Source organism: Mixophyes fleayi, chromosome 7 (assembly GCF_038048845.1).
Source record: "Mixophyes fleayi isolate aMixFle1 chromosome 7, aMixFle1.hap1, whole genome shotgun sequence".
In the NCBI taxonomy this organism is placed as follows: domain Eukaryota; kingdom Metazoa; phylum Chordata; class Amphibia; order Anura; family Limnodynastidae; genus Mixophyes; species Mixophyes fleayi.
This window is the reverse complement of record NC_134408.1, coordinates 100,054,182-100,126,270: the sequence shown is the minus strand read 5'-3', so window position 1 is coordinate 100,126,270 and position 72,089 is coordinate 100,054,182. Positions and strand designations below refer to the sequence as shown.

Genomic DNA, 72,089 nt, shown 5'->3' with positions numbered 1-72,089 from the left:
ACAGCGGCAGTTCAAATATAGAAGCACTAGTAGAGTAGAACTTAGCTGATCCGTAGATGGTGATTTAGAGCAACGGGTGAGTTACTGGTACAGCGGCAATTCAAATATAGAAGCAGTAGTGGAGTAGAACTTAGCTGATCCGTAGATGGCGATTCAGAGCAGCAGCAGGTGAGTACAGGTGCAGCAAGCAGTTCTATTAGCGGCAGCGGCAGAGAGGAGTACAGCTGATCCAGGACGCTCGTACGAGCAGCAACAGGTGAGTCAGACTGAAGGAAGCCAGATCCTTACTGAAAGTGAGTAACTCGAAGAACAGGCATCGGACAGAGGAAAATGGGAGGTTTAAATAGTGCTGCAAAATGCTAGAACCAATGGGAACAGGTAGGAGGTCATAAGAACAGAACACAGAACAAGATACTAGATGGAGGATGTTGATCTGATAATGAAGTTTAGTACTCTCTGATCACCACTTACAGGAGGAAGGTAACAACGTCGGTACCCGTCCGCGGGGCCAGCATGTGACACACAGAATCCATCTTCAGATAAGACAGCTAACTGTGTAATAAAAACAGAACTTCAAGTAGTTTGTATTAGAATAATAGATGTATGTATTCATGTAACATTAAAACAATCTTTCTCTTTCAGTTTCCAGCAAAGGTTGAGGAATGGCAACTTATTGCTGAAGAATTTGAAACACTGTGGAATTTCCCAAATTGTGATGGGGCTATAGATGAAAAACGTAAGAATTTTGCCAGCCTGAAAAAATGAATCCTACTACATCAACTACAAGGGATTATTCAGCATTATATTGATAGTCATTGTTGATGCCAAATATGTATTTCTGTTCGTGGACATTGGTAAAAATGGAAAAGTGTCAGATGGTGGGGCATTGGAGCAGACTTCCATGCAAAACTTAAACACAATGGACTTAATTTGCCACCACCCACAGAAACACAATTTGGACTAAATTTTGTGTTTGTAGCAGATGAACCCTTTGCGCTGCACAATAATATCTCAAAACCTTATCCACAAAAATATCTCATATCTGAAAAGAAGATTTTTAATTACAGATTGTCGAGAGCATAGTGGGTTGTGGAAACTGCATTTGGTATATTGAGCAACAGATTTAGGATTTTCCACCGTAAATCTGCACATAGACAAAATAGAAAAAGGGGATAATGGCTTATTGTGTCCTACACAACTTCCTTAGGCGTAAAAACCCCAGTGTGGTAGTACACTTAGCAATATGGAGAGCACTATAGAAGTTGAGGAAGCAGTTGTCGAAGTCAGCAAATTGGATAAAGTCATTTCAATTAAAGTCTAGCAAACTTGGTTGTCTTTGTCTGAAAAGATGCGTACGGTACGCTATGTCGTACAAGGGCACGCTACGGCGTGAAAGGGCGTACGCATCCACTACACGTGGCAGCAACAGTAATTGGTCTTTTACCATACATTTGCACAAACACGCATACTTATAAAATAGTATACATTATTGGTAGTTGCAACACATAGTCAGTTATGTCGAAATATAGTAGTATTTATATGTTATATCAGAGTTACATGCATATTAGTGAAATACACAGAACGGGTTAAAGGAATAACATCATGAGTGGTATCATAATGAACCTTGTTACATATCCTACTGTTTGGTGCGCTCTGCGAAGGAATCGCAGAGTGCATACGCAAGTTATGAATGATAGGGAATTATGAACTACTTAAGAGTAAGGAATTCTGGCGGGAAGAGCAGAGCATACCCCCTGCAGAGATGACCCCCTCCTTTGGATTCCTTAGGATGAACCAGCCAATGATTGACGACCCCTTGGACATTCCTGAGACCCGGACCAATAGATGCAAGCCATACCATCTTCATTGTATTACTGTACTTGATTGTGTATATAAGCAGCAGCTTGTGATCCAGAGGGCAGACTTCTTGTCCCCAGACTTCAGGATTGAATGACTGCACTGGATCCAGAGCGCCTGCGTTAAGTAACGGCTGTATTTACTATTACATCGCTTGAGCATATTTTTTCCACTTATTGCGAATAAATCTTTGTGCGTTGGAAACACATATCGAGGTTCGACAATCGTTATTGGTTAGCGACAATACGCACATTACAATTTGGGGGCTCATGAGCTTTGGAGGTTTCGTTGCCGATGATACGCAAGACCAACGGATTTCGGTTCCTCAACAAAGGGTGGAGACGCGTCATAAACGGGTAAGAACGCATTGTGTTCAAAACCTGAATTTTACTCTGTGTTGTGAAACCGAATGTCCGTTTTGCATTATCTAGGGCACGCTAACTAGAACCTAGGGACAAAAGAGAAAACAGTTTCTTTTTTCTGTCATTGTGCGTTTTAACTGTATTGCATTGTTTAGCGTATGTGTACTTCCTGCTGTGTGTACGCGAACTTCCGGTAAACTTGCCACGTGGTTAAACAATCGTTTTGATAGTTATTATACATGCATAGTATAATTACTTGTGAAAGCCTCTGAGACATTATTACTATTGTTGGGAACTTTTGATTTTCTGCGCAGAAAAGGTGTATAGTGTGTGATGTTGTAACGTAGATACACTGTTTTATTGTTGAGGTGCTCAGTTGCTGTCTGACGAGGCGGATTGCCCAACTGAAGGACGGTATACAGGGCAGGTATACCGAATGCGAAAACTGGGTTTTCGCAAAGCGCTACCAATAGATTGCAAGGTTTGCTAATAATTAGTATTGGTAGGCAGTGCGATCCGGTCGCACCGTTAGTGCGAATTGGTGAAGCAGCTAGGAGGAATTATACTGGAAAGGCAGGTTGATTGTATCGACTTTGCGCTCCCAGCGATAATAAACTCAGCAGATTTTGTGGTTTAGCCAGGGTATCGAGGAGCTGATAGCCCTTGGGGCCCACAGTGATATTTCTGTATTAGGGATCCTCGCCAGGGGCGAGAAAAGCGAGTGAACGCGGCTAAAGGAAATACGTTCACCGAGGATTATAGATCTCTAGCGGTGAGTATAGCAACAGAGTTGAAATTATTAGGTGGAAAGAACAGAGCATTGCGGTGTGTCTGTATTTCACATTTGGCCGGAAGGAACAGAGCATTGCGGTGTGTCTGTGTTCCGGGTAGAAGGTATATTGTTCAACATGGGTGCTAAGCATACGCTAGAGATGGACAGTGTACTGCCTAAGGAAGGCCCTATTGGTTCAGCGAGGTTTCTCATGTGTAAGAAGTATGGTGCATATGCAACTGTGTATTGTGACACGTGGGTCGGGATGACCAAAGCTTGTGATAGGCCTTTCCCAACAATAGGGAGTTTTAATGCAGAGGTACTGAATACTGTAAAAGATAGAATATGGTTGATCAAGTCAACGAAAAAGAGAAATAGACATAATGATTGTTTAAAATTGTGGCAAATGGAAGGTAACACGTGGCAGAGCAGCGAATACAAACCGGAAATAGGCGTGGCGAAAAGCGCGCGCAAGGCGGATGTAACCATTGAGAAGCGTGGCGAACTCAGCGCAAGCGCGCCCCCGCCACCTTATGTGGCGGGAGGGGTAAGTACAGCCGTTGTTAAAACTGAAAATAGAAAAATTACTAAGTTGTACCCTGTTTTAAATCAGTTTCAATCAAGTGTATCTGAAAACGAAGATGAACCCACTGTGATTTCGGCCATTGCCCATGCTGTTAATGTACTAGAGGCTCAGCGCAAGTATGAGAAAATGGCTGAGATAGGTGAGAGTAGCGTGATCACTAGGAGTGAAAGTGTTCTAAATCTAGGGCCTGTAAATCCTGTAGCGTCCCCTGAAGTTAGTGTACCAGAGGGTGTGTTCCCGGTCCGCACAATATCAGTTCCCAATGGGAAACCGGATAAGGATGGTGTAGTTCCTTTAAGAAATGTTACAATGCATTGTCCCTGGACTAGATCAGAATTACGTTCCATTATGACTGAATTCCCAGATCCTAGAAAAGAGTTAGCTAAATGTCAGAAATTTGTTAAAGACTTAGGGAATGCTCATGAACCAACCAGTAAGGATTGGCGGGTAGTGTTGAGGGCGTGTCTTCCTCCCAATACTAACATACAAAAATTTATTAGAGATTGTTTGTCGGAGGAAGATGACACCCTGACTGATGAGATTAACCAACGGAATATAGAACAAATTGTCAAACACTTAGCCATCTGTTTTCCAGTAGTAGTAAATTGGAGTAAGATTTTCACCATCAAACAAAAAGATAGTGAAACTGCCTCAGATTACTTTGCTAGAGCTATAACAGCGATTGCACGATTTACTGGGATATCCAACATAAGTGAGGACCCACATCACAGAGAGGTAGCTGTAGGGGTACTGATGGATGGCCTTAGGGAAAATTTAAAGACGAGAGTACAAACCACATTACCTAATTGGAGAGGCGTCACGGTAGACTTCCTTAGGGAGTCTGCTGTGGAGCATGACAAGAACCTTTTTAGAAAAAGGGAAGAGAAAAGTGATAGGTTAATGACGGTAAGTATACAGGCTCTAGAAGGGGTGCATACACGACCACCAGCATACAACCCATATAACAGGAAACCTAAAGTGATCAGGTGTTTCAACTGTAACGAGGAAGGACATTACGTTAGAGATTGTAATAAAGAAAGACTCAATACACATAAGGGTGGGTCACATAGATATCCTCCAAGAAAGGATTCACATAGACTAGAAGACTCACATCTACCCGCGCATATTACGGCAGCAAATGCTGCGCGGGAAATCACTAGTCAGCGCTAGGGGTCAGGTCATACCTGTAGTCTACAGCCAGTGAGGTTAACTGAGAGTCAGAGTGAAGAACCAACAATGATAGTTGACATAGCTGGCAGGAAACAAACTTTTCTTGTAGATACAGGGGCGGCCCGATCTGTGATAACCTCTCCTTTCAATCTACAGGTGACCAGCAAAACTATTCCAGCTATGGGGGTGACGGGAAAAGTGTTACATTATCCTCTAACTAAACCCGCCGAAGTTACTATCGGGCCTCTGCATACTAAGCATTCGTTTCTCTTGGCTGCAGCGGCTCCTACTAACTTGCTAGGGAGAGACTTGTTATGTAAAATGGGATGTGTCATATACTGTACTTCAGATGGTGTGTTCCTAGATATACCCGAGAAGGTTGCACATGAGGTACAGGACATATTGGACACCCCTCCAAGGTTAATGTTACACTCTCCTGTTATAGAACAAAGTCCATCTCAAGTAAAGGGGATGTTGCTGGAAATACCAGGTTCCCTATGGACCAGAGATGGACAGGACACTGGACTGATGGCAAACGTAGCCCCTGTCATGGTCAATCTAAAAAGTGGTAGGATAGCCCCAAAAATCCCACAGTATCCATTAAAACCGGAGGTGGAACTAGGGGTATATCCTGTTATTGAGAGGCTGTTACAACAAGGGATTTTAATTCGTACAGCCAGTACAGCAAATAGTCCCATTTTCCCTGTGAAGAAGAGTGGGGGGAGGGGCTATAGATTAGTCCAGGACTTAAGGGGAATTAACAAAGTTGTTGAGAGCCAATTCCCCGTAGTGCCGAATCCAGCTGTCATCCTCATGCAGATTCCAGCGTCTGCCAGTCATTTTACTGTCATTGATCTATGTTCTGCTTTCTTTTCAGTCCCTCTTCACCCTGACTGCCAATACCTTTTTGCATTCTCCTACAGGGGAGTACAATACACATGGACCAGACTACCCCAGGGGTTCATTGACAGCCCCAGTATTTTCTCCCAAGCCTTACATGACTGTTTGCAATCCTTTCAACCCCACAATGGGTCTGTTCTAATTCAATACGTGGACGATTTGTTGTTGTGCTCTGATTCTTTTATGTCATGTTTACATGATACTAAATTGTTGTTGCTTCATCTTTCACAAACAGGGCACAAGGTGGCAAAGGATAAATTACAGCCATGTCAGACTAAGGTCAAATACTTAGGACACTGCCTCACTAAGGGGCTAAGACACCTGACAACCGACAGAATTGAGGCCATACAACACATGACCCTGCCGCAGAGCCAGAAGCAGATTCGTACTTTCTTGGGGATGTGTGGATACTGTAGGTCCTGGATCCCAGGTTTTTCTATTCTGGCATTACCATTGCAGGAGCTAGTCTCTTCCTCAAAACCAGAACGTGTCATACACACAGAAGAGTCGGAGCAAGCATTCTTTAATCTTAAAGATAGTCTGACAAGAGCACCTGCATTGGGAATACCTGATTATGAAAAGCCTTTTGAGCTATTTTGTACAGAAGCTGATGGCTGTGCAGCAGGTGTCCTCACACAGAAACATGGTGACGCTAGCAGACCGGTAGCATACTACAGTGCACAATTAGACAATGTGGCAAGGTCACTCCCAACATGTCTCAGAAGTGTAGCAGCAACGGCCCTTCTAGTAAGTAAGAGCGAGGATGTAGTATTAGGACATAATTCAACCATCTATACACCCCATGCTGTATCAGCTCTGTTAAATTCAGCCCAAACCAGACATGTTTCTTCAGCTAGATTCACAAAGTGGGAACTAGCCCTGATGGCACCCTCAAACATCACCATCAAACGATGTAGCACCCTAAATCCAGCTACATACCTTCCGTATGTGTCTCAAGAGACACAAAGGGTGGGAGGTGAGGAGACCCTGGTTGATGATGAGTTAGGCAAGAATACTGACACGCATGACTGTATGGAACACCTGAATCAGACCTTTACTGCAAGGCCCGACATATGTGACACCCCCTTAGAAAATGTAGATTTTACGTTTTATACAGACGGAAGTTGCCATAGACAGACAGAGACAGGAGAGCTATGTACTGGTTACGCTGTTGTAGACGATCAGGATGTGGTAGAAGCTGAACCCCTTGGTCCACCTCACTCAGCCCAGGTGGCGGAACTAGTAGCACTAAGGAGAGCGTGTGAATTGGCAGAGGGTAAATCAGCCAACATATATACTGACTCTAGGTACGCCTTCGGGGTAGTGCATGATTTTGGGGCCCTTTGGCGTCTTAGAAACTTTACGACAGCAGCAGGTACACCAGTGGCACACTCACAACACATAAAAGGACTTCTGACAGCGATACAGTTACCCAGAACAGTAGCCGTCATAAAGTGCAAAGCCCATACCTTTGAAGAAGACCCAGTGTCATTGGGCAACAACAGGGCAGACGAAGCTGCTAAATGGGCAGCAGGGCAACCTATGACTGTATCGACCGAGACTATGATGGTTTTTCAGACATTAGACACGCAGAAATTAATTGAAATGCAAGATTTGTGTTCCCTGCAGGAGAAGGCGGTCTGGAAGGCGAAGGGATGTGGTCAAGAGTCCTCAGGACTCTGGAGGGATGGACAAGGTAAGCCTGTAGCTCCCCGAACATACTATCCAAGCCTGGCTGAAGCAGCACACGGCCTGACTCACCTGGGTAAAGAAGGTATGTGCAAACTGGTGAGAGCATACTGGTGTGCTCCCGGATTTTCCTCTCAAGCTGGTAAGAAAGCAATGTCATGTCTTACTTGTTTGAGGAAAAATGTTGGGAAAACTATTCCAACTGAGCCATCCCACATCCCTCCTACAGACGGACCTTTTCAGGTAATACAAATTGACTATATCCAACTACCACCGTGCAGGAATCTGAAGTATGTGTTAGTGTGTATTGATGTGTTTTCCGGTTGGGTAGAAGCATATCCGGCAGCCACTAATACTGCTGTGTTCACTGCAAAGAAAATTGTACAAGACTTTGTGTGTAGGTTCGGTATCCCTAGAATCATTGAAAGTGATAGGGGTACCCATTTTACTGGTAATGTCTTCCAAAATATGTGTAAACTCATGGGAATCAGTAGCAGACTTCACACCCCTTACCGACCACAAGCCAGTGGTAAGGTGGAGAGAGTAAACGGTACTATCAAGAACAAACTAGGTAAGATAATGGCTGAAACTGGGTTGGCATGGCCTGAGGCTTTGCCGTTGGTCCTCCACAGCATTCGAACCACTCCTAGACCTCCTCTTAATCTGTCCCCCTTTGAGATACTGTTCGGACGACAACCTCATTTGATCGTGAGTCCACAAGACGACTTAAAGTGTAATAATGAAGTGACTGTACAATATCTTATAAGAATGAGTAGACAGCTGAAACAACAACAACAAAAACTAAAAATGCTGTCACCTGGTATGCCAGAAACGAACTGTCATGATGTTGAACCTGGAGACTATGTTATGATCCGCAATTTCTTACGTTCAGGTTGTTTAACAGACCGTTGGGAAGGCCCGTACCAAGTGCTGCTGACCAGTACTACATCACTGAAGGTTACAGAGAGAGACACTTGGGTCCATTCCACCCACTGCAGGAGAGTCCATAATCCGGAGAAAGTGCAAGACAAGACTCAGACCGACGACATAGAGCTGTCACTTGTGAGCCTGTTCCGGGAGACCTAAAGCCTGCAGTTAAGACACCTGAACCAGAGACGTTGCCTCAGAACTATCTTTCCAGCGATGGAGTGGCGGTTTTTGTTTTTCTTTTGTTCCAGGATTTTCCTTGTTTTTACTTTTTCTAGGACATTCTATTTTTGTGAAGGAGAATGGAGGATGGAGGAGAGTTCTGGGAGTGATACGGATGAAATAGAGGCCGAAGAAAAGTTAATAGGATATCCTGAGCAGCCCATTATCAAACTTGGTCCAGGGGTTATGAAAAGGTCTGCTAGCTCAGGAACTCGGAGGCAGTGTGAGGGGCTATTGTCTGATGAGTATTGTATCTGCAAGTTCTGCAACTCCCTAGTTGACGAGAGATGCATCCAACGATGCCAGTCCCCCAGTACTCTGAATATAGGCGGGCATCCTTTGGAGGATTATCACTCCCTGGTGGGTAAGGTGCTAAACCAAACTGAGTGTTGGGTGTGCTCTCACGTGCCTCAAGGGCAGCATAACATAGGACTAGTGCCATTCCCGCTAAACATATCCGAAGTACTCGAATTAAGGGGTGGGAGGCCCATAGAAGAGAGGTACAATAACACTAGGTCCCCTAGTCTGACGCTTCGACAATACTCCATAGGCAGATCGTTGCTGTGCCTAAACATATCTCATGCAAAGCGCCTGGAGAATTGGGAGGCTGACCTATCAGATCAGACAATGGCTCACCACACTCATTTTAGAGAGAGACTCACAAGGTCACTACTAGGCAGGAATGCTGATGGAAGTCACAAGTTAGGGCGTATAACCAAACATAAGAAGGTATCTATTGGAAAAGTCTCTACAGATAAATGTGAAAATATCATTAATGCCGACACGTGTCTAGAGCAGATGGAGACACTAGGCATGGGTAGTTTTATCAAAACTCTGTGTGATATAATTCATGGGCATACTGTTCCTTATGTTCTCCCTGATGATGTGTATTTTGTTTGTGGGAGGAAAGCTTATTCCTGGGTGACTCCGAGTTCCAAGGGCTTGTGTTTGTTAGCTAAACTGGTTCCTGAAATCATGACTATTACTCATGAAGAAATGGTAGATATTCACAAGACTACATCACCACCATACATACACACACAGTATGAACACCGTGGCAAGAGAAATATGATTCCTGGTGAGGAACCCATAGCTACAAAATTGATTAGTGAAACTGCTGGTTTCCAAGTTATGGTTGCTCTAGATCTCACCAGGACCGCTCGGGGAACATTAAACTTTAAATATATCCAAGACCTAGCTAAATTAATAGATAATATCACCGAGATGTATGATGACACTTTCAGGTATACTGGAAGGGAGCTACAAGCGTACAAGAAGGAGTTGGTGCAACATAGACTGGTACTAAATTATCTCACCTCTATTACTGGTGGGTACTGTGTGACACTGGCCACCCAGTTCGGTGTCAAATGTTGCACGTACATTACTAATAATACGGAAGACCCTAAAGAGGTTATAGACCAGAAGATGGATGAAATTTTGCAGCTGAAATGGGAATTTCGAAAGAGCCATAATTCTTCGTTATATGAGGTCGGGGAAAAGGTGGCGGGTTGGTTCTCATGGTTGAACCCAGCAAAATGGTTCTCTGGTCTGGGGGAATGGGTACAGGAAATGATTGCGAGTGTAGGTAAGCTCCTTCTCCTTATACTGGGTGTCATCTTAGCAATTGGTTTAGTTGTCAAATGTGTTCCTACTGTGTTGAAGTGTGGAAAACGGTCTCATAAGAGTAACACTGAGAAAGAGACTGAAAGGGTGGTACCAGATACCGAGATCATGGTCTGTGAAGAAGTATTGTATAATCCTGAACTTGAAACGGTGATTGGGTGATAGTTTATTACACTATCAAAGGGTGGAACTGTCGAAGTCAGCAAATTGGATAAAGTCATTTCAATTAAAGTCTAGCAAACTTGGTTGTCTTTGTCTGAAAAGATGCGTACGGTACGCTATGTCGTACAAGGGCACGCTACGGCGTGAAAGGGCGTACGCATCCACTACACGTGGCAGCAACAGTAATTGGTCTTTTACCATACATTTGCACAAACACGCATACTTATAAAATAGTATACATTATTGGTAGTTGCAACACATAGTCAGTTATGTCGAAATATAGTAGTATTTATATGTTATATCAGAGTTACATGCATATTAGTGAAATACACAGAACGGGTTAAAGGAATAACATCATGAGTGGTATCATAATGAACCTTGTTACATATCCTACTGTTTGGTGCGCTCTGCGAAGGAATCGCAGAGTGCATACGCAAGTTATGAATGATAGGGAATTATGAACTACTTAAGAGTAAGGAATTCTGGCGGGAAGAGCAGAGCATACCCCCTGCAGAGATGACCCCCTCCTTTGGATTCCTTAGGATGAACCAGCCAATGATTGACGACCCCTTGGACATTCCTGAGACCCGGACCAATAGATGCAAGCCATACCATCTTCATTGTATTACTGTACTTGATTGTGTATATAAGCAGCAGCTTGTGATCCAGAGGGCAGACTTCTTGTCCCCAGACTTCAGGATTGAATGACTGCACTGGATCCAGAGCGCCTGCGTTAAGTAACGGCTGTATTTACTATTACATCGCTTGAGCATATTTTTTCCACTTATTGCGAATAAATCTTTGTGCGTTGGAAACACAAATCGAGGTTCGACAATCGTTATTGGTTAGCGACAATACGCACATTACACAGTAGAGTTAACACCACTGGAGTCCTCCCAGATGAGAAATGCCAGCCACATGGCAAAGTTAAACAGGAAGGCTTATTTGGAATATTTTAATGATGAGGGTGATATGTCCTCGTAGAATGACATTTTGTAATGTATGTACAGTCACATTGTAAGTTACATAGAAAAATGAATTGTCAGCTAAATGTAAATAAATAAATATTTTACATATTAACAATGTTGTATGTTTTACTTACTATGCCACTTGCCGGTATGTTTTCTATTTCCGAAACGTCAGGCAAGGAACTACTCTCCATCTGGGCCATGTTCTTTTCTTTGAAGCACTCCATATTTGCCTCTGGATAATGGGGAAGGCTCACTCTGAGGCAAATATGGAGTGGTTCCATGTCCTCCAAAGCCAAACTCCTCTTCTGCCTGTTGGAGTACTCATTTGACTTTGCCTTTCACAAGCAGGAATGGGACCTGTAGGCCTCAACAAAGTCCTTCATGAACTGACCATTTTATCAAATGTTATCTTAAATATTTTCCTAAATAAAATATAATAAATGTCTTGAAATTAGGGATGTGCACCGGCGACTTTTGAGGTCTCGTGTTTTGTGTTTTGGATCCGGATTTTCATTATTTTTGGGGTTCGGATTTGTCTCGGAAAACACTTGACGAAAGGTCTCGGTTCGGATTTAAGGTTTTGGATTCGGATTTTTTTTGGAAAAAACATTAAACGTTTAAAAATCAAGTTTTTGGGCTTATTTTCACTCCTATGCTATTAGTAACCTCAATAACATTCAATAACAAGCATTTCCACTAATTTACAGTGTATTCTGAACACCTCACAATATAGTTATTAGTCCAAAACGTTGCAACGAGGTATCTTTCTGGACTGCGTAGAGGAGTGGGTCACCACAATATATATAATAAGAAAACCATCAACTTGTATGATTCGCACCAATAAATGTACCTGGACTGTGTAGAGGAGTGGGTCACCACAATATATATTAAAAACCCTGAACTTGTATGATTCGCACCAATAAATGTACCTGGACTGCGTAGAGGAGTGGGTCACCACAATATATATTAAAAACCCTGAACTTTTATGATTCGCACCAATAAATGTATCTAGACTGCGTAGAGGAGTGGGCACTGGGCACCACAATAAAATATATAAAAAACCTTCAACAGGTCTGCATTACACTGCACATACGGCTGCTCCTCCATCCTCTCCATCATATACATGTTGGAGTTTTAGCGTGTGACAACCTCTTGTTTTAGATAATGTCAGTGCATTTTGAATATTTTTCAATTTGCCCCACACCACTGAATGTACTTTATCTATGATGCGCATCTATCTATCTTGACTGCGTAGTGTGGTGGCCCCGGTACACAATTTGGTACCGAGGCCACAATATAATTAAAAAACCCTCCACGGGTCAGAATTCCACCAAAAAAGGGTATGGACTGCGTAGTGTGGTGGCCCCGGTACACAATTTGGTACCGAGGCCACAATATAATTAAAAAATTGGGCATCAACTGTCACCGTTGTTTAATATCTGATACACCTAAATATGGACTGCACAGTGGAGTGGCCCCGGTAGTAAATTTGGTGCCGGGGCCACAATACCTCCTCCAACTTCCAAGTGTAGTGTTTATAAAGACAGACAGCGTCGAAGTGTTATTAGTTGACTTTCTTAACCCTAAAATTGTCCCTGTTGCAAATATTCGTGCAATGGACAGTTACTTTTTTATTGAAAGACTCAAGCTTTCAAGTGTAGTGTTTATAAAATATAAACAACAATACAGTAGTTTTAGAGCACGTCAATACCTCTTGTTTTAAATTATGACAGGGCATTTTACTTTTGGTTTAATTTCTTGAATTTGTTTAAATTTGGTTTTACTTTTTGAACATGGCAAACGACTGTTGATTGGTCATATAATGCAAAAAAAAAAGTTCCAAGATGGAATTGTCCTTGGGCCCTCACACCCACCCTTATGTTGTTGAAATAGGACAAGCACACTTTAACAAACCAATCATTTCAGCGACAGGGCCTACCAAACAACTTTGGCTGAAATGATTGGTTTGTTTGGGCCCCCACACCAAAAAAGCTATTCATCTCTCCCTGTACAGACTAAACAGGCTCTACTGAGGCAAGATGTCGTCCTCATCCTCAACCTCTGATTCCTCTCCCCCTACAGTGTGTACTTCTTCCTCATCACACATTATCAATTCGTCCCCGCTGGACTCCACAACCACAGGTCCCTCTGTAGTATCTGGAGGGCAGTGCTGTACTTCATTGAGGAATTGATTATTCATTTTTATAAACATCATTTTTTCAACGTTATGAGGAAGCAACCTCCTTCGCCGCTCACTGACCAGGTTCCCCGCTGCACTAAAATCTCTTTCCGAGTACACACTGGAGGGGGGACAACTCAGGTAAAATAGAGCCAGTTTGTACAGGGGCTTCCAAACTGCCTTTTTTTCCTGCCAGTAACAATATGGACTGTCTGACATGTCTACTTGGATGGTGTCACAAAGTAATCATCCACAATTTTTTCTATTGTGACAGCATCCAATGCAGCGAGAGTAGACATGTCTGCAATGGTTGGCAGGTCCTTCAGTCCGGACCAGATGTTATCAGCATCCCCGCCAGTGCCTCTTTTGGGAAAACTGAGCTTTTTCCTCGCAGCCATAGATGTGGAAGAAAATGAGGGTGGAGCTGTTGGCATGTCACGGTCCTCTTCAGAGGACAATCTCCTGACCAGCAGGTCTTTGCACCGCTGTAGACTTGTGTCCGCCGGAAACAGAGACACAACATACGCTTTAAACCGAGGATCGAGCACGGTGGCCAGAATGTATTCCTCTGACTTTAAAAGAGTGACCACCCTCGGATCCTGGCAAAGCGTACGAAGGGCTACATCCACAAGAGCTACATGCTTGGTGTAATCGCAATGGCTTACCAGCTCCTCCCTCACTTTCTCCAGCTGCTTCTGCAACAGCCTGATCAGGGGAATGACCTGACTCAAGCTGGCAGTGTCGGAACTGACTTCTCGTGTGGCAAGTTCAAATGGCTGCAGAACCTTGCACAACACGGAAATCAGTCTCCACTGCGCTTGACTGAGGCGCATCCCCACTCCTTTGCCTATGTCGTAGGTGGCTGTGTAGGCCTGAATGGCCTTTTGCTGCTCCTCCATCCTCTGCAGCATATAGAGGGTGGAGTTCCAGTGCGTCACAACCTGTTGTTTGAGGTGATGGCAGGGCAGGTTCATGCTTTTTTGATGTGCCTCTAGTCTGCGGTAGGCACTGGCTGAATGCCGAAAGTGTCCAGCAATTTTGCGCGCCACCGCAAGCATCTCCTGCACACCCCTGTCACTCTTGAGGTAATGCTGCACCACCAAATTAATGGTGTGGGCAAAACATGGGACGTGCTGGAAATTGCCCATATTTAATGCCCGCACAATGTTACTGGCATTGTCTGACACCACAAATCCCCATGAGAGTCTAAGTGGGGTAAGCCACTGGGAGATAATTTCCCTCATTTTCTCTAATATGTTGTCAGCGTTGTGCCTCTTATTAAAGCCTGTAATACACAATGTTGCCTGCCTTTGCACGAGCAGCCATTTTGTAGTTGCTGCTACTGATGCAGCTGTTGCTGTTGCTGCGGAAGGGGATGCATCTACCCAGTGGGCTGTCACAGTCATATAGTCCTTCGTTTGCCCAGAACCACTTGTCCACATGTCCGTGGTTAAGTGGACAGTGGGTACAACCGCATTTTTTAGAGCACTGAGGACACTTGATCGTACTTCTCTGTACATTTTTGGTATCGCCTGCCTAGTGAAGTGGAATCTCGACGGGATTTGGTACCGGGGACACAATACCTCCATCAACCCTCTAAATCCCACTCCACTGATGGCGGACACCGGGCGCACGTCTAACACCAACATTGCAGTTACAGCCGCAGTTATACGCTTTGCAATAGGGTGACTACTATCGTATTTTGTGGTCATGGCAAACGACTGTTGGACGGTCAATTGTTTTGTGAAAGACTTAGCAGCAGCAGTGGCAGTAGTAGGCGTACCGCTGCAGGATTCCTCGGATGAATCCCGTATTGAGGAGGACTCAGTATGGCTGCTGACTTGGGCTGCAGGACTGAATCTGATGGAGATTGTGGAGGAAGTTGACGAGGAGGGTGTTGCTGGTGTGTATCCAACTGGACCACGGGATTTAGGTGTCCCTGTACCGATGAGGGTCCTAGCCCCAGTTCCTGAACTAACCACTGAACTATGAAGGTTATTCAGGTGACGTATAAGGGAGGATGTTCCTAGGTGGGCAAGATCCTTACCCCTGCTTATTTGAGCTTTACATAAGCTACATATGGCCATACATTGGTTGTCTGGATTTGGATAAAAATAACTCCAGACCGAAGAGGTGCATTTTTTGGTCTTCTGACCAGGCATGACGATGGGCTTTTTCATCCCATGGACATCAGCTGTTTCCCCCCCTGGTGCCTCATTTACAATAACCACATCACCATCCTCATCATCAAGTTCCTCCACAGCGCCAGCTACATCATCAATAGCCTCCTCCCGAGCCACCTCTTCCCGTACAGTGATGGGAAGGTCAGGCTTGACAACCACCAACATCCTTGGACTCGCCTTGTGGATTTGTGATAATTTCTCTTTAGAAGGCAGAGTTGTTTGCTGTTTTGTTGCTGACAGCATAACTCTCTTCAATTTTTTGTAGGGGGGGGGGAGGAGGAGGAGGGCTAAGATCCGTGGGTGAAGCTGAACCACTAGTCATGAACACGGGCCAGGGCCTAAGCCGTTCCTTGCCACTCCGTGTCGTAAATGACATATTGGCAACTTTACGTTTCTCCTCAGATGATTTTAAGTTTCTCTTTTTTGCTACTTTTTCTTAACTTGGGCTTTTTGGATTTTACATGCCCGGTACTACGAGATTGGGCATCGGGCTTGGAAGACGACGTTGATGGCATTTCATCGTCTATGTCATGACTAGTGGCAGCAGCTTCAGCATTAGGAGGAAGTGGGTCTTGATCTTTCCCTACTTTATCCTCCAAATTTTTGGTCTCCATTATATGTAGCACAAGATACTGCAGAATGTGTGAACTTGGTAATATTGCAGTACCAATGGACTTATACTGCTGGATTGGTTTTGCAAATTTGGTTATAATTATATATTTTTTTTTTAATTTTTAATTTTTAATTTTTTTTTACTTTTTTTTTATTTTTTAAAAACTTGGGAATAATGGGGAAATAACTATGCCCTTAGAAGCACAGAGCACAGGACACAGCACCACTGGACTGAACAGGACACGGCACAGGACCCAGCAGCACTACGGAACTCAGCAGGACAGAGCACAGGACACAGCACCACTGGACTGATACTGCAGAATGTGTGAACTTTGTAATATTGCAGTACCAATGGACTTATACTGCTGGATTGGTTTTACAAATTTGGTTATAATTATATATATTTTTTTTAATTTTTAATTTTTAATTTTTTTTTACTTTTTTTTTATTTTTTAAAAACTTGGGAATAATGGGGAAATAACTATGCCCTTAGAAGCACAGAGCACAGGACACAGCACCACTGGACTGAACAGGACACAGCACAGGACCCAGCAGCACCACTGACCTCAGAAGGACAGAGCACAGGACACAGCACCACTGGACTGATACTGCAGAACACAGCACAGCACAGCACAGCACAGCACAGCACAGAACTAAACAGCACAGCACAGAACTAAACAGCACAGCACGAGATCTACCAGGACAGAGGACCACCTAACACACCCTCCCTCTACCCTGATCAATGCCCGAGTGAAGATAGCGGGGAATTTATAGGATCCGAGTATCGCGAGATCCGACAACGGGATTATGAGTCAGAGCCTCAGTTTCAGATTTGAATTTGGCGCCAATACCCGGATCTGTCTCGGATCCGACTCGGATCCGCAACGTTCGGGTGGGCTCGGATTTCAGAAATCCGAGTGCGCTCATCTCTACTTGAAATATGTATATATAAATGAAAAATAAATAAAACTACACAAACTCTCTCATGCTGTAAAGTTCTTAACCTGCTGTAATAGTGAATAAATTAGTTAAAGAATTTGTTGTATTCATTTGTATACTGCGAAAACGTCAGGCAAAATTTTACACTGGAAGGCAAGACTCAACTTGGCAGCCTATTTTAAAGGAAAAAAATGCAGGTGAACTAGTGACCCAGCCCAAGGTAGCCCACTATGAGACCGGCTGGAGGGCAGATGTCCCCTTGCCCCCCAGTCCAGCCAGCCCCTGGCTGCAAATACAAAATCTAGAGACGAATCAACGTTCACCCACAATGCTCCGCTCTGCAGTTACAGCTACAGTGATTGGTCCATACCAACTGTAAATGCCCATGTCTGCATCTATAAAATTATAGAGGAGCGGTACGTATTAAGATGGCAGATGAGCAGGTGCAAGAAAGAATTGATAGAGGTGTGGTGGGGGATAGAGATGAAGAAGCAATGCAATTGCTTCTTCTTGGAGGAGGTTGAAATAGCCAAACCAATGAGTCCAAGGGAGATAGAGATGATGATAAGAATGCTGGACCAGTGCTATTATTACTGTCACAAGAAGAAATACTGAAACGTCAATCACTGAAAGGAACTAATTATGCACAAGCTCCTACATCTGCTACGCGAAAAGCTTGGTAAAAAAAGAACAAAGTTCTAGATTCAAAAAAGGTGGCCTGATCTAAAGAGCAAGGAGCAAATAAATTTGAAGAGAATCAAAAACGAAAATAAAAAAGTGAATATTAAAAGTGGTTATTAAAACTTTGTAAAACTAATTAGTAAATGGTGTTAGTAATTACCGGTAACAATAACGATTAGTATGATTAGTAAAACTTTGGCATCTATTTACAGAAAGAAGAATACGCAATGAATTGTGCTGCGCAGCAACACAGAAAATTAAAATGGAAGATGTTGTAGTGACTATAAAAGAAAAAATCACTGACAAAGGAATTTCAGAAATGATAGAGGATCCAAAAGAAGGTAATTAAACATTATTAAAAAGCTAAAATAATGTAAGGTACCCTGTACTGTTCTATAAAGAAATGGCTTCTGGCTGCTTGAAATCATAAAATGATTTCAAGTAGTGTCCAAGGTGAGCAAATGGTAGTAGTCACAATTTTAAAAATGTAGTTGTGTTCCGTTTCATTATTAAACATGAAATTAATTTCCCATTCTTCATTTAGATACCATCGACATTTCTAATGAAATTTCGGAAAGAGAAAAGGAGGAGTGACAGGATGGACCGCTTATGCCACCCTGTCTGTTGCTACTGGGAACCGACTGGACTTACTTTGTCACCATTCCCATTCTTTATTCCAAATGCGTCCTCTAATCACAAAAGGAGGGGCTTAAACTGCTGCCACCACTGAACTCCTTCACGGCATGCAGAACCGCGTTCCTACTGGGTAACTGTCGCTGCTAGTGTATCCCCTTGCTGGTACACCTTGGCTGGTACCCTGACCTCTTCCTATAGATCAGGGTTGCTGTGGATGGATCTCCCCTGGCCTATCACACTGGCCAGACCTGCTGGGTAGTGGGCAGAGTGGTGGTACCAGAACGCTGAGTCCCAACCTCAGAACAGCTGGAAACAGATTAGATTTGGGTCTAATCTGTAGGTCACAGGAAATACAGCAGGGAAGAAGTTGTCAAAGCAGCATCTTGAAGCAAGTGATGTTTATTCGTTCAAGTGTCCTGATAAGGACAGTTCACACTGGTTTAAGGTACCAGTGATCAAAAAGTCAGAAGAAATAATAATACATTTCAATGCAAACCAGTGCTATTTTTATACAGTTTTTGGAGACTACTTTGGCAGGAGGTAATCTGTCCTCCTGTTCATTTAACCAATCTGGACTGATTCATGCAGCATCCATGTGAATCAGCACAGAGAGGTTAACACCTTTTTTCATACAAGCTAGTGGCAGAGGGAGTATACCCCCCCCCTGTCCACGTGCTGCTTAGGGTGGGCTCAGCCCACTCTCCTCCCCTGGTGCCGTTCTGATTGAGGCTGGAGATTTATCTTTTAAATCTCCCGCCTAAACTGACTTCCATGAGCTCTGATCCAGCATTTAGCACCTGTGATTTAACCCCTCCGGTGCCGGGTATTTACCCTCCTGGCACCGGAGCTTAATTTCCAAGATGTACTCAGGACTCGGCCACAGGAGGGCATACACACCAATATTACTATAAATTCCGGTGATGGAAAAGACGTGGCCGAGAAGATGAAAAAGCTGAACGAATATTTTTTTTTCTAACATTTTTGTTTATGAGATTTGACAATGACAATAAGCACATTAATTACAATGAGCACAATAAACATATAAAGTGTTTATAAACATAGAGATATAATGGTATAATTAATCAATCATCCTTATGTTCCAATGACTAGGATTGGAGACTTTTATAGATTGTGGATGTTTGAGGAACAGGTAAACATAACAATGAGCCCAAGGACGCAGGCCATGAACGAATATTTTAAAGAATTGAGGGCCAACATCAATGATGTGAAGACAAAGTTCCACAAACTGGAGAAAACTTGTTTCACATGTATGACAAAGTTATGTTTGAAGCCTGTAGCCAGAGAAAAATTTAAAATAATAATAATTACTATAGAAGTTTAAAGTATTTAATGTAGTAGATGAAGATGTTCTGCAATGTGAGGATTTTTTTTTCTTTTATTACATTCAGTTGAAAAAAATGTGGCTAATGTCTACAAATAAAAGATCTTGCAACCAACTTTCTGGTTTATTTGGTGAACTTACTAGATAGTTAGGCCTGAAATAAAGGCAACACCAGTTAATATGCTCAGTGATACAGACAGACAGAGGGTGGACACAGGTGCACTGAATATATTTCTAGTTAGTTGTGATCATAGAAAATTAAATACACCTATAGGGATTAATGGGAGACATGGACATAATAGGTACAATTATAAAAGTAGACACACCAATATACGCATTTCAAATCTACCATGATGTTAAGAAAGTTAAATACACATAGATGTATTAATGGGCATAATAGGTACAATTGCAAAAATGTACACATATCAATATATATATATATATATATATATATATAAATATATATATATATATTTGTACTCTGCCATTACATTAAAAAAAATAAAAAATATACATAGGTATAGAGAAAAACATGCAATAATGTTAATATAATAATACTGAATTGAGCAGATGGACATGTCACATCAATAAATAAATGAAACTTTAAAAAGAATATGCATTTTCAGTAGCGATGCTCACTGACCCCCGTGAAGTGGTTTTGGTTTTGGATCTGGATTAGCTTAGTGTTTTGACAAAACCAAAACCAGCCTCATGTGTTTTGGTTTTGGTTTTGGATCTGTATTTTTTTTAGAAAAATTGCTACAATATGCTAAAATCACATAATTTTGCTCTTTTTTTGATCCTACATTATTATTATTAACCTTCCTAACACTAATTTCAAGCCATTTGCAGTCAATTTTGACCACCTTACAGGTCACATTATTATTTTCACACACTTTCGGACAAATACTGCAACGACCTGGCTGGATGTTAAGCGACAGAGCAATGACTAAAACACATGGCAGTTCCTAGAACATCTAGGACACATTGTCACACTAATGTCAGTGGCAGAAAAGAAAAGTGGTGCAAGATGGAATTGTCCTTGGGTTCTCCCACCCACCCTTATGTTGGATCTTAAAAAGCACATGCACACTGTAACAAACCAAGCACTTCAGCCACAAAAGTGCCACTCCTTGTGGCTGAAGTGCTTGGTTTGTTTAGGCTCCAGCAAAACAAGGTAACAATGGGCTTAAGCCACCTAAGGTAACAGTGCTGTTAATTAACTCTACAGTGGCAAGATGTTGATGTTATCATCCTCAGCCTCATCCTCACCCTCATCAGTGTGTACATCATCCTCACACATTATTAATTCATCACCGCTGGAATCCACCTTTACAGAAATTTCAGTATTTTGAAGTAATTGGCGGGAAAGGCCTTCCTCATGGAACTTGAAGTTCATTTTTATGAACATCATCTTTTCCATATTTTCAGGAAGTAGCCTCCTACGCCGATTGCTGATAAGGTTCCCGGCTGTGCTGAAAACTCTTTCTGAGTACACATTGGACGGTGGGCAGCTTAGGCAGTGCAAAGCGAGTTGGTACATGGGTCTCCAAATTCCTCTTTTTTTCCTCCCAGTATGTAAAGGGACTGTCTGATGTGTCTATTTCTATGCTATCGTGAAAATAATCCTCCACCATCCTTTGTATCAAGCACAGTCACCAAAATATAGTGATCTGATTTCAAGATTTTGATAATTCTTGGATCCTGGCGAAGCGAATAAAGTACTTGATCTACAAGTCCGACATACTTAGTGTAATTGCTTTGCTTAATCTCCTCCTTCAGTTTCTCAAGTTGCTTTTCCAAAAGTCTAATTAAGGAAATCACTTGACTCAATATCGCAGTCTCTGAACTCACTTCATAGGTGACTACTTCGAATGGTTTCAGCACAACACAGAAAGTATTCTTCACTGCGCTTGACTAAAATACATCCCCCTTATTTCTCAATGTCATGGCTTGTGGGGTAAGCGTGGATGGCTTTTTGCTGTTCCTCCATCCGCAGAAGCATATACAGGGTGTAATTCCACCTTGTCACCACCTCTTACTTCAGTTGGGGGCAGGGCAAGTTAAATTGCTCTTGCAGCTGCAGCAATCTCCTACACGCTATTGCCAAATGCCGGAAATGTTCAGATATTTTATGGGCCACCGACAGCATCTCCTGTACGTCCCTCTCATTTTTTAAAAAGCTCTGCACCACCAAGTTTATTGTGTGAGCAAAACAGGGAAAATGATGGAATTCACCCAGCTGTAATGATCTGACAATATTGGTGGCATTATCAGAAATGACATATCCTGAGGAGAGTCCAAGCGGGATAAGCCATGTTGCAATGACATCCCTTAGTTTTTGTAACTGATTGTCAGCTGTATGCCTCTTAGTGAAGCCGGTGATACACAGAGTAGCCTGCCTCTGACAAATGTGACATACTTGGACAAATGCTGCTGCTGTTCCTGCTGGTGAAGGCGAATCACCAACCCAGTGGGCTGTCACAGTCATATAATCTTTACTTTGCCCAGTTTCGCTTGTCAACATATCTGTGGTTAAGTGTACAGTGGGTAGAATGGCATTTTGCAGCCCAATAATAACATTTTTACGAACCTTGTGGTAGAGGTGAGGAATAGCTTTTCTACTAAAATGGTGTTGTGATGGAAGTTGGTGACGGGGACAGAAGACCTGAAGTAACTGTCTAAAACCAGCTGCATTAATAGTGGACATTGGACGCAGATCTAATACTAACATACTCCCCATGGCATCTGTGATCCGCTTTGGTTGGGTGACCGCTTTCATACTTGCTTCCTCTTGCAAACGATTGTTTAACAGTCAATTGTTGCTTCTGGGGATGTTGATGATGAAGATATTGGGGGTGTAGATTGCAGGTGCTGGGATCTAGATGAGAGAAGGGAGGTAGATGATGCTGGACTGCTTGTTGTTATTTTTTTAACATTTTTTCTAATTTTCCCAACAGCTTTCCATGACCTCGCTTCAAATGCCGTAACATGGATGAGGGTCCTAGATGGTTAAGGACCCTACCTCTACTGAGTGTGGCTTTAAAAACGCTACAAATGGCTAGACAACTGTTGTCAGGATTTGTGTAAAAGTAATTCCACACTTAAGAGGTGGATTTTTGGTCTTATGCCCAGGCATGACAATGGCCTTTTTCTTATCACTGGCAAGAACTGCTGCAATATTTTGTTGAAAGTGTATGAAAATAATATTGTGACCTATCAAAATTGAATGGAAATGACTGGAAATTAGTGTTAGTGAGGTTAATAATAATGTAGGTGCAAATTAATACCTTAATTATGTTATTTTAGCCCAAAAAATGGATTTTTTTTAAAAAAATAGCAAAACAAAACCAAACAAAACCAAAACCAAAACACGCAAGGGCGGTTTTGGCAAAAGCAAAACCAAAACACAAAGGTAATCCAGCTCCAAAGCCAAAAACTGAACCAAAGCACGGGGGTTAGTGAGCATCTCTAAGCCACACCCAGATGTGCGTGTGTGTATAAAATATATCTTATTATATGCTGCTAATATCAAGATAATAATAGTAATGTGTCATGTTATGCCACACAGTAGTGCCCCCATTTCAAATTATGCCACAGTAATGCCCTCAGTTCATATTATGCCACAGTAATGCACCTCTTCATCACACTGTGCCAAGCTGTTTTTACACCCCTTCACACTGTGCCATGTTGCTTTTGCTCCCCCTTCACACTCTGCCATGCTGCTTTTGCTCCACCTTGCTTCCCTTCCTTCACTTAACTTTTCTATTGGCTTTTTTCTTCTCTTTTCTTCTCTTCTTGTCTTCTGTCTTCTTGTTTGTTGGCTCCTCTCTGCGCTACTCCTCACTGAATGTCGGGCGTGAAGCAGCTTTTGAAACTATTGATCACCCTCATCTCCTACACACCCTTCACTCCATTGGCCTTCGTGACACAGTTATTTCCCGGTTCACTTCCTACCTATTGAAATGCTTCTTTAGTGTTTTACCTCTGGCACATCCCTCCATCCACTCCCACTATCTTTTGGGGTCCCACAAGGCTCTGTTCTTGGCCCTTTATTTTTTTCTTTGTACACCTCTTCTCTTGGGGCACTAAGTCGCTCATTCGGACTTCAATACTACCTCCGCGCTGAAGACACCCAAATCTATATCTCTTCCCCTGACCTCTCTCCTTCTGTACTAACTTGTGTAACTAACTGTCTTTTTGCTATCTCCACATGGATGCCCCAATGCTACCTAAAGCTCTCTAATGAGCAGAGTCCTTCATACCCTTTGTTTTCATGTCTACATTTAATTTGTTTACCTAGTATGTCCCTGTTTTATGTATGTACTGTTTTCCCTACTGTACTGCGCTGCGGAGCACTGTGGGGCCTTACAAATCTACGTTAATAATAATAATAATGCATAAGTGCACAATACAGTCTTTTATAGTTGATATTCCTCCCACAGCCTTAGTAGGCAGTACTCCCACATTGCCTTTAAATGGAAGCCTCCTCAGGTGCTCTGTAACTTGTCTTCACTACAGACGCATCCTGTCAGCTCTGCTGTTAGCTGTAGAAAACACACTTTCAAAGCAAGTAAGTTAAATCACATTTCATACTGTTACACACATCTCAGACCTGTATATCTCTGACCCTAGGTGCACTGCTATACCTGTATGTAACTTGGTCTGCATCCTTTACCTGCAGACTGTCAGCTGAATAACTGATTTGTTATTTAGCAGCCTGTGGAAAACCACTCCCTGTGTTGCAATATATATATATATATATATATATATATTAGAGATGAGCGGTTCGGATTCCTTGAAACCTGTCAAAATCAGACATAGTGGATCAAAGTGAAACCAAGTCGTAGTTCAGTTTCTCCTGCCAAACTTAGATATATACATATAAATATATATATATATATATATATATATATATATATATATATATCTCATACTTGCCAACTCTCCCGGAATGTCCAGGAGACTCCCGAAATGCGGATTGGTCTCACGGACTCCCGGGAGAGCTGGCAAATCTCCCACATCCCGCTATTGCCACCACTAAATGACGCAATTCGCGTCATTTTGGCCCCGTCCCCGTGACAAAACAGCATTTTCACCGTGGGGGGGGGGGGTGAGTGTATATATATATATATATATATATATATACACACACCCATTCACATACACACACATCTATATTTATATATGGGTGTGACTGATGCTGAACTAGTTGGCTAGTCAGTAGAGAGCTGGACTGTGTATAATTAGTAGAGATGGGCGGGTCCGGTTCTCCGAGAACCGAACCCACCCGAACTTTGGGTATCCGAGTACCGAGCTGAGCAGCTCGGTACTCTCCCGCCCATTCCGAATCCAAATCGAGGCCGAACGTCATTGTGACGTCGTCGGATCTCGGGACTCGGTTCTCGCGATACTTCAACTTTATAAATACACGCCTCCACAGCAATCCATCGCCATTTGACAGAGGGAGAGAGCAGGGTGTAGTCATAGGCTAATTAGAGCAGGGACAGAGAATACCATATTGTTCTTGCAATTGCTCTAACCAAAATCGGTAGTGCAGAGAGGAGGATAGAGGTTTATTATTTTTTCTTCATATTTGGCACTCCCCAGCGCTTTTGGGGTGTCCCCCATAATTGTGCATTAATATTTCTGGCTGTCAAAAGTCATATCTGTCAGCAGTATCTACTAAATAATTTGTAGCACACCTCAGTGTTTTTGGGGTGTCCTCCCTAATTGTGCATTAATATTTCTGGCTGTCAAAAGTCATATCTGTCAGCAGTATCTACTCAATAATTTTTAGCACTCCTCAGTGTTTTTGGGGTGTCCTCCCTAATTGTGCATTAATATTTCTGGCTGTCAAAAGTCATATCTGTCAGCAGTATCTACTAAATAATTTGTAGCACACCTCAGTGTTTTTGGGGTGTCCTCCCTAATTGTGCATTAATATTTCTGGCTGTCAAAAGTCATATCTGTCAGCAGTATCTACTCAATAATTTTTAGCACTCCTCAGTGTTTTTGGGGTGTCCTCCCTAATTGTGCATTAATATTTCTGGCTGTCAAAAGTCATATCTGTCAGCAGTATCTACTCAATAATTTTTAGCACTCCTCAGTGTTTTTGGGGTGTCCTCCCTAATTGTGCATTAATATTTCTGGCTGTCAAAAGTCATATCTGTCAGCAGTATCTACTCAATAATTTTTAGCACTCCTCAGTGTTTTTGGGGTGTCCTCCCTAATTGTGCATTAATATTTCTGGCTGTCAAAAGTCATATCTGTCAGCAGTATCTACTCAATAATTTTTAGCACTCCTCAGTGTTTTTGGGGTGTCCTCCCTAATTGTGCATTAATATTTCTGGCTGTCAAAAGTCATATCTGTCAGCAGTATCTACTAAATAATTTGTAGCACACCTCAGTGTTTTTGGGGTGTCCTCCCTAATTGTGCATTAATATTTCTGGCTGTCAAAAGTCATATCTGTCAGCAGTATCTACTCAATAATTTTTAGCACTCCTCAGTGTTTTTGGGGTGTCCTCCCTAATTGTGCATTAATATTTCTGGCTGTCAAAAGTCATATCTGTCAGCAGTATCTACTCAATAATTTTTAGCACTCCTCAGTGTTTTTGGGGTGTCCTCCCTAATTGTGCATTAATATTTCTGGCTGTCAAAAGTCATATCTGTCAGCAGTATCTACTAAATAATTTGTAGCACACCTCAGTGTTTTTGGGGTGTCCTCCCTAATTGTGCATTAATATTTCTGGCTGTCAAAAGTCATATCTGTCAGCAGTATCTACTCAATAATTTTTAGCACTCCTCAGTGTTTTTGGGGTGTCCTCCCTAATTGTGCATTAATATTTCTGGCTGTCAAAAGTCATATCTGTCAGCAGTATCTACTCAATAATTTTTAGCACTCCTCAGTGTTTTTGGGGTGTCCTCCCTAATTGTGCATTAATATTTCTGGCTGTCAAAAGTCATATCTGTCAGCAGTATCTACTCAATAATTTTTAGCACTCCTCAGTGTTTTTGGGGTGTCCTCCCTAATTGTGCATTAATATTTCTGGCTGTCAAAAGTCATATCTGTCAGCAGTATCTACTAAATAATTTGTAGCACACCTCAGTGTTTTTGGGGTGTCCTCCCTAATTGTGCATTAATATTTCTGGCTGTCAAAAGTCATATCTGTCAGCAGTATCTACTCAATAATTTTTAGCACTCCTCAGTGTTTTTGGGGTGTCCTCCCTAATTGTGCATTAATATTTCTGGCTGTCAAAAGTCATATCTGTCAGCAGTATCTACTCAATAATTTTTAGCACTCCTCAGTGTTTTTGGGGTGTCCTCCCTAATTGTGCATTAATATTTCTGGCTGTCAAAAGTCATATCTGTCAGCAGTATCTACTCAATAATTTTTAGCACTCCTCAGTGTTTTTGGGGTGTCCTCCCTAATTGTGCATTAATATTTCTGGCTGTCAAAAGTCATATCTGTCAGCAGTATCTACTCAATAATTTTTAGCACTCCTCAGTGTTTTTGGGGTGTCCTCCCTAATTGTGCATTAATATTTCTGGCTGTCAAAAGTCATATCTGTCAGCAGTATCTACTCAATAATTTTTAGCACTCCTCAGTGGTTTGCGCTCAGAATGGATTCAAAGCAGTCCACATATGATCTAAATGAGCAACCAGGTTCTGTCACCAGTCCTGATGTTAGTGTTCCCAGTACGTCATCTGGCCAAGGCGATGTCAAACAACAGAGTGTTTTCAAATTAGTGCAAAAAACAAAAACCAAAAAAAATTTTACTGTATTGAAGCGAAAAAGAAGTGTAACTGAGCAAAAGTTAAGTGACGATAAAAAAAAAATTGCAAGCATGCCATTCTACACACGCAGTGGCAAAGAGAGAATGAGGCCTTCACCTTTGGCTATTAGTGGCAGATCCCAAAAAGTTACCCAGGCTACAATTGGTGCACAACTACTGTTACGCGTCAAAGCTGAGCTGCAAGATACCAGTGAGGCATTACAGGAGAATATTTGCTCTGATTCACAAATGACAACAATCCCTGTGGAGAGTCCATCCAACAGTGGGATGTCTAATCGTGAGCATTCTGCTGATGTGTGCCTTAATAGCCCGAGTGTAGCCGGTGATACCCAAATTGAGGATGCCACTTTGGAATTAGAAGAGGATGAGGGGGAGATTTGTGTAGGCGACGAGGGCGCTAATGAGGATGTTGATGAGGATGAGGTTGTTTGTGTAAGTCCTGCACCAGTGGCAGCAGTTCTGGCACGTGACAAGAAAAAGGCCATTGTCATGCCTGGGCATAAAACAAAAAAATCCACTTCTTATGTGTGGAATTATTTCTACCCAAATCCAGACAACAATTGTATAGCCATTTGTAGTGTATGTGAAGCCACAGTCAGTCGAGGGAGGGACCTTAACCATCTTGGAACCTCGTCTATGTTACGCCATTTAACGAGAGTTCATGGCAAAGTGTTGGGAAAAGCTGAGAGTTCTTCCCAAAAGAATACAAGCACTCCCTCATCAGCTAAGACCCTCCGCTCACCGTCATACCGACGGCTACAAAATACACCCACCACACCATCCTCATCAATATCCTCAGTAGCGCTCGGAGTTAGCCCGGCATCCCACTTAAGGCTGGATGACTCCGGCACTATTATTGATTCCTCTGAAGAAAGCGTTAGTCCTGCTGCTGCTGTTGCTGCTGCTGGGGGTGAATCGTCATCCCAGAGGCAGGTGAATAAAATGAGCAGTCCTACATTTCAGCAATTAACTGTGAAACAATCATTTGCGAGGGGAAGCAAATATGACAGCAGTCACCCAGTCGCCAAGCGAATCACAGACGCCATGGCTGCAATGTTAGTGTTAGATCTGCGTCCAATCTCCACAATAAACGCAGCTGGTTTTTCACAGTTAATTGAGGTTTTGTGTCCGCGTTACAGAATTCCATCGCGACACCATTTCTCCCGTAAAGCTATTCCACAACTATACCAAAAAGTGTGTAAAAATGTAGAGATTGCGCTGAAAAATGCCATTCTGCCCACTGTTCACTTAACCACAGATATGTGGACAAGTGGAAGTGGCCAAACCAAAGACTATATGACTGTGACAGCCCACTGGGTTGGTCATTCACCTTCACCAGCAGGAACAGCAGCAGCATGTACACCACTACGTAACATTTGTCACAGGCAGGCCACTCTTTGTATCACCGGCTTCACTAACAGGCATACGGCTGACAATTTGTTACGCAAACTGAGAGATGTGATTGATGCATGGCTTATACCACTCGGACTCTCCCCAGGGTATGTCATTTCAGATAACGCCAACAATATAGTGCGAGCATTACAGCTGGGTGATTTCCAACATATTCCCTGTTTTGCTCACACCATCAACTTGGTGGTGCAGAGCTTCCTACGAAATAACCGTGAGGTGCAGGAGATGCTTTCGGTGGCCCGTAAAATTTCAGGCCATTTCAGGCATTCAGCCACAGCATGTAGGAGATTACAGCAGCTCCAAGAGCAGTTTAACTTGCCCTGCCACCAACTTAAGCAAGAGGTGGTAACTCGGTGGAATTCCACCCTGTACATGCTTCAGAGGATGGAGGAACAGCGCAAAGCCATCCAAGCATATTGCACAAGTCATGACATTGGGAAAGGAGGGGGGATGTATTTCACTCTTGCACAGTGGGGAATCCTTTCAGTGCTGTGCAAGGTGCTGAAACCATTTGAAGTTGTGACATGTGAGGTCAGTGCAGACTCTGCTAGTTTGAGCCAAGTCATTCCTTTAATTAGACTATTGGAAAAGCAGCTTGAGAAAATGAAGGAGGAGCTGAAAGCAAGCAATTCAGCAAAGTATGTTGGCCTTGTCGTTCAAGTACTTAATTCGCTTCACAATGATCCTCGAGTTATTAAGATCTTGAACTCGGATCAGTACGTTTTGGCCACTGTGCTTGATCCAAGGTTTAAAACCTACATTGAGTCTTTACTTGTAAATGAGCGAGATGTGAACTTTTGCAAGGAGCTATTGCTCAGCAAGTTGGCCGCTGAACTGGGCCTCGGCTTGACGACGTGTCCTCCTTCACTTTCTCAAGCTGTTGCTCGTAAAAAATTAAATTTCCAAAAAAGAAGCAGGGAAGACACAGGGGGCAGACGAGAACAATTTAACATCTGGGCTGGTTTGAAGGATTTTTCAAAAAAATGTGTCACTTTGCCCATAAGTCCATCCAATATGAGTATAAACATGCAAAGGATGGTGGAGGATTACTTTCAAGAGGTAGTTGATATGGAAATGTCAGACAGTCCCTTTCCTTACTGGGAAGAAAAGCAGGCCATTTGGAAACCCATGTACAAACTTGCTTTGCAATACCTAAGCTGCCCACCCTCCAGTGTGTACTCTGAACGAGTGTTCAGCACAGCAGGGAACTTAGTCAGTGATCGCCGTAGAAGGTTACTTCCCAAAAATGTGGAGAAAATGATGTTTATAAAAATGAACTACATCTTCCACGAGGAAGGCCTTCACCATCCAAGACATCCAAGCACTGACTGTTCTCTAATGGCGGATTCAAGCGGCGATGAATTGATAGTCTGTGATGATGACGTACACACTGATGAGGGTGAGGATGAAGCTGAAGATGATGCCGATAACATCTTTTTAAAACTTTCTATGTAAGTGTAGGGTGCAATCTACCCCCAAAGAGGAAAGGGACTTGTGGCATTTCCATATCACATACCATCTTGAAAGGCTGCTGTTAGGGCAATTTATCCTTAAGGGTAGGGTGTCATAGACAGAGTGACCCTAAACTGGCTTTGTCCATTTTTCATAATATTGTACAGTCTATAATGGCTGAATTTTTTGGTATTTTATACAAGTGGAGGGGGGCCTAGAGAGACAGAGTGACCCCAAACTGTCTTTCTCCATGTCAATTAATATTGTACAGTCTATAATGGCTGAATTTTTTAGTATTTTATACAAGTGGAGGGGGGCCTAGAGAGACAGAAACCAAACTGGCTTTCTCCATGTCAATTAATATTGTACAGTCTATAATGGCTGAATTTTGTGGTATTTTATACAAGTGGAGGGGGGCCTAGAGAGACAGAGTGACCCCAAACTGTCTTTCTCCATGTCAATTAATATTGTACAGTCTATAATGGCTGAATTTTTTAGTATTTTATACAAGTGGAGGGGGGCCTAGAGAGACAGAAACCAAACTGGCTTTCTCCATGTCAATTAATATTGTACAGTCTATAATGGCTGAATTTTTTGGTATTTTATACAAGTGGAGGGGGGCCTAGAGAGACAGAGTGACCCCAAACTGTCTTTCTCCATGTCAATTAATATTGTACAGTCTATAATGGCTGAATTTTTTAGTATTTTATACAAGTGGAGGGGGGCCTAGAGAGACAGAAACCAAACTGGCTTTCTCCATGTCAATTAATATTGTACAGTCTATAATGGCTGAATTTTTTGCTATTTTATACAAGTGGAGGGGGGCCTTGAGAGACAGAAACCAAACTGGCTTTTTCCATTTCTTTACATATTTAACTATAAGTGTAGGGTGTAATATACATTCAAAGACGATGGCTGCATTGCCAATATGCATAGATGGAGAGGAAGACAATCTGTTTTGTGTGTAGAATAGGCCTACCAACGAAGAATTAAACTGTTTTTTTGGATGATTTATTACCTCAACAATTAGATTACTTGTCTCTAAAACAGTTGGAGCACTAAATTGGGTTAATTTAGGCCCAAAAACATGGATTTTCCCAAAAAATAGCAAAACAAAACCAAACAAAACCAAAACCAAAACCAAAACACGCAATGGCGGTTTTGCAAAACCAAAACCAAAACCAAAACACGACGGTAATCCAGATCCAAAACCGAATCCAAAACCAAAACACGGGGGTCAGTGACCATCTCTAATAATTAGCATTAGGGTCACCAGGAGCTGTAAGCAAAAGGTATTGCTCGCTGGTGTCATCCTGACAAGAAGTATTGCCATTTATTGTGATGCAAACAATAAATATCTTTGATTTACAACTAAATTGCGGCCCCCTTCAGCGTTGCGCCCTGGGCGGTCGCCCCTGTCGCACAGCCCTAGTTATGGCCCTGGGTGTCCCCAAGTGCAATGGCATCTTGTACCATTTAACATTGTGCCCTTATTGTCTCATCATCTGTAAAATAATGTCGACTGATGCAGACAATGTCCGTGTAATGAGTTCTGATACTGCCACTGATGTCCCCTCTCCAATGTATTGCTGCTGACTCTCTCCAATGTATTGCTGCTGACCCTCTCCAATGTATTGCTGCTGACCCTCTCAAATGTGTCACACGTGCTGAATAATGGGTACCTACTTGGTGTATCTTCTATATTCAAAGAAAATGTAATTGATTAGACATCTTCAATGAGTGTGATGATTGGTTACCATTGAGAAAGATGACCACTGTTATCAAGTTAGCCCAGGATTCATTTGTTAACATCCCTATCTAGTATCCAGTTAAACAACCAACAACCAAAATGTTGGCTTTTGTGGGGGCCAAAACAAATTAAGTATTTAAGCTACAAAAGGGACAGTGACTGTTGCTAGAGTGCTTGGTTTGTTAACCTTTGTGCATGTTGTTTTCAACATATGGGTGGGAGAGTGGCCCCAAGGACAATGCCATCTTGCACAATTTTGGATCCACCATTTTTCCTCGAGAATATTCTGAAGCCTTTGTTACATTCTTGCACCAAAATTCCCTTTTCTTAGGGGGCTTTTTCTAACTCATTGCAATGCTCTTTTCAGCATGTTACTAGTGCTGTCAACTGCTAACCGACTGCTGGTTGGGTGACCAATATGCCAAATTCTGGCTCTTAATTTCTCAGAATATAGACTTTTAAATTCAATTGCTTTGTCTTTTCAAGACAGATGTTTGGCAACTAGATCTACATCAATGTGTATTATACATACTTGTGTGAGAAGGCCAACTATTGCCAAATCTGAACTGTCTGGTTTACATATTATCTAGCCCAACGGTTTCACCCTTTTAAAGCTATTGTAGCATGTTGGTTTATTGTGGGGGTCTTACAACATGTTTTGCTATACAAAGGCAAGATGACTAATGGTAGCATGTGATTGAGGGAGGGGGGAATTATCCTTTCAACAAAGAATGACATAGCTTAAGAATCATATTATAGGTGACAGTTGCATATTGGTTTATTTATGCAACTGTTACATAAACGCATAAAGTTTGTACCTTGAAATATAGATATCAGGATTGTGTCATGTGTATAGACGTAATTATAAAACCTTGATATTCTGGGCTAGAAGTCACCTGTTCCAGCAAGAGGATTGCTATTTTCCAATCCAGGGAAAGGGATGGTAAAAGTACCACAATGGAGGATGGTGGGGCACAAAGGTCTCTGTTTGCCTGTTGTCCAGCGGTTTCAAGTACCAGTGTTAGGTTTTCCTCAAGGAGCTGATGTGTGAGATGTTTGTATGCCAGAATGAAGGGTCATCTTGGGTAAAGAGGAAGTATGGCTAACCAATCAATTTAATTTCTTCTTATGCTTTGTTTTGGGCAGCATCTGGCAATGCAGATACAAGCTTTGGATGTTTAAACTGGGATTTAGGAATTTTATTGGATGGTGTGTCTGCTTTTCAATTGATATATACAATGGAAAGGTGTGGAGCTTGTTCACTCGTAGTGTGTTGCAAAGCCATTGATAAGAAGGTAAATGTTTTGGCAAGTATGTCATATAGCCAAACAAGATGAGAACCATAGATCTAAAAGCTTAGTCTAGCCATATAAAAATTTAGATATCCCCATAGTTTGCAGTAGTGAAACTGTCAAAATATTTTGTGTACTTTCATTTTGTAAAAAGATGACAGACTTTGGTCGGGGTATACAACTGCAATTTATCCCTCGTGTTTTGTAAATGGTATAGGATCCACCTGTATAACCTCTGGAATAGTTTACTGATTGCTTAAAGGACTACTAAACCCCAAAAGTTCACTGTTCTCTCTCAATAGAGACAGTATTGATTTTAAACAACAAGGCTTCCTATTGTACATTTACTCAATGTCCAAATCTTTTACTGTTTGAAGCTACCCACCACGAGACAGTTGAGAATTGTACATGACTCTTTACCTACAGAAGGTGACAGATGTCACTTATAACTTTGCGCACTTTGTGATGTCCCCTTGTCAAGGTAAAATAAACTTGCACAGGGGGTATATTTACTAAAGCTTCTAAAAAAGAAAAGTGGAGGTGTTGCCCAGAGCAAGCAATCAGATTCTCTTTATAATTTTTTAGAATGTACTAGATAAATGATAGTATGCTGATTGGATGCTACGGGCAACACCTCCACATTTAATTTGCAGAAGCTTTAGTAAATCTACCCCATAGGGTGTAGTATCAAATAGAAAAAAAATAGAACCTGACATTTTCACTGTAACTCTGTTCAAAAGAAAAGTACTTCCTCCCACTCCATTACAGACAACTGTAACTCTTCCCATCATTAGGACAGACACAGAACATTATTCTTCCTCCACCAAGCTTTACAGTTTGCAGTACGCATTTGGGTAGGAAGTGTTCTCTTGGCATTCGTTAATTTGAAATTTGTCAATCAGACCGCTAGATATTAAAGCATGATTCATCACTTCAGAGTACGCATTTCCACTGCTCCAGAGTACAATGGTGGTGCGCTTTACACAACTTCAGTCAACATTTGCCATTGCACATGGTGATATGAGTCTTGTGCAGCTGCTTGGCCATGGAAACCCAATCCATGAGGCTCTCAACTAGCAGCTTTTGTGTTGACATTGTTTCCACAGGCAGGTCAAGCTTGATAGTGAGTGCTGTAACTGGGAACAGACCATTTATTAAGTTTGTGTGGTCTACCAATGCTAAGCTGTTGTTGCTCCTAGAGGATGATGAACTGACTTGTTGGAAAGGAGGCATCCTATAATAGGGATATGTTGAACGTCACTGAGATCTTCAATACAACCCATTCTGATGCTAACATTTGATTATGGAGATTGCATGGCTCTATGCTTGGTTTTATGCACCTGTCAGCAATGGGTGTGGCTGAAATGGTCAAACACACTAATTAGAAGGCGTGTCCACATACTTTTGCCCACGTAGTGTATCCGATGCTGGTCAAAAACTGAGACTGAGTTGCTGGCTTTACCCTTGTGTGTGAATGAACCAATACACAATGTGTATTCCTGTAAATAATATCAGCCTAGCTGTCAGTAGCAATCTGCCTCTTTAGTACATCCTTCATGTAATCATTCAGCTTAATAATGGACTGTCTTTCATATATAATACTGTGAAACAATGGTTTTCATTACAGTGACCAGACATGGCCAGATTTCAAGGTCAGTCCCCAGTTTAAATGGTTTTTCCCTGGGACTCTTTCTTTCCTGATAATCATCCCTAGTAAAGTAATTTTACCTTGGTGGATCTTACCACATGGACCAATAGGAAGCTGCTAGCTCCTTTCTTGCAGCTGACCTATAACAGTTTTTCATGATAACTTACTTAATTACATATAATAAGGGGAAGTGAGAAATTGGGGAAATGATTGCATCAGCATTAGTTCAGAAAACTATAATTACATTTGTACTCAGCGAATTAATAAATAATGGAAAACACAAGTCACGCTCTTGAACCTCAGTAAATATCACTGCCTGCTCAGTTCTTAGACCATGGCTTTTTTGATTATCCTGCATTTATATCAGCTTTATGATGACTGTTATTAAAAGATTTACCTGGATATACTCGCAACCTATCCTACTGTGGGATTACGCTTACTTTTGTTGTTGATTGGAATCCCCCTGCTGATACTTACACCTTTCTGCTCCTGGCAGTCCCTGTTAGAGGGTTTGGAAAAGACAGCAGATGGACATTTAGTTCAGGGTGGCACCGATTTCAATTCATTCATACGTATTTTACTTTTATTGTAATGTCTTTTCTGTAGTTAGGTATTGGAAGGTTGTTAAAATAATTATAACAGAAACAGTAGGGTGTAATAGTTCTTTGTAGCAGGAAATTACCTACTAAAATAATCCTTTCCATAGATTTTATTCAATTTTTTTTAATAATTACATTTAAAAAGCTCAACATATCTCAAGAGGATTGTGCTGCAAAAGCAAAATTTCAAATGATTATGGAAAATTGTGTTTGCAGTTTAATATGTTAAGGAATATATTTTCTTCTTGTTAGGATATTTCTTTGTTCATATTCAATATAATGTTATAATGTTACACATACTGTACATTTTATACCCCTTTGTTGCTGAGACTTTTTTCACCCCTTTGCTGAGCCTGTTTTGGAACTTTTCGGCTCAATACATATATATTTGTTATGAAAAATGGGCAATAAATAAGCAGGAGTATCATCATTTTGAAACAGAGGACTCTTTCTAGCAAGGGTACCCCCAGGTTTTTAGTGAAGGTTTCCTACAGGTGCTCCAGTTTTCTTCCACATTCCAAAAACATACAGTCTATTAACTGCTAACAACATTAATGTGTGTGTGTGTGTGTGTGTGTGTGTGTGTGTGTGTGTGTACTTGCATTCATATGCTTGTGGGGACATTGACCTGTTTACACACCAACACTGTGGGGACCTGAGTCATAGTGGGGACAAAAATTGAGGACCCCACAAAGCTTCCCAATGCAGGGGACCTTGCTGATATGCTCAGCATAAAATTCTGGCATAAAATTCTGACACACGCACACAATTGTGTGCGTATGTCCAATGTGGGGGGAGAGTGTGTGTGTGTGTGTGTGTGTATTTCACTGCCAGAGGTCAATAGACCATTCATATGTATAGTGGGAGCAGGAAGAAAAAGTGACTGCCGCCATCTGGTGCTTTATACACCAAACGGGTCAAGACACAGTCACAACCGTCTGCTACTGAAGGTAAAGTGGGGATGATGGAGCATGACAGGACCCACCAGTGGCTTCGACTATAGCCCAGAGAGCAGTGAAGATGAGTATGGCCCTGACACTTCGGAGGAGAGCGATTCAGACACCAGCGGTGATGCCTCATTGCCTACCAGTGGAGCAAAGTGCAGTTACCCAGAGATGAGTTCTATGTACGACCATTCTCGACCTTCTGACGGCTGTATTTTAAGCACAGAGGGTTGGAGAGACGACGTGGTGTCTGTCCAAACGGTATCCAGAAACAGTGATGGCTCCAGGGTGTATAACAAAAAAGCAGTACTGTCTGTACTTTGAAAATCCCCTCTCAAAAATAGCCTGGCACATGGAGCATGTTCACTGCAATTAGACTGAAGTAGCCTGGTCCAGGAAATTCCCCAAGCACTTAAAAGAAAGGTGCATGAAATTGGCACATCTTCGCAATAGGGACAACTTTGCACACAATGCTGAGGCAATGAGGACAGGCCTTGGCATTCTGTTCCCGTGCAAACTTCCAGACAATGAGATGGATGCCAAAGGCTTCACGCACTGTGACCCCTGCCAAGGCTTGTTTGCATGGAAATACTTGTGGTGACACATGAAGAGATGTAAGCTAAACCAAAGGGGCAACAAGTTCATACCTGGCAAAAACAGAGTCCAGTCATTGTGTGCCTTTGCTCAGCCTGTTCGACCTGACATCAATGGTGGGAAGCTCTTCAGCGACATGACCCAGGATGAAGTCTTACTCGCAGTCAAAAATGACCGATGCATCATGCAGATGGGGCAGTATCTCTTCAACCGGGTAGATGCAGATGTTGGCAGGCACGAGTACATCCATCAGAAGCTTAGAGAACTGGGCAGGTTACTGCTACAGACCAGAAGAGCTACCCCTTTGGAAGACTTTAGCACCCCATCAAACTTTCTGCATGTAGTAGACGCTGTGAAGTTGGTAGCTGGCTATGACGAGGAGACAGGTACATTTAATGGCTCTCAAGAGCAGCAGACTGGCCGAATTCAATGGCAAGAATTTGGACGAGATGCGCATTGATCTGGAGTAGGAAAGCTCGTGTCTGATGTATGCTTTTGACTTTTACCTTGGTCATTTACATATCTGTTTCTTTTCAGGACCGGTCCAGCTACGGAGCGATATGTCGGAGGATCAGCAATCTCCTATAACAGAGGGACATGTGGTCAAGCATTCGGTCGATACTTCCATGTCAGTAGAGAGGCGGTGTATGTTCCTGGCAACACTGGACCAGTGCCCAGTTATGGCTTCCACTGGTAGGTGTAGCACTTAGTTTCATTAGGCAAAAGAACTTTGCCTCCTATGTATTTTGTAGAGACATAATGGACCAATCTACTTCCTTTCAGGTTGCAAAGAAGTGTAGAGTAAAACCTGGGACAGAGAGGAGTGCTGTAGAAGTTTATACAGACATGCCAGGTGCCTGGAAAAATATAACTGTGTTGCGTGCCTCATGACATGACTGAACCATCCATACTGAAAGATTGGAACAGGTCGGGGGTGAAATTCTACATAAAGAACCACATAACAGCTTTAAAGAGGGATTAAACTTGTTGAAATGGTGCGCAATGGTTGAACAGGGCTATAACCTCCATGGCTAGGTGTCAATGTGGGAAAACATGCAGATGTCCTCAGAAAGCCAAAACGCAGGAAACTTTCCCCACCATTGTTATTGCTAATTAATTCATATATGTGAGAATATGAATGAACTCAGACGGTCAAAATACATGAAACTTCCCCACCATGCAGTCCGTGACAGTACTTTATGCAAAGTCAAAGTGTAAATCTCATGTGGTAACTCTGGTGACAAACAGCTCCTACACATACTCATATGATTGTTCTGTCGACAGGCCATTAAGAAAGGGATGTCCCTATGCGCCATGTTCCAGACATGGGTCCTGACGATGCAATAATAACAAATGTGTGTGTGTACAGCACTGCAGAACTGGTGGCGCTATATAAATGCCATATAAATGAATGATGAGGATGTTAAGACAATTTAGCTATTCTTCCATTATGTTATGTCCCTAAGTTGTGGAATTGCTCTCCATCCTCTCTTTCAAAAAACTTCTACATCATTCCAGTCAAAATAGATTATTTTGGATTGGAGTTAATAGATTTTCTTTTTCCCTGGGAGGAAGTTTTGGTGACAGTTTGTTGAATTTCATTATTACATTCATTCCCACTGTCATGAGATTGTTGTGAACACATTGATGCATTTTTTCTCTGACATATTTCCTTTTTTGCTGTATGAATGACTGAACAGTTTGTGCAAGCGATTCTTGGCAATGCACAAGTATTGACTCCCTCTCAGATACTGTAAAAAAAAAAAATCCTCTATTTTCCTATTTTCCATTTCTAGTGAGGAACCTGCAGGGTTGAAATTAAATATTTTGTGCTTATTTTCAACACTTTTTTTTAATATAATTTTTTATTTTCAATGGTCAATCAAGAAAATACAAACATGAAGACGATAATACTGTGTAACAAGCATAGTAAAACCAAAACAGTTATTGCAAAGTATAGAATTCGAGGTAGACATTAGGCAAAAAAAAGAAAAGAAAGAAAATGATCAGTTTTTATAATTTAGAAAGCGATATTAAAAGTAGGATGGTTAAGAAGTGGTTAATTTGGAAAAATTCAAAGGGACTGAGGGTTTGGGACGGGGATTGGAGTTGAGATCTGCAAGCGAAAACCATCGTCCCTGTTTGGAGAAATCCACTGGAAATTTAAAACCTGCACGATTCCACCTGTGGTGTATCGTGGTGGCAGAATCGTGAGGAAACACCGGATTGTACCAGATGGGGTTTAAAGGGGATATCGCAGTTGAGAGTTTTAGTTTGGAAGAGTGGGAGTCCCACAGCATGGTATCAAATTTGATGGAAGGGAGCAGTTTAACGGCAGGGGGGTGGTGGGAAGGTGATAAGCTCCAAAGAGGGGCGAGAGTTTGGGAAGAGTTAGGTAGGCCGATTCTATGTCGGGCCATGAGATGGAACCTGAGGGGGCATATGTGGCTATGATTTGCGAGAGACGGGAAGCCAGATAATATAGTTTGAGATCGGGGAGGCCTCTGCCACCTCTAAGGATTGGATATTTTAGGACATAGGCTGAAATTCTTGGGGGGTCTATGATTCCAGATAAAGCGGGTGAGGACCTTCTGGGTGTTGGCAATCAAAGAAGCAGTGACAGCTACCAGTAAGGTTTGGTAAAGGTATGGGCATTTGGGGAGAATATTCATTTTGACAGCTATGGTCCTGCCCAGCCATATGATAATGAGATGGTTCCAAGAGGATAGATCAGCCTGCATCCTGGAAATAAAAGGCAGGAAGTCCTCACGGTAGAGGAGGTCATAACAGCATGTAAGGAAAACACCCAGGTACTTGATCTTCCTGTGCTGCCATTTGAAGTTAAAATTAGATCGGAGAAGGTCGGTATCCCGATAGGGGACGTGGAGCAGCATGGCCTTCGACTTAGCGTAGTTTATCTTATATCCCAAAACCTGAATGTAGTTTTGAAGGATGGCAAATAAGTTGGGTAAAGAGATCCCTGGTTGGGTAAGCAATCATTTGCAAAGAGTGAAATCTTGGAGTCCGTATTACCTACCCTAATCCCCTGTATGCTAGGGTAAGATCTAATTTGAGAGGCCAAGGGTTCGATTATTAGAGCAAATATTAGAGGGGAAAGGGGGCAACCTTGTTGTGACAGGCACTGAGGGAGTGCCATTAATCAGGACTTTAGCAGTGGGGGTAGTGTATAATGCTAGGACCCCAGTGAGGAAATCGCCAGCAAAGCCAGAGGATTCAAGAACTGCCTTCATAAAATCCTAGGAAATCCTATCAAATGCTTTTTCATCATCAAGAGAGAAAATAATATTTGGGGATCTTCTGGAGTTTGCAATATGGATGATGTCGATGGCACGTCTGGTATTGTCCCTCGCCTGGTGTGCCAGGATAAATCCTACTTGATCATAATTGATTAGAGAGGGGAGGAAAGTATTCAGATGGTTTGCTAGGATTTTGGCTTAGATTTTCAAATCGAGATTGAGGAGGGAGATTGGTCTATAGTTAGCGCTGTGGAGCTGGTCTTTACCATCTTTAGGGATAACTACGATTTTGGCCTCAAGCATTTCTGATGGGAGGGGGTCGCCTCAGAGGGTGTTGTTATAAAGGAATTTGAGGTGAGGGCCCTATAAGTCTGCAAATTTCTTGTAGCATGCGGCTGTGAAGCCATCAGGGCCTGGGGAATTACCATTTTTTTGTTCCTTGATAGATTGATGGATCTCATCTAGCGAGATTTCTTCATTAAGAAGTGTAAGGGCCTGATGGGATAATTTAGGTAGCCTGGTTGTAGCCAGAAAGTCAGCAATCAGAGCGGAGGGAGCTCTCAGTGGTGGAGACATATTGGAAGCCGGGAGGTAATAAAGAGCGGTATAATAATGTTGGAATGCTGTTTTGATATGTGCTGGATCATGAGTTAGTTGGTTATGGGAATCTCGGATAGCTATAATATTTCTATGGGTTCTAGTTGCACGTAGGCAGGATGCAAGAATTTTATCAGCTTTGTCTCCTTTTTTATAGAAGCTCATGGAGTCATTTAAGGAGTTTGGCTGCTTGTTTAGAGAGGAGGAGACTTAGCTTGGCTCTAATTCCACGGAGGGCCATAAGGTTTGCAGGGTCCGGGGACGCTTAATGTTGTGCTTCTAGGGTTTGTTTTCTGTCTGGAGGCCCTGCTGATAAAGTGCCCCCTCAGGACCGCTTTGTGGGCTGTCCACAGTGTGGATTAAGAGACTTCTGGAAGATCATTTAGCTCAAAGTAGACCTCCAGTCTTGTCTTAATCTGTGAAACTATTTTTACATTGTGAAGAAGGGAGTCATTAAGACGCCAGGTCATTGGACGGGGATAGGAGGACCAAGATATAAATCAAAAGGGGGCATGATCAGACCAGGTCAAAGGGTGGATGCGGGCCGTTTGGAGGTTTAGGGCCAGGTCACGGCTGAACAGGATCATATCAATGCGGGAGTATGATTGATGGGGTGAAGAATAAAATGTGTAGTCACGTGTAGACGGCTCCTTCACTCTCCAGGAGGCATGGAGAAGCTGGGAACAGATCAAAGTGAAAAAAAAAAAGCGTGGGGTCCCCCCTCTATTCATGCTTAACCCTAGTGCTGCCTGACTAGTGCTGGTCCTGTGAAAATTGGGGAAAAATTTTGCGTGGGGTTCCCCCGATTTTCACTTTACCAGCACTAGGCAAACCAGCCAGGGTTGGCGGCACTATAGCAGTGGGACACACGGCAGGGGTCCCCCTGCCATAATGACTAACCAACCCTAGACTGTTCAGTGCTGGGCTGGATTCCCTAGGGAGTGGGGTCCGCTGAAAAAAACGAGCGCCCCCCCCCCCTAGAAAGAACCAGCCCAGTGCTGATAGCACTAGGGCTCTTCCTACTACCCCTGGGCTGTGGGTAGTAAGGTAATACGGTGATAAATAATGGAAAAAAAAATGGACGCCATTTTGTTTTGTGGAACTACAAGTCCCAGCCAGCCAGGTTGCCAAAAACAGTGTGGCCATGCTGCTGCTTGTATAACTACAAGCACCAGCATACCCACGGCAGCCAGGGCATGTTGGTACTTGGAGAACCACAAGTGCCAACATGCCCTGACATCCCTGGCTTGCTGGGACCTGTAGTTCCACAAAAAAAAAATGTTAAATAAACAACAGCACCCTAGTAAACACCACACATATTTATTAAAAATAAAAAACCCACAATAAATACACTAACCACACTCATTAAAACCACATCTATTTATTAAAAATAAAAACACCCCAAATATTCACAAAAGATGTCTTCTTTCTTCTTCCAAAGTCTGCTTGCCCCAGTCCCATAATAATTATACTTCCAAAATTGCTTGAATAATATCTTCATCACTTCGCCCAGAAGGGGCCCCTTGTTGATTGAAGTCTTCGTTGCTTCGGCCAGGGGGGCCCATATTTGTAACATCCCGACACTTTAATCTTGATTGAAGAAAAATAATAAAAGTCTGGAGCCGCCGCTAACACCTCCTACTAGGTAGGATGTCCGCTACGCAATGAACTTACGTTCATTGCGTAAGCTCTAACTACTGTATTATGTGATTTTCCCACGCTAGTGGGGGAATCACCTAATACTGTACATAGAGCTTACGCAAGTAACGTAGCTCATTGCGCATGCGCTATGCTACTTGCGTAAGCTGTATTAACTGTAATACACTAACTGTATTAACTGTAATACAGCTTACGCAAGTAAGCGTAGCGCATGCGCAACGACCTACGTTACTTGCGTAAGCTCTATGTATAGTATTAGGTGATTCCCCCACTAGCGTGGGAAAATCACATAATACAGTGTCTGTCTGTGAAATAGCGCCGGATGTTTGTGGAGGACGGTACTTATAGAATCCAAAACTCGCGATATCCAACAACGCAACATTTTGCCTCGTTTTTAGTTTCAAAGGCGCACAAAAGTACGGAGGCAGCTCAGTACTTGGATCTGCGATGTTCGGGTGGACTCGGTTTTCAGAAAACCGAGCCCGAGCATTTCTAATTATATGTGTTTCATCCTCACCAATGACTCACATCATACTTGACTCACATCATCAATACCGATCTGACTAGCACCATAGTCATTGTTTGTTCAGGTTTAAACATATATGCGGATATCACTGTCAGGTTGGAGGGCGCAATAGCTTATTGCTGTGATTACTCGCATGTAGCTTAACAATTAATTAAACTGTAAAATAATAGATGAAATGTAACATAGTCATTATTGCCTTTTTTTTTTTTTTTTTGCTCATGTAGTCTCTCAAGTATAGGTTGTTCTTGTGCAATATGAGATGGGTATTGAGCTTCAATATCTTGGTAAGTGCATAACAATTTGTGTTCTATTAGGTTAAACACATGAGCCAAACAAGGGATGTTTGGAATTTGCTCTGACTAAAAAGGCAGCAACACTATTCAAACTATTGTCAGATGTTCCTTTTCCAAACTTTATTTGGCTGGAGCACAACCAGTACTGATGACTTATTCAAGCCAACATTTTCTTTGCATTTTCAATCCCCTATGTAAAAGTGTGGCAACTGTTAAGTCTGTGACTTATAATTCAATAAACTTCTTTAGTAACCATGACACAATGGTTTATGTATGCTTCTTTACTTTACAACTGCATGAAACAATTTTTATACCAACTATATACAGCACAAATCAAGATGCGGTGTAACATAGTGCAATAATGTGAGAAATACTTCAAATACTATCTCTATGATAGATATTAGGGGTTCAAAATCAATTTTATCCAAAACTCTTTTACTCTCTTAAATTGCTTTGGATGTGTGTATCACCTAATTAGAATGTGATTGGCTGCTTGTTTTAGAGCGCTAATAATGTTTCATCTATTGAATTTGTATACTAGTTTTCCAAAAGAAGTGGTATAAATAGTGAACAGGAGAGAACCTAGTACTGAGCCTTGTGATACTCCAACTGATAAAGGAAGGAGAGCAGAGGTGGATCCAGAAAAATTAATACTGGTTGCCTGGCGTGGCCGTCTGCGCATGCGCGTTTCGTTGCTAGGCAACGGGACTTTACTCGAGACTCCCGACGGCATCTGAGGACAGCGCCGCCGCCCCCTGCAGTTTCATTGGCTCCTCAGCCTTTATAAGGAGCTTCCTGTGTGAACACCTGTGCCAGAGTATCAGGTCTATCCTGCCTCCAGCTTTTCCTGTGTTTCCAGTTCCTAGCCTTGTTCCTGACTTCTCTTGCTGGCCTGTGACCCTTCTGACCCGGACCGTTTGACCACCCCTTTTGGATCTCCCTATTGTACTGCGCTTCCAGACGTTACCGACCCGGCTTGTCTCACCATCCCTCCGGATATTCCTTGTGTACTTCCATTGCCAGCACAGTTACTGACCTGGCCAGTCTGACATTCTTCTTGCGTACCTCGCTACCCGACTCGTGGAAGGACTGCGACCTGCGTATCTCCCTCAGCAGAGTCCATACTTCCTTGCGGGGGTCCCTCTTGAATACCAGCGGCACGTTAGATTCCGCACCTTCCTCCAAGTAGTGCCAATTATAGCAGGTACGCAATGCATAGTCGTGACATCCACGGCAGACATGGAAGTCGACATGTGGAATGAAAAGTCGCTGGATCCACTTAATCAAGGGCTGTTGCTTTGGTTTGGTGAAAATAAGGTACTGCCATCTCAGGAGAGGAGAATGTAGAAATAGGGGAGAGAAGGTGTTGGAGGGAGGTGGAAAACTGTTGAAGATTAATAGAGTTAAGATTTCTGGGGGAGTTTGACAGCAGAGAGTTTAGAGCAGTGAGGGTAAGCATGTAACTGATAAGGTGATGATCCGAAAGGGTGAAAGATGTGAAAAGGAAATCAGAAACTGAGTCTCATGAGGTTGTTCAAAACCCTGACCTAACTCGCATAGGTGTTCGTTTGTGCCTTGACCTCTATTATTTGGTTAATGTGGCATTTGGCACAATTCTCCTCCCACGTTACATCAGAGGACCAGTTTTGGAAGAGACTTTTTCCTGTTGTCATTTATCTCCTCTGTACTCACATACAAGCATTTTTTGACCAATGTCGAAGTTCCGAGATGGTTTCTGATAAACATTTTAAAATTGCGCATCTTTCTTCTCACATGCGGTTTTATCAAGTCGCATTGAGAACGTGAGGCTTGTTGCGTAAACAGGACAGCAGGTGGCAGTAAGTTCTACAGTATTTAAGTAGGAAGTTGTCAGTTTTGTGTTGCATGGTACATGGACTTGACAGCTCTTTTGAACGTTTTTACAAATCTATCAGCCAAACCACTGGTGGCTGGATGGTGTGGCGCTGACATAAAACGTTCAATGCCTTTTTCCTTCACAAACTTTTGGACTTCTGCAGACACGATTTGTGGCCCATTGTTTCAACATACTTGCTCAGGCAGAGCATTTCGTTCAAAAATGGTTCTCATAACAGCAATTGTTTTCTCTGATGTAGTGGATTTAATCTTTTTTACCTCTGGCCATTTTGAATGAGCATCCACTGCAATAAGAAACAAACAATCCATGAATGGACCAGCGAAATCAATATGTAATTGCTGCCACGGAGATGAGGGCCATTCTATATGTGTAATGGAGCCATGGGTGGTGAATTTTTAACTCTCTGACTTCCTTTTGACAATGTTTCAATTTGACCACCATATGTAACTTCTAGCAAGACTCTTTGACTGACTGAAAGTTGATCCCTTCTGGCCAAAAATCCATAATACTGTGTGTTGCCATGTTTAGACCAACCTTTGAGAGTCAAATTCATTACCTTATACTAGTCTTTCTTCGTGATCAGTCTTTTTGCTTTTGAGAATCCTTTTTACAGTCTTTTGTCCACTTCCAATGTGCATTTTTCTGCAGTAGGGCATTTAGTGGGTGTCCGTCAACAACTTGGGGTAATAATTCACTAGTCCCAAGTAAGATCTCAGTAGTGAAACAGACTGTGGCCTGAGTGCTTGCAGTACTGCCTCACTTTTATCAGTCGACTTGTGCAAGCCCTCTCCATCGAGTACATGCCGCAACAGGAAATTCTTTCCTGGAACAATTCACATTTGTCTTTATTTACTCTGAGTCCTTATTCCTGTTGCCGTGTCAATACTCTTTGCTAATTGTTTAGATGGTCCTCATAATCTGTATGTTGTCCAGGCAACATTGTGTGCACCTAGTATTCATTGAAGGACTTGATCCATTGCTCTCAGCTTTGGTGCTGGGATGGAAGCTATTAAGAACACACTGCGGTTATATTGGAATAAGCCTTTTTGGGTATTGATACTCAGGTATTTCTTGGATATTTCCTCTATTTCCATCTGTAAGTATGCTTGAGCTAGGTCAACTTTGGAGAAATGGTCTCCTCATTAGAGAGCTAAAAAAATTACCTCTATTTTAGGATATTGAACAGTGTGTAGCATTGGATTTATTGTCCTTTTAAAATCTCTACAGATGCAGACACTTCTCACTTTGTCCTTCTTTACCATGGTAACTATAAAGGTAGCCCATTCACTCCATTCTATAAGGGAGAGTATACCGGAGTCTTCCAATTTCTGTAGTTCCTCTTCCAGCACTGAGTGGATAGCATATGGTACCATAGGGCTTTAAGAAATATTGGGCCGGCATTTGGATCTAACTTGATACTGGCCTTGATGAATTGAGCATGGCTGCGTTCTGTGGCATATTAGCTGGAACTGGACATGTGCAGAGTGATTTTATGGATTATATGTTTATGTTCCTTTAAACTAGAGATGGGCGGGCTCGGTTCCCCGAGAACCGAACCCACCCGAACTTTGCCTATCCGAGTACCGAGCCGAGTAGGCTCGGTACTCTCCTGCCCGCTCGGAATCCAAATCGAGGCCGAACGTCATCGGGACGTCATCAGATCTCGGGGCTCGGTTCTAGCGATACTTGAAAATTATAAATACCCGCCTCCACAGCAATCCATCGCCATTTGACAGAGGGAGAGAGCAGGGTGTAGTCACAGGCTGATTAGAGCAGGGACAGACAATACAATTCTGATTCCAATTCTGATAATAATCGATAGAGAAGAGAGGAGGATAGAGGAGTCTTTTTTTCAATATTTGGCACTACAAGTGCTTTGGGGTGTAACCCATTCTTTTGCATTAATATTTCTGGCTGTAAAAAGTACTATCTGTCAGTAGATTTAAAATATAATTTGTAGCACTCCCGAGTGCTTTTTGGGGTGTCCCCCATTCTTATGCATTAATATTTCTGACTGTCAATAGTCCTGTTTGTCAGCAGATTTAAAATATAATTTTTAGCACTCCCAAGTACTTTTTCGGTGTCCCCCATTCTTTTGCATTAATATTTCTGGCTGTCAAAAGTACTATCTGTCAGCAGATTTAAAATATAATTTTTAGCACTCCCAAGTGCTTTTTGGGTGTCCCCCATTCTTGTGCATTAATATTTCTGGCTGTCAACAGTCCTGTTTGTCAGCAATCTAAAAAATAATTTTTAGCACTCCCAAGTGCTTTTTGGGTGTCTTCCATTCTTTTGCATTAATATTTCTGGCTGTCAAAAGTCCTGTTTGTCAGCAATCTGAAAAATAATTTTTAGCACTCAAGTGCTTTTGGGGTGTCCCCCATTCTTTTGAATTTTTTTTTTTGTGGCTGTCAAAAGACATATTTGTCAGCAGTATCTAAAACAATTTGTAGCATTACAAGGTCGTTGGGCTCATAATGGATTCTAAGCAGTCCACATATAAACAGAATCAGCAACCAGGTTCTGTCACCAGTCCTGAAGGTAGTGTTCCCAGTATGTCATCTGGGAAAGGCATTGTCAAACTACACAGTCTTTTGAAAGCAGTCAAAAAAACACACACCAAAAAAAGATTTACCGTGTTGAAGCGCAAAAGAAGTGTAACTGAGGAAAAGCTAACTGCCGCTTAAAATAAAAATTGCCAACATGCCATTCTATACACTCAGTGGCAAAGAGAGAATGAGGCCTTCACCTTTCTCTATTAGTGGCAGATCTAAAAATGTTACTACTGTTATGCGTCAAAGCCGAGCTGCAAGATAACAGTAAGGCATTAGAGGATAATGTTTGCTCTGAATCACAAATGACACCAATCCCTGTGGAGAGTCCATCCAACAGTGGGATGTCTAATCGTGAGCATTCTGTTAGTGTACCCATAAAGAGGGACCCTTTCAGCAGTTCTGCTGATGTGTGCCTGAACAGCCCGAGTGTAGCCGGTGATACACAAATTGAGGATGCCACTTTGGAAATAGAAGAGGATGAGGGGGAGATTTGTGTAGGTGACAAGGGCACTAATGAGGATGTTGATGAGGTTGAGGTTGTTTGTGTCAGTCCTGCACCAGTGTCAGCAGTTCTGGCACGTGACAAGAAAAAGGCCATTGTCATGCCAGGCCATAAAACCAAAAAATCCACTTCTTATGTGTGAAATTATTTCTACCCAAATCCAGACAACAATTGTCTAGCCATTTGTAGTTTATGTCAAGCCACAGTCAGTCGAGGGAGGGACCTTAACCATCTTGGAACCTCGTCTATGTTACGCCATTTAACTAGAGTTCATGGCAAAGTGTTGGGAAAAGCTGAAAGTTCTTCCAAAAAAACCCCCCAGCACTCCATCATCAGCTAAGACCCTCCGGTCACCAACATCCTGACGGCTACAAAATACACCCACCACACGATCCTCATCAATATCCTCAGTAGCGCTTGGAGTTAGCCCTGCATCCCACTTATTAAGGCTGGATGACTCCTGCACTCTAATTGATTCCTCTGAAGAAAGCGTTAGTCCCACTGCTGCTGCTGCTGTTGCTGCTGCTGGGGGTGAATCGTCAGCCCAGAGGCAGGTCAAGAAAATGAGCAGTCCTACATTTCAGCAATTAACTGTGAAACAATCATTTGCTGGGGGAAGCAAATATGACAGCAGTCACCCAGTCGCCAAGCGAATCACAGACGCCATGGCTGCCATGTTAGTGTTAGATCTGTGTCCAATCTCCACAATAAACGCAGCTGGTTTTTCACAGTTAATTGAGGTTTTGTGTCCATGTTACAGAATTCCATCGCGACACCATTTTTCCCGTAAAGCAATTCCACAACTATACCAAAAAGTGTGTAAAAATGTAGAGATTTCCCTGAAAAATGCCATTCTGCCCACTGTCCACTTAACCACAGATATGTGGACAAACCAAAGACTATATGACTGTGACAGCCCACTGGGTTGGTCATTCACCTTCACCAGCAGGAACAGCAGCAGCATGTGCACCACTACGTAACATTTGTCACAGGCAGACCACTCTTTGTATCACCGGCTTCACTAACAGGCATACAGCTGAAAATTTGTTACGCAAACTAAGAGATGTGATTGATACATGGCTTATACCACTTGGACTCTCCCCAGGGTATGTCATTTCTGATAACGCCAACAATATAGTGCGAGCATTACAGCTGGGTGATTTCCAGCACATTCCCTGTTTTGCTCACACCATCAACTTGGTGGTGCAGAGCTTCCTACAAAATAACCGTGAGGTGCAGGAGATGCTTTCGGTGGCCCGTAAAATTTCAGGCCATTTCAGGCATTCAGCCACAGCATTTAGGAGATTACAGCAGCTCCAAGAGCAGTTTAACTTGCCCTGCCACCAACTTAAGCAAGAGGTGGTAACTAGGTGGAATTCCACCCTGTACATGCTTCAGAGGATGGAGGAACAGCGCAAAGCCATCCAAGCATATTGCACAAGCCATGACATTGGGAAAGGAGGGGGATGTATTTCACTCTTGCACAGTGGGGAATCCTTTCAGTGTTGTGCAAGGTGCTGAAACCATTTGAAGTTGAGACGTGTGAGGTGAGTGCAGACTCTGCTAGTTTGAGCCAAGTCATTCCTTTAATTAGACTATTGGAAAAGCAGCTTGATAAACTGAAGGAGGAGCTGAAAGCAAGCAATTCAGCAAAGTATGTTGACCTTGTCGATCAAGTACTTCATTCGCTTCACAATGATCCTCGCGTTATTAAGATCTTGAACTCGGATCAGTACGTTTTGGCCACTGTGCTTGATCCAAGGTTTAAGACCTACATTGAGTCTTAACTTGTAAATGAGCGAGATGTGAACTTTTGCAAGGAGCTATTGCTCAGCAAGTTGGCAGTTGAACTGGGCCTCGGCTTGACTACGTGTCCTCCTTCACTTTCTCAAGCTGCTGCTGCTCGAAATTAAATTTCCAAAAAAGAAGCAGGGAAGACGCAGGGGGCAGACCAGAACAATTTAACAATCTGGGCTTGTTTGAAGGATTTTTCTAAAAAATGTGTCACCTTGCCCATAACTCCATCCAATACGAGTAAACATGCAAAGGATGGTGGAGGATTATTTTCAAGAAGTAATTGATATGGAAATGTCAGACAGTCCCTTTCCTTACTGGGAGGAAAAGCAGGCCATTTGGAAACCCATGTACAAACTTGCTTTGCAATACCTAAGCTGCCCACTCTCCAGTGTGTACTCTGAACGAGTATTCAGTACAGACGGGAACTTAGTCAGTGATCGCCGTAGAAGGTTACTTCCCAAAAATGTGGAGAAAATGATGTTTATAAAAATGAACTACATCTTCCACGAGGAAGGCCTTCACCATCAAAGACATCCAAGCACTAACTGTTCTCTAATTGCGGATTCAAGCGGCGACGAATTGATATTCTGTGATGATGAAGTACACACTGATGAGGGTGAGGATGAATATCCAGATGATGATGATAACATCTTTTTAAACTTTCTATTTAAGTCTAGGGTTCAATCTACCTCCAAAGAGGAAAGAGACTTGGGGCATTTCCATATCACGTACCATCTTGAAAGGTTGCTGTTTTGTCAATTTATCATTATGGGCAGGGTGTCATACACAGACTGACCCCAAACTGCCTTTGTCCATTTCAAATAATATTGTACAGTCTATAACGGCTGATTTTTTTGGTGTTTTCTACAACTGGAGGGGGACCTATAGAGACAGAAACCAAACTGCCTTTGTCCATTTCTTTAGATATTCAACTATAAGTGTAGGGTGTAATATACACCCAAAGACGATGGCTGCATTGCCAATATGCATAGATGGAGAGGAAGACAATCTGGTTTGTGTGTAGAATTAATGAAGGCCTACCTACCAGGAATTAAACTGTTTTTTTTTGATAATTTATTAGCTTTACAATTACATTACTTATCCAAGAAACAGGTGGAGCACTAAATTTGGTTATTTTAGGCACAAAAACATTGATTTTCCAACAAATTAGCAAAACAAAACCAAACAAAACCAAAACCAAAACCAAAACCAAAACACGCAATGGCGGTTTTGCAAAACCAAAACCAAAACCAAAACACGACAGTAATCCAGATCCAAAACCGAATACAAAACCAAAACACGGGGGTCATTGACCATCTCTACTTTAAACCAACACTGACCAGTGTCACGTGTGGACTTTCCGCAGCAGAAACAGGACTGTCTCTGATTCCATTGGATTTGATGTGTAGTACATTCTAGCCCCTTTTTTGTAATCCTAATGCATCCCTGGTTGCAGTCTCAGTCATTGAAACAGCTATTGAAAATGCCCGCTCCAAGCTCCAATTTCTTTTGTGTGCTTTCACTTATCATTGCATATACTAAACAGTCTTTTAGGGCATCTGATAACCCTACTCCAAATTCACAGAGATAACTTTCTCAGTACAGCAATGTATTGTGTCACACTTTCACTGTTAGTTTGGCTTCTTCTGTGAAACTGAAAACTCTCAGCAATCACTAATGGGGGTTCCCAAACTGTACGCTGCTGCTCCGTAGGATACTGTGGTGATATCACAGGAGTGCCATGGCCAGGCCCGGAGGTATGCAAAGCTTAGGGATATCTTGAAAAAAATATGAAGCCCCTAAGGGTGCCTTGAACTGAGAAAGTTTGGGATTCACTGGTTTAGGATTTAAATGCTGTTGTAAAATGTTAAATATTGCTTTAAATGATTTGCTGGCTTTTCAGGTGCTAACACACTTCTCAGCAGGCTGAATGTTCTAGCACCCATTACAATGAGTAAAACTGCTATTCTCTTGTCTCCCTGCACATTGTTAGCCTCACAATATAGTTCCACTCTTTGAATATATGTGATCCAGTCCTCTATAGTATTAAAAAGCAGCAATCTGTGCCAATGTATCCTGATATTTTTGTCTTTATGTCCTTTTCCTTCCCTTTGTTAGAGAAAGGTATAACCCACACGCCCCTTTATTTAGCCTGGGTGATTCTAGTAGTCTGCATATGCTGCTCATTTGCACCCCACAGTCTCGCTGTCAGTCCTGCTGGTGCTCTGCTGATCACCGGAACAATGATGATGAAGTTTTTAATTCTCTTCGCCAGGGTTAAGTCTATGACTTATATTTAGTAACCATGACACAGTGGTTTATGCACGCTTCTTTACTTTAGAACTGCAGGTTCTGCAGGATTATACAGTATCATTCTGCAGCTTCAGCAGTCAATGGTGTTGAGGACAACTAGGATGATGACGGTGAAGAACCTATGACTTGACCTTTGTGTAAATGCTCTACAATTGCCCAGTGAGCAGCGAAATCCATATATTGACTCTGGCCGCAGTCAGTCGACTGCATATTTGTTTTGACATGCACCTGGCTGCAAACAGATTTAAAGAGTGACTACTCTATGTTGATAACAGTATCAACAAATACATATGGTACAGCTTTAGTTGAAAAATAATACTGACTAGGTACTTGCTATCTATGTTCTGCACAAACTATCAATTCTCTTAAGAACTCATAATCAACAAACCTAAAATACTAAATTTCTAAAGCTATTATTTTTGCTAAGTGGGTATTTAGGGAGTGTGGTCTAGGATGCATCCTGCTGTATTTTATAACCCAGTCGGAACCATGATATCTTTCCATTTGTTGGGTTTAAGCCATCATTCAAAACTTTGTTTCATGATGTCCTTGACCAACTCTTAATGGGAATAGAATGTGTTGCACTCACACCACGAGGTGGTGAGATATATGTTGAACTATGCATGCTGTCCCCTCCTCTGCCCTCTCACGCTGTGTCCCCCTCCACTGTCCCTCTCACACTGTCCTCCTCCTCTGCCCCTCTCACGCTGTGTCCCCCTCCACTGCCCTCTCTCACGCTGTGTCCCCCTCCACTTCCCTCTCTCACGCTGTGTCCCCCTCCACTGCCCTCTCTCACGCTGTGTCCCCCTCCACTGCCCTCTCTCACGCTGTCCCCCTCCACTGCCCTCTCTCATGCTGTCTCCCTCCACTGCCCTCTCTCACGCTGTGTCCCCCTCCACTGCCCTCTCTCACGCTGTGTCCCCCTCCACTGCCCCGCTGTCCCCATCCTCTGCTCTCTGTCCCCCTCCTCTGCCCCGCTGTCGCGATCCCTCTCACTCTGCCCCGCGCCAGGTGCCAGCCATAAAAAAAAAAAGAACACAGAAACTCACCAATCCGCCGGGCGCCGGGACCCAGCAGCTTCCTCTCTCCCGCAGCTTGTTACTGACGTCGATATTCAGTGAGGAGGCTGCAGGGTCCCGGCGCCCGACAGATTGGTAAGTTTCAGTGTTTTTTTTTGTTTTTTTTATGGCTGGCCCGCGGCACCCCAGTGACAGCGCCGCGGCACACCTGGGAGCCGTGGCGCACAGTTTGGGAACCGCCGGATAAGATCATGTAAGATCTAAAATCTGATCCAAGTTTGCCTGTGGTGTTAAGTATATCTGTAAGCGCTTCAATCAGCTGGAGAGAATAGACACAGACCAATTTCTGTATACAAGGAATATTCTCAGTTTATTGATATCAAGATACAAGTTTTTATAGCCTACTGAATATATGAATCCTACGTCATAAGCATACAATAGTCTATGGGATGCACTGCTGATTAACTATCTCACGTATTCTTGAGGTGTTTACTTTCTCCCCCTTCTCACGACAGGTGGGTCAATTTATTCTTATCCCAAAGGGGGGCTGGAGGTTTACCTCCTGTCTGCCATATCCAAAGACTACACTACAAGCTGAAAATTAAACTCTCTCATACTTACCAACTTTGAATAGTTGGTTTCCGGGAGCCTGCCATGACGTCATGATGCAAACGCGTCATTTGAAAGCGGGGGGGGGGGCGGGGCCAAATGCCGCTATTTACCGGAAATCGCAGCGTTTGGGACCTAATTCTGCCCACTTCACTAGAAAGTGGGGCACTTCCTAGTGAAGTGAAGTGGACAAATCCGGGGGATTGCCACACTCTCCCCGGAGTCCGTGAGACTCTCGCAAAATGCGGTAGTCTCCCGGACATTCCGGGAGAGTTGGCAAGTATGAACTACCTTTTGTTCACAAATCTTGCTACATTCTTATAGGAGTTCTCTATGTCAGCTTAACTTCAAGGCCGTGGACTTACATCTTGCAAAACTGTATTTCAGCAGAAAAATAAATAATCTCTTTTAGCAAATAATATATCTATGCGAGTTACAAAAATGGCTCAACAAAGGCTTTATGAGACCTTAACAAAAAATCATATTTAACAACCAGCTGCATACCAGTCAAACGATCTTCTTATGCATGTTATGAGAACTATGCATCCAAGTGGCTGAATGAAACCAGTGAACAGAACTTTAGCTAAATGTATGTTATAAGGTTACCTTTCTTTTATTTAGAATATATTAGCTGAAAGCCAGCTAAAAGCTTGGTTTGAATCCTGTATGAAATGTGTTATTTTAATGAGTATAATTAACCTGTAATGTTCTTGTCCTAATTAAAGAAACATCTTAATTGTATATTTTCTTTGAGGAATTACAAATTTATGAGTAAAGATAGAATGATCACCAACTAAACTATCGATATACTATAGAATTAATATGAGTGGCTATAACGCCGTGATATATTATGTGACAATGTCATGTACATGATTGTTTTGTAGTTATAACTATGCACAGTTTGATCATTATATTTTAAATAAAACAGATTGTTTTTATCAACACTAATGGATGTTAGCTGTATTCTTCAGACTATTAACATCTCAATCTCAATACAACTGTGAAATATGTATTTGTGGTTTTAATTTGAAATAAATGTGTATTATATATTTTTCACTGATGTAGCTATTAAAAATACCAGCCAGATCCTTGTGTTTATTATATCTAATTATCAATTATATTAGTTTTTTATACAAGCTAAACCTCAACTTTAGATATCACAGTTCCTTATAATACCAGCCAGATCCTTGTGTTTATTATATCTAATTATCAATTATATTAGTTTTTTATACAAGCTTAACCTCAACTTTAGATATCACAGTTCCTTATAGAGACAGTTGTAGGAGTAGGAATGTAGAAGTTAATTTCTTATTTGACACCAGACTATATTTGGACATTGTGCCTTTAAATTCTGGGAACACATTAACTTTTATCAATCCTTGTGATGAAAGTGTATTGAAACATGTGGCAAGGAATTCACAACACTATGATACCTAAGGATTATTGAGACAGCGCAGTATATTTTCTATAACCCATCGGTGGCAACACTCCTGGTATACTTTGAACTGTTAACCTTCTGAGTTACAATGGAGTGAAATTGACAGACTACTGAAATAGTTAGAATATCTATTGGATTTTACCATCGGCTGCAGGAACGGGACTTTTCATCATTTACCCAGCACAATCCTACAAGCAGTGGTATTTGTTATTGCGACAAGAGTGTTACTGACAACGACTATATTGATAAACAAATTCCGATTAGTAGAACAGTGACAATAATTAAATGCAGACTTACATTTAAATACACAAAGGACATTTCCGACGACTCTCCATCCATCTATGGAGATACTGCATGCCGGCACTTCAGTTGTACGTCACAAAATAAAGCGACATGAACATTTCTGCATTCTGTTTTCACACTTATCTGACCACCTTTGAGCATGGGGCAAGAATAAATATTTATCTTTATTATCCCTCTAAGGGTGACTATTAGATTACATAATTACGGCCTTATAATCCATATTTTTAAAGGATGTGGATTAGGGGAGAGCTGGCAAAGTTTAGCCCGGGGGGCAAGACTCATTTCAGCAGTTTATTAGGATAATTTTAAAGGAAAAAAATGCAGATGGCCCAGTGGCTCAGCCCACTATGGGACCGGCCCAAGGGACAGAGGCCCCCTGCCCCTGATGTGGATCATTTCAGAATCTCCGATTGCTGCATATAACCACTGGCACTGAATTGTTATTTCAGATGTACTGATGTTTTCATAACTGTGTCTATAAGCCCTTTGTTTTTGCACACCTATATACGCAATTAGGTTATAAAAAAAATTGTTTTGTGCCTGTCAGTGAGTTGTAGACACCAGCTGATATCACAATGTACATTTGTAAACCTGTATAGATGAAAAAATGTGACCTGTCATCAGAGAAGTGTGCCAGTCAATAGAGAGTGAGCATAACATTCATTCAAGGGGTGTGGCTATACTTTTAGGCCACTTTCCATCTTTCTCATCCACAAATACACGGGCAATGTTACATGCACTATTGTGAGGTTCACGAGCAGAGCAGTGTGAAGCGGGACAAACCTCCCAACTGTTCTTGCTGTAAAATGAAAATTCTGACTGCTCCACCAGAACAGTTGGCAGACTGTTCTGCTCTCTTCTTCCTACTTGTGAAGCTTTCACTTTCTGCTGTTGCCCTTTTCTTAAGCTCTGCTGACGCTTGCCTGGCTTCAGTAATACTGCGCCCTCTTTGGAAAAAGGGATAGGTACATTAAATCAAAGATGCTCACTGGCCCCCGTGAAGTGGTTTTGGTTTTGGATCTGAATTAGCTTCGTGTTGTGGTTTTGGTTTTGGTTTTGGCAAAACCACACCCGTGTGTCTTGGTTTTGGTTTTGAATCTGTATTTTTATGGAAAAATTGCTAAAATATGCTAAAATCACATAATTTGCTCTTTTTTGATCCTACATTATTATATACCTCAATAACACTAATTTCAAATCATTTGTAGTCAATTTTAACGCCCTCACAGGTCACAATATTATTTTCATACACTTTTGGACAAAGATTGCAGCGATCTGGCTGGCTGGTAAGTGAAGGAGCAATGACTCAAACACACGGCAGTTCCTACCACATCTAGGACACATTGGCACACAGCAGTGGCAGTCAAGAAAAGTGGTGCACGATGGAATTGTCCTTGAATCATGAAACCAGTTATGGTTAATTTGAACGCTTCACAAGTTTCTTGGATAAGTGAAGCAATTCTACAGCTAATACATGACAAAATGTTGTGCTGAGTCATCTGCATCATCAATAGGTGTTTTTTTTTTAAGTACACAACAATATATAGCACATGTAGGTAACATTGGCACACAGTGGTAGTGAAAGGAAAAAAATAGTGCAAGATGGAAATGTCCTTGGGGCGTCCCACCTACCCTTATGTTGGATCTTAAAAAGGACATTCACACTTTAGCAAACCAAGAACTTCAGCCACAAAATTGCCACTACTTGTGGCTGAAGTGCTTGGTTTGTTTGGGCCCCCAAAAAACAAGGTAACAATGGCCTTAAGCCACCTAAGGTAACAGTGCTGTTAAATAACTCTACTGTGGCAAGATGTTGTTGTCATCATCTTCAGCCTCATCCTCACCTTCATCAGTGTGTATATCATCCTCACACGCTGGAATCCCCCGTTACAGAAGTCTCAGTATTTTGAAGTAATTGGTGGGAAAGGCCTTCCTCATGGAACTTGAAGTTCATTTTTATGAACATCATCTTTTCCACATTTTGAGGAAGTAGCCTCCTACACCGATCACTGACAAGGTTCCCGGCTGTGCTTAAAACTCTTTCCGAGTAGACACTGGAGAGTGGGCAGCTTAGGAAGTGCAAAGCGAGTTGGTACATGGGTCTCCAAATTCCTTTTTTTTCCTCCCAGTATGTAAAGGGACTATCTGATGTGTCTATTTCTATGCCGTCGTGAAAATAATCCTCCACCATCCTTTGGATGTTGATAGTAGGATCAGGTGGAATTACAGCAGAGGTTTCACATTTTTTGGTCAATTCTTTTAGACCAGACCAGGGGGTAAATGTATCAAGCTGAGAGTTTTCTGGCTGGTTTGAAAAGTGGAGATGTTGCCTATAGCAACCAATCAGATTCTAGCTGTCATTTTGTAGAATGTACTAAATAAATGATAGCTAGAATCTGATTGGGTTTTCAAACCCGTTGGAAAACTCTCAGCTTGATACATTTACCCCCAGATGTCAAAATTTGGCGCAGAGTCATCTGCATCATCCCTGGGTCTCTTTGGAAAGTTAAGTTTTTTCCTAGCAGCAGTTGAGTGAGAAACTGAAGGAGGAGACGCCGTCTGTCACGTAACACTTGAGCTGTCACCTTGCTCACCAGGAGCTTCTTGCATCTCTTCAGATCTGGGTCAGTTGGAAACAAAGGGAAGACATAGGTCTTAAACCGAGGATCAAGCAGAGTCTCCAAAATGTAGTGATCCGATTTCAAGATTTTGATAACTCTTGGATCCTGGCGAAGCGAATAAAGTACTTGATCTACAAGACCGACATATTTAGCGGAATTGTTTAATCTCCTCCTTCAGTTTCTCAAGCTGCTTTTCCAAAAGTCTAATTGAGCGAATAAATTGACTCAAGCTCACAGTGTCTGAACTCACTTCACAGGTGACTACTTCAAATGGTTTCAGCACCTTGCACAACACGGAAAGTATTCTCCACTGCGCTTGACTAAAATAAATCCCCCCTTCTTTCCCAATGTCATGGCTTGTGGATTAAGCGTGGATGGCTTTTCGCTGTTCCTCCATATGCAGAAGCATATACAGGGTGGAATTGCACCCTGTAACCACCTCTTGCTTCAGTTGGTGGCAAGGAAAATTAAATTGCTCTTGCAGCTGCTGCAATCTCCTACACGCTGTTGCCAAATGCCAGAAATGTCCAGATATTTTATGGGCCACAGACAGCATCCCCTGCACGCCCTGTCATTTTTTAAAAAGCTCTGCACCACCAAGTTTATTGTGTAAGCAAAACAGGGAATTTGATGGAATTCACCCAGCTGTTTTGCTCTCACAATATTGGTGGCATTAAAAGAAATTACATATCCTGAGGAAAGTCCAAGCGGGAAAAACCATGTTGTAATGACATCCCTTAGTTTTTGTAACAGATTGTCAACTGTATGCCTCTTAGTGAAGCCGGTGATACACAGAGTAGCCTGCCTCTGACAAATGTGACATGCTGCTGCTGTTCCTGCTGGTGACGGTGAATCACCAATCCAGTGGGCTGTCACAGTCATATAATCTTTAGTTTCCCAGTTCCACTTGTCCACATATCTGTGGTTAAGTGTACAGTGGGTACAATGGCATTTTGCAGCCCAATAATAGCATTTTTACAAACCTTTTGGTAGAGGTGAGGAATAGCTTTTCTACTGAAATGGTGTCATGATGGAATTTGGTAACGGGGACACAAGACCTCAAGTAATTGTCTAAAACCAGCTGCATTAATAGTGGATATTGGACGCAGATCTAATACGAGCATAGCCGCCATGGCGTCTGTGATCCGCTTTGCAACTGGGTGACAGCTTTCATAGGATTGTTTAACAGTCAATTGTTATAAACTACTAGTAGTTTTCTTCTTGGTCTGCTTCTGGAATGAAGATTCACCCCCGGCAGCAGCAGTGGGACAAACGCTCAAGAATTCTTCAGAGGGATCAAGGATAGTGCAGGAGTCATCTAGCCTTAGCAACTTGGATGCAGGACTAACTCCGATTGCTACTGAGGATATTGATGAGGACGGTGTTGTGGGTGTAGATTGCAGGCGTCCTAGCTGATGATGGACTGCTTGTTGTTATTTTTTACCATAACTTTCTGATTTTCCCAACAACTTGCCATGAACTCGTGTCAAAATGGCGTAACATGCATGAGGTGCCTAGATGGTTAAGGTCCCTCCTTCGACTGACTGTGGCTTTACATACACTACAAATGGCTAGACAACTGTTGTCAGGATTTGGGTAGAAATTATTCCACACATAAGATGTGGCTTTTTTGGTCTTATGACAATGGCCTTCTTCTTATCATGTGCTAGAACTGCTTCCACTGGTGCAGGACTTACACAAACAACATCATCCTCATCAACATCCTCATTAGCGCCCTTGTAGGCTACACAAATATCCCCCTCATCCTGTTCCAATTCCAAGTGGCATCCTCAATTGGTGTATCACCGGCTACACTTGGGCTGTTCAGGCCCACATCAACAGAAATGATGAAAGGGGTCTTCTTTATGGATACACTATCTCAATGGTCACGATTACACATAGCACTCGTGCATAGACTCTCCTCAGGGATTAGTGTCATTTCTGAATCTGAGCATACATTTTCCTCTAATGCCTTACTGTTTTTTTCCAGCTCTGCTTTTACACATAACAGTGTTTGTGCATCACTTTTGGAGTCTGAATTACTTGGTCTTGCTTGGTCACGAGTGACCTTACAAGAAGAAGCCTCAGTAACAATTTTAGATCTCACACTCATAGAGAAAGGCGAAGACCTCATTTTTTTTCTTTGCCACTGCGTGTGTAGAATGGCATGTTGACAATTTTTTTTTTTTCGGCAGCTAAGTTTTCATGGCTTTTCTTCACCACGGTAAAAGGTGGTTTTTTTTATGTTTTTTCCCTGGCTTAAAAAGATTATGTACTTTAACATAGGCTTTAACAGATGACGTACAAGGATTACTATCATCAGGTCTGGTGGCAGCAGCTGCTTGGTGATCCTGCTCTTCTGTGTACTGCTGTGAATCCATTTGAATAACACCCTACACTTGGTGCAAATTGAGGAGAAAAAAAGTCTGCAAGAACCTGTATATATGTATTTCAGCAATAACAAAATTAGCAAGGTAGCTCTTCTCTTTGGGTGTATATAACACCCTACACTCATTGATGCAAATTCAAAAAAAAAGCCTGTAAGGACTTGTATATTTGTATTTCAGCAATGACAAAAATAGCAACGCAGCTCTTCTCTTTGGGTGTAAATAACACCCTACACTTTTTGATGCAAATTCTGACAAAAAGCCTGCAAGGACTTGTATATTTGGATTTCACCAATAACAATTAGCAATGGAGCTTTGTTGAACACTGCTACCACCCTCCTCTTTCACTTCTGTGTGTTGGCCTGCCCAACTGCTCTCACTCTATCCTACCCCTTTTGTATCCCTCTCTTAAATGGCGCTCGATCGCTGTGGAGGGCGGTATATAGTTTCTAAACTTGCGAGATCCGACGACGTCACAATGACGTTTTGCCTCATTTTGGAATCCGGAAAAGTGCAAAAGTACCGAGCCCACTCGGCTTGGTTCTCGGATCCCCTAAGTTTGGGTGGGCTCAGTTTTCGGGAAACCGAGCCCGCCCATCTCTACATTAAATATGGAAATTCTAGCAATGAGTGAACACTCTAGGCCTCCCCCCCACACTAAACTAGATGTTAAACTAATAGCACCCACATTTATTAATTAGGCCTCCCTACCTGCAACCAGCACCCACATTAAACAAGTATTCAAACATCCTCAACATGAAATAATTAAGACACATTTAATTAATAGACCTCAGTTCTTTGTTCAGTCTAGGTCTACACCTTTAGCAACCTCTGCCGAGTCTATAGCTATGTTGGATCAAACTAGATTATTTTCTAATTCATCAAAAGCTTTTATAGGTCAATAAGAGACAGCAACAAGTCATCCCATCCCCACATAGAAACTTATCATGCTAGGTGGCCCAAGCTTAATTTCCCATTAGACTTGTTCTATGGGGATGTTCTTGACATAGAAAGAAAGAAGATAAGATACTGACTTTCAACGTGTCATGTAGTTTGCTCAGGTAGCTAGCTAATCACCCCCCGATGCTTTAGCCAACACAGAGAGCTGGAGAGAAAACCAGCTACAATCTCTGCTACTGATATAGGGAGGTAGTATATAGGTCAGGCTTGGCTAGTCTGTGGCACTCCAGGTGTTGTGAAGCTGCAAGCCCCAGCATGCTTTGCCAATATATAGCAGTGTATTGCTGGAAGGGTATGCTGGGGCTTGTAGTTTCACAACACCTGGAGTGCCACAGGTTAGCCAAGCCTGATTTAGCGAATACCTGATTTCTGATGAATATATAAGGGATAATTTAAAAAAAATCCTTAAAGAAACTTAGGGGTGTTATAAGGATAATTCATTACATAATAATGGAATATACCCCATACAAATTTCAAGGAGTATAACATATCAAGGGAATAGTATAAAAGAAAAATAAATGAAAGTATGTATGGATCCAAAATGATGAGAAATTTTAATTAAGAAAGAGCTCATGTAATGCCTGCAGCAATTTTAAAACACATTATTCACTTCACCACATATTTCGCTGTTTTTAACAAAAAAGGTTTTTGTTGTAATTGCAGATAAAAGTAAAATTTTATTCAGACATTTGGGCTACATAAAACTCTTAATGATTTTGCAGAGTAAAAGACTGTTGTGCACCAAGTTGAAAGCCTGCTTCTTTTCTTCTTTCTTTCTGTGACAGTAATTTTAGCTGGTAGGTAGCTTGATACTTGGTACTTGATTATTTGAAATGATCAAGAATATCTATAGAAATAAGATAGATCAATAATCAAGATAGGCAATAAATTCTATTTATGAGTTACAGTCTTTTTAATTTGACACTAGCATGACAATAATAATTACAAGTATGGATGTTCTTGACATGTTTGAGTGGGCTAAAATCTTAATGGTAAGACAATGGTAGTGAGTGTCTAGATTGGGCAAGGAGCCATTCTAGAAAAGTGTTAAGGTATTGATAAAATTTTAGCCACTTGACTTACAGTATTTGTTGTGGATTCAAAGCCATTCCTATATCTTTACCAGACCTAATCCAAAATGAATCAGATTATCTATGAACTGTGGAAAGGGTGGATTACTCATTTAAAATATGGCTGGTATATGGGGGCATGCCATACTGCCACTTCTTCTAGTGCCTTCATTGTAAACCTATTAAAATCCATTCACTTGCATTCCCATTTCATACCACCACTTTTAAATGTTCATTTCCATCAATGATTATTATTAATTAGGGGTGTGCATCGGCCACTTTTAGTGTTTTGGGTTCTGATATGTTTTGTTTTGCCAAAACACCCCACAAAAGGTTTTGGTTCTGATTTTGGGTTCAGATTTATTTTTAAAAAAGCATAAAAAGTGCTAAAATCCATATTTTTTTTTTTCACTCCTACACTATTATTAACCTCAATAACATTAATTTCCACTAATTTCCAGTCTATTCTGAACACCTCACACCTCACAATATTGTTTTTAGTCCAAAAGGTTGCACCGAGGTAGCTGGATGTCTAAGCTAAGCGACACAAGTGGGCGGCACAAACACGTGGCCCATCTAGGAGTGGCACTGCAGTGGCAGACAGGATGGCAGTTTGCAAGAGTTTGCTAGAGGTGCAAGATGGAATTGTCCTTGGGCCCTCCCACCCACCCTGATGTTGTTGAAATAGGACATTCGCACTTTAACAAACCAATCAGGAACAGTGAACGTAGTTTAATCTCGGGTACTAATATTTCTGGACTGCAGGAACAGTGAACGTAGTTTAATCTCTGGTACTAATATTTCTGGACTGCAGGAACAGTGAACGTAGTTTAATCTCTGGTACTAATATTTCTGGACTGCAGGAACAGTGAACGTAGTTTAATCTCTAGTACTAATATTTCTGGACTGCAGGACTATCTCTGGAAATTGACGAGGAGGGTGTTGCTGGTGTGGATACAGCAGGACCAACGGATTTAGGTGTCCCTGGACTGCTGACGGTCCTAGCTACTGGTCCTGAACTAAACACTGAATTATGAAGGTTCTTCAGGTGACGTATAAGGGAGGTTGTCCCTAGGTGGCCAAGATCCTTACCCCTGCTTATTTGAGCTTTACATAAGGTACATATGGCCATACATTTGTTGTCCAGATTGGGATAAAAATAACTCCAGACCGAAGAGGTGGATTTTTTGGTCTTCTGACTAGGGATGAGCGGGCTCGGATTCCGAGCCCACCCAAACAGTGCGGATCCGAACGGGATCCGAGTACTGTTCGGATATTTTCGGTGGGCAAAAAAATTAAAACGAGGCTCAGACGTCCACATCTCGCGAGACTCGGATTGCATAAATTCGCCGCTTGCGGCCGCCATCTTCATTTGGGCTGAGATCAGGGAAGAGGGAGGTTGTAGATAGTGTAGTGGTGCTCCTCTGTCCAGTGGTTAGTTAGTTAGTTTCTCCTGTGCTCTGTCCTGTTGAGTGGTGCTTTTGTCCTGTGCTCTGTGCTGCTGAGTCCAGTGGTGCTTTGGCCAGTGCTCTGTCCTGCTGGGTCCAGTGGTGCTTTTGTCCTGTGCTCTGTCCTGCTGAGTCCAGTGGTGCTTTTGTCCTGTGCTCTGTCCTGCTGAGTCCAGTGGTGCTTTGGCCATTGCTCTGTCCTGCTGAGTCCAGTGGTGCTTTTGTCCTGTGCTTTGTTCTGCTAAGTCCATAGTTATTTCAAAAATATTAACAAATCATAAAAAAATATACAAAAAAAAAAAAAAAATATACAAAAATAATTACAAAAAAATATACAAAAATTATTTAAGTATAAAAAAATTCTAGAGCAATATATTGTTGCAGTCCAGAAATATTAGTACTGCAATAGCTACGTTCACTGTTGTTGCAGTCCAGAAATATTAGTACTGCTCAACTAAAATACATTCACTCTTCTTGCAGTCCAGAAATATTATTATCAGATATTAAACTACGTTCAATGTTACTGCCAAATAAAAAAAGAATGAAAATGTCCTGTCATCAACGAAAACCTTTTGCCCTAAAATCAATATTGTGAGGTGTGAGGTGTTCAGAATAGACTGGAAATAAGTGGAAATGATTGTTATTGAATGTTATTGAGGTTAATAATAGAGTAGGAGTGAAAAACAAACAAAAAAATTGGTTTTAGCACTTTTTATGCTTTTTTAAAAATAAATCCGAACCAAAACCTTTTGTCAGGTGTTTTGGCAAAACATATCAGAACCCCAAAAATCAAGCTAATCAGAACCCAAAACCCAAAACACCAAAAGTGGCCGGTGCACATCCCTACTTCTGACCAGGCATGACGATGGGCTTTTTCATCCCATGGACAACAACTGTTTCCCCCCCTGGTCCCTCATTTAAGATAACCACATCAGCATCCTCCTCGTTAAGTTCCTCCTCAGCGCCAGCTACATCAATATCCTCCTCCCAGTGTACAACATTCACACCTTCATTAGCCAAATCTGTAACTGGACTGTGGGTGATCCTTCCAGCATATGCAGAGGGCATGCTGCAAATGGTGGAAGGAGCCACCTCTTCCCGTACAGTGATGGGAAGGTCAGGCTTCGCAACCACCAACACCCTTGGACTCGCCTTGAGGATTTGTGATGTCACCTCTTTAGAAGGCAGAGTTGTTTGCTGTGTTGTTGATGACAGCTTACGTCTCTTAAATTTTTTAGAGGGGGGGGAGGAGGAGGGCTTAGATCCTTGGGTGAAGCTGAACCACTAGTCATGAACACGAGCCAGGGCCTAAGCCGTTCCTTGCCACTCTGTGTCGTAAATGGCATATTGGCAAGTTTACGTTTCTCCTCAGATGATTTCAATTTTCTTCTTTTGCTAATTTTAGTGAACTTTGCCTTTTTGGATTTTACATGCCCTCTACTAGGAGATTGGGCATCGCCCTTGGCAGACGACGTTGATGGCATTTCATCGTCTATGTCATGACTAGTGGCAGCAGCTTCAGCATTAGGAGGAAGTGGGTCTTGATCTTCCCCTACTTTATCCTCCAAATTTTTGTACTCCATTATAGTTAAATCTCTGGTACTAATATTTCTGGACTGCAAGAACAGTGAACGTATTTTAATTTAGCAGTACTAATATTTCTGGACTGCAAGAACAGTGAACGTAGGTAAATATTGCAGTACTAATATTTCTGGACTGCAAGAACAGTGAACGTATTTTAATTTAGCAGTACTAATATTTCTGGACTGCAAGAACAGTGAACGTATTTTAATTTAGCAGTACTAATATTTCTGGACTGCAAGAACAGTGAACGTATTTTAATTTAGCAGTACTAATATTTCTAGACTGCAAGAACAGTGAACGTATTTTAATTTAGCAGTACTAATATTTCTGGACTGCAAGAACAGTGAACGTAGGTAAATATTGCAGTACTAATATTTCTGGACTGCAAGAACAGTGAACGTATTTTAATTTAGCAGTACTAATATTTCTGGACTGCAAGAACAGTGAACGTATTTTAATTTAGCAGTACTAATATTTCTGGACTGCAAGAACAGTGAACGTATTTTAATTTTGCAGTACTAATATTTCTGGACTGCAAGAACAGTGAACGTATTTTAATTTAGCAGTACTAATATTTCTGGACTGCAAGAACAGTGAACGTAGGTAAATATTGCAGTACTAATATTTCTGGACTGCAAGAACAGTGAACGTATTTTAATTTAGCAGTACTAATATTTCTGGACTGCAAGAACAGTGAACGTATTTTAATTTAGCAGTACTAATATTTCTGGACTGCAAGAACAGTGAACGTAGGTATTGCAGTACTAATATTTCTGGACTGCAAGAATATATTGCACTAGAATTTTTTTATACTTTTTAAATGATTTTTTTATATTTTTTTTAAAATAGTTTTTGTATAATGTTTTTTTTATTTTTTTAAAATGTTTTTATGATTTTTTAATAATTATAAAATTACTATGGACTTAGCAGAACAAAGCACAGGACAAAAGCACCACTGGACTCAGCAGGACAAAGCACTGGCCAAAAGCACCACTGGACTCAGCAGGACAGAGCACAGGACAAAAGCACCACTGGACTCAGCAGGACAGAGCACAGGACAAAAGCACCACTGGACTCAGCAGGACAGAGCACAGGACAAAAGCACCACTGGACTCAGCAGGACAGAGCACAGGACAAAAGCACCACTGGACTCAGCAGGACAGAGCACAGGACAAAAGCACCACTGGACTCAGCAGGACAGAGCACAGGACAAAAGCACCACTGGACTCAGCAGGACAGAACACTGGCCAAAGCACCACTGGACTCAGCAGCACAGAGCACGGGACAAAAGCATAAAGCACCACTGGACTGATCACACAGGAGCACCACTACCCTACAACCTCCCTCTTCCCTGATCTCAGCCCAAATGAAGATGGCGGCCGCAAGCGGGGAATTTACGACATCCGAGTCTCGCGAGATCCGACACGAGACTTGGATGTCATAGCCTCGTTTTGGATTGAGGGCGCCGCCGGAAATACCCGAACAGTGCTCGGATCCCGTCGGATCCGCACTGTTCGGGTGGGCTCGGATTAGCAGAATCCAAGCCCGCTCATCCCTATTATTAATATTATTGTGTTTATATTCTCACAGTGTCATACTATTAGGCAATGTCTTGCATCCTGCTGGATACACAGATCACAGATCTCTATGGATTTTGTTGGTGAACTTCCAGTTTCCAAGGGCTTTATTGTCATTTGGGTAGCCGTTAATAGATTTAGCATGATGGCCCATTTTGTTCCGCTGTCTCAATTTTACTACTGCTGAGATGTTAGCCCCATTATTTGTTCAGCATATGTAGAGACTCCATGGCATCCCAGAAAATATTATATGTGAAAGGGACATACAATTTACAGCTCGTTTTTTGAAAAGCAGGCGGAGAAAGTTGATCAAACCATGGAGCAATAATTTTAAACAGTTATGCCTCTTTTGCTGTGTGAAACATCTACCATACTTCTAATAAATCTCCACATTCTTCCTCTGAAATATTACCTTTTGTCTGCATATATGGGATTTATCCTAAACCCAATTTAATTTTTTCATGCATACTGTTCTGACATCTGTCAGCTACAAAACCTTGCTTGCAAAAGTGTTATTATTGTAGTAAGCCATCTGAATGCATTTTTTAAACGTCTTTTGTTATTCAACTATGCAGTGTATTAATATTATTATTATATTTTATATATAAGACTGCACAAAAGGTCTGCAGCACTGTACATGAAATTTATAGTAGTAAAAAATACACAGAGAGCAACGATCCATTACCATACATTACATAACTAGACTAAACATAATAATGCAATGACCAGACTTCTACTTGTTATAGCAGAAAAAGTTGGTCATGTAGATCAAGTTATTTACAGGACAGTGAGTAAGGCTGGGTACACACTACGGGAAAAGTCCAACGATATGATAGTTGAAGCTATTTTACAAACGACAGGGGAAAAAAAATTCCTGATCAGCATTCTGATTCATGTGTGCATACACTATTTACCTTCAGATCTCTGCTCTTCATCTGGTCTTAAAGCAGTGTAGTTGTTTAGAGAATGTTATGAAACTGAGCCAGAGAGCTATCTGTCAATCGCTATATCATCTTGATATCCCTCATTACAAGCACATATTGGAGCTTGTTTAAAAACCTAGCCTCCTATAAACAATTTGACAAATAGACTGGAATTCCAGTATGCATGAATATTTTATTAACACCCCTATGACCACTCTTACCGCTTCCTCCATTCTCTAATAACAACCCTGCATCTGTAACTGTTCTCCTGTATCCCTCACTCTCACCTATGCCCCATCTCTCGCTGCTCCCTAAATATTCCCCTACCCCCGTAACTCCACTCCCATAGCTTCTGTGCAGAGACCTTATCTCCTGAATGGTACTCATATTCACCTCGATGAATGTGGTCAGCATGGCACAGGGGTTCTGTGCTTCCTTCAATCACTGAGCGATTCGCTCTCACATTCTGATCATCTTGTGTTCTGCTTGAGCACTAGTAGATTGTGGGCCTTCAGAAACAGGGGGAGCAGAGGTTGGCTTCACTGCCAACACAGGTGCCACTGGTTGGATAGCAGTGGGAATGTGTACCGCAGATGCAGAAGGAGTGAGCTTTTGGGCAGCTGGGGGTATTGGTGCAGTCTCAGCAGGTTTTCTCTTAGGATCAGCTCCAGAATCCTTGAGGAGAAACAGTGAAGTCCCACCCTTGATCTGTCCTCCATTAGGGACCAGAAGAGCTTCAATAACTTCCACAAATGGGGCAGGAACTTGTACTAACGTCTTGTCTATCTTAATCTCACACACAACTGAGTCACTAATAGCCTTTTCCCTGACATCTCCTTCTATGACCGTCTCTGCAAATGCCGGAGTGTTAACAGTCACCACATCCTGTCTGTTACTGCGGATGTCTGGTAAAACCTGGCTGTGAACATTTGGAGGTTCCTGTGGTTGCAGACTGATGTGACACAACAACCAGCTATCTGTATGAGAGATCAAATCTAAGCATTACCAGAGCCCCATCTGAGTGCGGTGACAGGGCAGTACAGGCCCGGACCAGACAGCGGGACAACATGGTTGGCATACTTCAGTGAAAGCCAGCAGCTGCTCCCTCTCCGGCCAGAGATAGAGTCCATAGAAGCGGAGCTGGATCTGGCTGCACTCAGTCACCCACAGTTTCCCTGCCTCTGACAGCTTGGTGAGTCCGCACCCAGCCAGAAGGCTGTCACTATCAGCTAAATTTTCGTTACAATTCTGCAGAGTGCATGCACACTGCAGCATTGGAATGACATTGTTCCATCGTTATAAACACTTCAATAAACAGATGGCCTAGTAATCAAACTAGGTGGTGCAGAGAATGAATTTTCCTACAGATGAATCACAATGGTGCCTCAGCAAGGTTCTGGATCTACTTTCTGGCGCAGATATGGCTTAGCTAAATTACTGAGCACAATAGCAACATTGTAGTTCTTGATCATGGGGCATTGAATTATTCAATAATAGTTCCTCACTATATCTGAGTATTTTACATGATATTGAGTTATGTGGATTCTGATGAATGGGTGAAATGAAGCAGCTTCTCTAAGTAACTTATTTCCCCTGTGTAGGCATACTACCACTGCTTTGTGTTCAATTGTACTCCAATGCAGGCTAAGCCCTGTTATTCTACTAATCACAATGTAGTTTCTGACAGATAGTTCAGTCTCTGCACCAAACAAAATGGCTGATCCTTGATACTGCCTTGCCTTGTCTCAAAATGGTGGTGTTTAGCACTGCAATTCTTTTAACTGGTGGGCAGTCTTATTTACAGTCCTGAAAAACAATATCATCTTCCTATTAGTGGGGTTGTTTTCCCTTGATATGCACTACAAACACTATAATTGCTATGTGCTTTTGTATCCCAAAGTTGGCTGGGATTAGTAGTGCCACGATGTTGCACAGGCTCTATCATGCTGTGTCTCACTCTCTCAATCCTCATACAAGTGTCCCAAATATATTATGAGTTATTATATTATTATTAGTTATTATATTATTATAACTTAGAGCTGTTCTCCTGTTTCTCAATACTGTTGTGCCTCATATGGTCCCACTCTTATAGAGTATAGTATACAGACTCACCACAGTACACTGTGCTGCTGATATCTCAGTTGTTGCCTTGTCCCCAAGGTAAAATTACGTCAGCCACGCTGCTGTTATCTCCAACTAGCCTCCTGCTTGTCTGTTGCACTGCACCTGCTCTCTGCAAACAGCACCTCACACCACACTTCCCTCGTTTTTTTTTTCAGCCAAAATATCCTTTTTAGACACACCCAGATCTCGCATTATTTCGGCTGTGATAGCTCTCTCAGTTTGTCCCTCCTTGACTGAGAGCTGCACAAACCAATGAGCAGCAGGAGCAGGGTAACTCCTGTGTCCTATGCTTCCTGAGCTTACATAGATCTTTTAAAGGGACGCATACACATATATCAAGCTTTGGGGCACTAGAGAAGTGTGAGGTTTTGGAGAGGAACTGAATGTAGTTTTCAAGGGAGAGAGGAGTCAAGTATTGTACCTATGCAGTCAATGAAGAGGATAGTGTTATCAACAGAAAGTGAGAAGAAATGAGGTGAGGGAGGAAAGACAATGAATTCAGTCTTTGAAATATTACGATTAAGAATGCGCTGGCACATCCAAGATGAGATGGCTGAGAGACTGCAGGAGGTCAGGGGAGGAAGCATAGATTTTGGTCATTAGCATACAGGTGGTAATAGAGGTCAAATGAGCTGATGAGGTCCCCAAGGGAGGAAGGCTGCTGCTTATTGAGATCCTAGTCATATGAAGTGCTCAATGCCCAGGGATGTGTGGATTTTCATCTGCACATATGCCCTAGCTTTGACTGAATTGCTCACAGACTAATGCCCATATGTGTGTCTGTACATATATTAGGTCATAAATATCAGCTTCTCCATACTAAAATTAACAACTCTCATGCTTGCATCTGATTTTTTTTTTAAAACAAACCCAATACAAACTGAGTCACATGGTGCGTACTTGATGACATCATGACATTGAACAGCCACACGGAACCCCTACAAGTGCCTCAACTAATATGGTATCTTGCTAAATTACGATGCAGCAAAAATGTGCAATCAGCTTTTTCTCACACTCTAACGAATCAGAGAGAAGCTGCTCTGTATTGGTTAGTTTGTGACAATCTCCTGGCCTATCATTCACAACAGGGCTATGGTTTTTTCCATTTTTTTTCTATAAGGATTAAAAGCTGGACGACTGAAGTGAATCGCCTCCTTGTATTTAGATGATTAATAAATTGATAAAAGAGTGTTTTGGGAGGTATTTAATTTAATAAAGTATTTTATTCACAGTGTATATGCTGTTTTTTAAGTTTTTTTTTATGTGACATTACACGTCCCCACAGGCCCTGGATGCTAGGCCATGTTTGTACTTGTAGTTCTACAAGTGCCAGTATACAGAAGCAGTTTA

General features: G+C 42.0%; 1 pseudogene; it reads right to left on the bottom strand.

The window, feature by feature from the left end:
* Positions 1–56,705: 56,705 nt before the first annotated feature.
* LOC142098531 (dihydrolipoyllysine-residue succinyltransferase component of 2-oxoglutarate dehydrogenase complex, mitochondrial-like) lies at positions 56,706–69,684 on the bottom strand (annotated as a pseudogene).
* Positions 69,685–72,089: the final 2,405 nt, after the last annotated feature.